The sequence below is a fragment of the Leucopleurus acutus genome, assembly GCF_964270905.1.
Source record: "Leucopleurus acutus genome assembly, chromosome: 4".
Classification (NCBI taxonomy): Eukaryota; Metazoa; Chordata; class Mammalia; order Artiodactyla; family Delphinidae; genus Leucopleurus; species Leucopleurus acutus.
The window spans coordinates 37622063-37693963 of NC_139146.1; the positions used below are offsets into that span (position 1 = coordinate 37622063).

Here is a 71901-nt window from a genome sequence, read left to right on the forward strand (position 1 = left end):
GGTAGACATAGCTAAGGATCAGCACAAAACTGAATTGTGAGAGTGGCAGAGTAGCAGAGAAGGCTGAATTCCCAGTCTAGGAAAATATCCACCAGAGTCAGAGCCCTGATAGGGAGGGAGCAGGAATTTGAGAATTGGGAAGGGCATAACTGGTGAAATGCACTTGAGAACCTTGCACTCCTAGATTCCTCAGAACCTTATGGACCTACAGAAGGGCCACCTCCCTCTTACTGGGTGATAGAGCCACTCCTTGCTTGAAGACCATGCTGAGGCCCCAGAGGTGGTAGGAACCTTACAAAGCAATGCTTGCTCTCCTCCAGATTTGTCCCCATGTCGCTCCTGGCCACCCATCCATTATTCTGGATCAAATGCTTGCATAGGCTTACTGGGGATGTGCTGGCCTGCTAAGTAGAGAGAGGGATCATGTGGCAAAGGTGCTTCAGGACCTGAATAACATATACTGACAAATACTTCAGGAGCCTGTGCCTGGGAGTAAATCATGGTGGTGCTGGATTAAAAGCAGACTATAACATTGGTTTAGGGAAAGTTTGTCAGTGTGGGTGCTCCCTTTTGAAATAGGATTCAACACCCTGGCAAGGGCTTGAAGAGATGGTTCTAATCCACTGCTGTTATGGTTCTTGGAGACTTGGAAAAAGTCATGGCCCACATTCAACAAAGTAGAGATGCCAGGATTGCCATGACACATTGTGGGGGAAGGGATCAACGGACTCAGGGAAGTGGGCGTGCTCAAGTGGGTCCACTGTGTAAGATTAGAAAACCTACCAGCTGATCTTTGGAGGACCCCAAAGGCTCTCCGTTGATCATGGAGATAAGAAATATGCCAATAAGAAGAGACAGGCATCATTGAGTTGGTCAACAGTGACTGTCCTCTGTAGGCCATGCTGAGGCCGGAATGCTGTTACAGAAGTGGTCTCCCTAGCAGCAGTTGGAATGCTAGGATCCCATAACAGTGGAGGCTGTACCATTTTTGCTTTTCCCAGGCAGGTCTAACAGTGCACCTTCACAGCCTTGCCTCAGAGCTACCTGACTCTTGTTATCTCCCATAATACAGAACTGGATTATCTGACATTCTACACCATATCATACTGGGCTGATCTACAGTCATTGGATGATCTACAGTCATTGGATCTGATGAGCAGGAAGCAGCCAGTACTTTAGATGTCTTATCTGAAACAGGGTGGATGAGAAAACCTACTAAAATTCAGGAGGCTATAACTTTGGTGAAGTCTCTGGGGGTTCAGTGATCTTGAACGTGTTGGCGTATCACCTCCAAGATGAAAGACAAGATGCTGCTCCTTGTATTTCCTCCCATTAAAAAAAAGGCAAATACTTACAGGGATTTCTAGACGTTGGAGGCAACATAGACTACATCTAAGTGTGTTACTTTGACCTATTAACTGAGGAACTCACGAGGCTGCCCATTTTGAGTGGGTGTTGGAGCAAGAGAAGGCTCGGAAGCATCTCCAGGCTGTAGTGCACACATTCTCCCACTTGGATCTTATAACCCAACAAAGCCAATGGCCCTTGAAGTGTTTGTGGCAAATAGTGGTCTTATGTTGGAGACTCTAGCACAAACCACTAGGAGGGTCACAGCACAGACCACAAGGATTTTAGAGCAAATCCATACCTTCTTCTGTAGATAATTATTTCCCTTTTGACAGATAACTTCTCACTTGCTACTAGGCCCTGGTAGAGACTGAATGTCCATCTATTGCATGGACTGCAGTCATCTGACCCACCAAACCACAAGGGTGGGCATGCCCAGCAGTGATATATTGTTGAGTAGGAATGATGTAGAAGACTTGACTTGAGCAGGGTTGAAAACCATGAATAAGTTGCATGCACAGGTGGCTCAGGTTCCTTTGAAACCACTCCTCCTGCATTGTCTCCTTTCCTTTAATTCACACCTATGGTCTCATGGGGTTTTTTCATGACTGATGAGAAAAAGCTCAGGCTTAGTTTACAGGTGGCTCTATGTGATATGACAACACCAGCCATCATGATATGATGTCCAACCATGTGGACAGCTGCAGCGTTACAGCCCCACCCAAAGGGATCCCTGAAGGGAAGGGTGGTAAAGGAAAATCTCCCCAGTGGGCAGAGTGTGGAGTGGTACATAGGGTTGTTCACTTTGTCTGGATTGAGAGACGTCCAGAGTACAAATATACATGAACTCATGGATGGTTGCTAACAGGCTACCAGTTTGTCTAGATACTCAGTGACTTGGAAATAAAATCTGAAGATTAGTTACAAGGAGGTTTGGGGGAAAAGTGTGTGAATGGACCTCTCAGAATGGATTCAGGGTATGAAGATCTGCATCTCATGTGAGTGCTCACCAGCGGCGTCCCCTACAGAGGAGCGGGATGAAATGGCCGTTCTGTGGGAGTCCGTCAGCCTCGTTGCCTGGCCACCCCAGTGCTTGCTCTACGGGCCCATGTACAAGGTACACGGTGGCAGGGACGGAGGCCGTGCACGTGCTCAGCAACACAGAAATCTTTCCAAGGCTGATGTGGTTAACAGAGTGCTGAGTGCAGAACCTGCTGTGATGATCTGAAAAAATAAAATTTTGGAAACGTCTTCCATTGAGAGGGGGAAATCTTTATCCCCTTCCCTTGAATCTGGGAACATAGGATGCCATAAATGATGCTATGTGGCTTCTCAGGCTAGGTCGTAAAGGCCATACAGCTTTTGCTAGTTCTCTTGGAATGCTTGCTTGCCAGATGTTCCCTCCTGGTATGCTCCCTTTCAAAGCCCAGATGCAACGCTGTGAGAGGTTTAAGCCACACATAAAGAAGCCACGTCGAGGTGCTCTGGTCGAGAGTCCCAGCTGAGCCCAGCCTTCGGGTTATCCTATTCCAAGCACCAGAATGTGAGTGAGGAAACCTTTAAATGATTCCAGCCCTGGCCGTTGAGTCACTCTGGCTGTTCAAGTCTTCCTGTAAGCAAAGGAACGCCAAGGATCGCCAGCGGCCACCAGAAGCTAGCATAGGCAAGGAAGGCTCATCCCTAGAACCCTCAGAGAGAGCCTGTCCCTGCCGACACCTTGATTTCCAAATTCCGGGCTCCAGAACTGTGAGCCAAGAAACTTCTGTTAAGGAACCCACGTGGTGGTACTTTGTTACAGTGCCCTAGGAAGCTAGTACACTGCTCGCCTCTCTTATTCTTAGAAACTCTGGGATTATGTAGCCACCAGCAAACATAAGTGGGGACAAAATCTTCTAATTGGCACTCGGGTCCTGTTGCCTATCAGAGTAACTGTGCCCGTGTTATCTGTGGCAGTTAAGCACGTCTGGTTGGCCTCTGCCCCTCTGGGGATTCTGTCATCCTCATTGAAGTTGGGGAGCCCGTGTTTCAGGGCAGCGTTTCTCAGCATCTTCCAAGAGGCGCTGAATTGTCACAGGAGAGCAGCTGCCTGGTCAAGGCATTCCCAGCCCCTTACAACTAGGTGAGCCCTGTGACCAGCTCTCACCGTGGAATGTGGGTGGAGTAACGTGCTCCAGAGGTGAAAGCCAGGGGCCCGGATGCCATCAGAGCCCACCATTTCTCACACCCCATGTCTGCCCACTGCTGAGCTGGGATCAATCAGACATTGAGGTTCCTGTGCAGTTCGGACCTTTGAAAAAATGTCATCCGCAGAAGGCAGAAAGCAGCGTGGGTAAATCTCTCAATCAGTTTTTCCCATTGTCTTGAGTAGAGAGGAAAGGGGACAGGCTTTAGTTTCTCTCTTTGGTGTCCAGAAACTTACATTTCATTGCTTATTAAAAAGAATCGAGGTAGCCCAGACCAGGGAGTCCCACCTGATTTTCTGATGGGGATTGTGTGTTATCTATCTTTGTATTCTAAGCGAGTTAAGGGTCATGCTGGCTGCTGTAGCAGATATCTTTCCAAATTGCAGTGCTGTCGCACAATAGAAGCTCATGTCTCACTTATGTAAGGTCCAGTTTCAGCAGGGAGAATGTGCTTCACCAGTCACTGGGGGCTCATGCTGACAGGCTCCGCCGTCTTCAGCACGAGGCTCCAAGGTTGCCCTGGGTGTTGGTGTCAACATCTGGCTGGTGGCGGGGGTGGGGGGGGAGGAGAAAATGGAGGATTGTGTAGGGGTTTTTCATGGGCTAGGGCCCTGAGTTTGTGTGTCACTTCTGTCCGCACCCCACTGTCCAGAACTTAGTCATTTGGTCCACTTAGATGCAAGTTGCACTGGGAATTGAGTCCCTGGCTGGGCAGACACTTCCCTGTGACAGCTCTGTGCTCCGGAAGGGGAGCATGTGTTTAATGGACAGTTGGCAGCCTCTGCCACGCAGTGTCAGCCCAGGGTCTGACACATAGTAGGTGCTCAGTAAATAACAAAGGCTCTTAGGTACATTGTGTTTGGCGGGCACCTTCCAGAGTGCTTCATATGTATCAACTCATTTTGTCCTCATAGAAACTTGTAAGAGTGGTTACTATTAAGAGCGCCCTTTTACCGATGAGGAAATTGAAGCACAGTGAGTCTTAGTAACTCATCCAGGGTCACACAGCAGGAAGTGATGGAGACAGGAATCAAACCTCGCAGCCTGGCTTTAGAGCTCATCCCCCTAACCACCACTTGGTGCTGCCTTTCCCTCTACATTCATGTTGACTTGAGCTGATGTATGAAAAAGGGATAACGGATGTGAATGTGCTTTGTAAACTTGTAGAGTGAAATAAAAGCAGAGGTGGTTTTTATGGGACTCTGGGGCATTCATGGAGCCCTGGCCACCTGTCAGACACTAAGCTCTCTCTCTCCCAGGTTCCCGTGGCATTTGGCATAAACTGGGTTTCATCTTGTTGGCCCCAGGCCTGGTCCCATACCTGGCACATGAGAGGTGCTTAGGACACATTTTTCAATAGATAAAAAGAAAAAAACACATGCTGGGTTTAGAAAACAGAATGAACCAGATGTAGTTCTTGCCTGTAGGGAGCTCAGAGTAGGAAAGACAGTTAAAAAATAGATTATGCCATGTGGAAAATAGAGGGATGGAGAGGTGAACAGGTCTCCAGGGGACCACAGAAGGAATAAGCTGGGTGTCTTAGTTTCCTGGGGCTGCCCTAACAAAGACCACACTGGATGGCTTAAGCAACAGAAATGTATAATCTCACAATTCTCAAGACTAGAAGTCCAAGATCAAGGTGTCAGAGGGGTTGGTTACTTCTGGGGGCTGGGAGGGAAAAAGCTGTTCCAGGCCCCTCCTAGTTTCTGGTAGTCTCAGGTAATCCTTGGCTTGCAGGTGACATTCTTTCTATATCTTTACATCCTCTTCCCTCTGTATGTGTCTATCTTCAAATTTCCTTTTTTTATAAGGATGCAGTCATATTGGATTGGGACCCACACTAATGACCTCAACTTGATCATTTGCAAAGACCTTCTTTGCAAAGAAGGTCCCATTCACAGGTACTTCAACATCTTTTGGGGGGACACAATTCAACACATATTTATTGAGTACCTACTATGTGCCAGGCGCCACTGTTCTACATGCTGGAAATATAGCAGTGGACAAGACAGGCCACATCTTTCTCATAGAGCTTTCATTACAGTGGGAGTGACAGGCCCCAGATACACACACATTCCAGGTAACGCTGTGTGCCGAGAAGGAAAACGAAGCAAGGTCAGGGGCTAGGGCACTGGGGGGGGAAACACATCCCGAGTCCCACCTCCCATTGATCTGATGAGAAGACGACACTTCACTTACTCATTCATACAGCCTCCATCCACGTGTGCATTCATTAACTCTTTGGTTTATTTACTGAGTACCCACCTGGCTTGGCTCTGGGGATACCCAGCTGAAGGGCACACTCTAAGCTTCCTACTGATGAACACGTTTCCTGGTCCCCACCTGCCTTTTCACGCTCATTTCTGTGCACGTGCTTCATCCACTCTCTGGAACGCCCTCCTCTGCCCTGCCCCATGTCACCTGGCCAGCTCCTACTCCTATCAAAATTGGACATGGGCTTCCCTGGTGGTGCAGTGGTTGAGAGTCCGCCTGCCGATGCAGGGGACATGGGTTCGTGCCCCGGTCCGGGAGGATCCCACATGCCGCGGAGCGGCTGGGCCCGTGAGCCATGGCCGCTGGGCCTGCGCGTCCGCAGCCTGTGCTCTGCAATGGGAGAGGCCACAACAGTGAGACGCCCGCGTACCACAAAAAAAAAAAAAAAAAAAAAAGTGTACAGGTGGTGGGATAGGGAGGGTGGGAGGGAGACGCAAGAGGGAGGAGATATGGGGATATATGTATATGTATAGCTGATTCACTTTGTTATTAAGCAGAAACTAACACACCATTGTAAAGCAGTTACACTCCAATTAAGATGTTAAAAAAAACCCACAAAAGCAACTGTACAGTTGGTGCCTCCTCCGGGAGCCTCTCACCCTTCTTGGCAGACTCAGGGCTTGCCCAACCCTCCCGCCCTAGGGCTCCTGGAAGGCAGGGCTGAGTCTCATGTTTGATACTCTATAGCTTCTCAGCGAGTTAAATAGTTATCCATTGAGTGTGTCTCCACCAGAATGTCAGCTCCGTGAGGGCAGTCTTTCATAACTGAATTCCTGGCACCTAGAACAGAGCCTGAAATGATTCAGTGTAGTATAAATGCGTGTAGACCACATAAACGAACGAACAAAGTGAAAACGTGAATGATGGCAAGTCCTCAGGTTGACTCCCTCCCAGCCCAGGACTCCCTCACAGCCAGGACCTTCTGGCAATCAGAACCAGCTAAGTAATTTGCTGGATCCACTGCAAAAATGAAAATGTGGGTCCCCCTGTTCAAAAATTAAGAATTTCAGAACGGCAACAGCAGGATGTTAAACCAAGGGGGAAAGGGTGTCTCCTGAGTGCTGGGCCCTATGCTACTGCATAAGGGGCTCGCTGTGAGCCCTGCCTGCCCTTTCCTGGGCTCCATCCCCCAGCAGCTCCCTCCCAGCTTCCCGCTCCAGCCCTGATCTCAGCCACGCCAGCCCTTAAGACCTCCTGAGAGGGGCACTCTGGCGGACCAGGTCAGCTTGGGGGGCCTGGGGGAGCAGAGGGAGATGCTCCGGTTCCCCCGGCTCCAGGGAGGATTCCTGGCAGCCCCCAGCCCCAGCTCAGCTCAGTCTAGAAGTAGCTCCCCATTCCCTTGGAGGAGGGAGAGAGATGTTCTCTTTTCTTGGAAAGTGGCTTCTGTCTTGTCCACATCTGGGCATCTCCTGGCAGACACCCAGGTACACCAGACGGACAGACAAACATAGACACAAACGAAAAGGACACCCTGTCCCCCTATTCATAGATCTAGGGACAGGGGCTGCCACCCCCTCCCATCCTCCCCGACCCAACCAGACACACCCAAAGACTGACCTCCAGAGAGACACAGCAACACGCAACAGAGAAAACAGACCGTAGAAATACGCAGAGACGAGGACAGGCAGACACTCATGCACACGGACGCGTTCGTCCGGGCTCACCTAGACCTCCGTGGTCCGCTACGGAGACGCTCAGGGGCACTAGAGGAGCGCACTCACCCGCGGGGCCCCAGACGCGCCGCTCCGCCGCGGCCACGCCTCCGCGCCCACACCCTCGGGCCGGGTCAGGGCGACACCTTGCCCGCCATCCCACCTCTGGGAGCCGGCGGGAGGCACCGGTCATCCGGCATCGGCTCAGGGGACAGAGCTGAGGATAGCGGGCGGGTCCGGGCGCGCAGGTCGGGGAGCGGGAGGACGCGCGGCCATCGGGGCAGGGTTGGCCCCAGGCCGAGGCACCAGGGGCGGGGAGCGGACCGCGTGGGTCCAGAGTGGGCGGAAGTGTTGCCCCGGACATTGAGGAGGGAGGGAAGGTGGGCGGTGCGAATTGGGGAGCGCGAAGAAGCCGGGGTCAGCCCGGGTCAGCCCGGGTCGGCGGGGGGCGGGGGGGAAGGTGGTAAGTGCATCGGGTGGGTACCTTGACCGAGGGTAGAGGGCAGAAGGCGGGAGATCAGGCGTCCGAGAGTGATCAGGACAGCGGGCTGTTTGGCAGAGGGCGTCGGGTCTAGGGCAGAAGACAGGGGCAGCGGGTGGGGCCCGGGTCGCAGCCGCCCCCGGGACTAGACTCAGTGCGGGTCCCTCAATGATGCCCGAGGGCCAGGGGGCGCCTGCCTCTCCCCAGGCGTTTCGGAGCAGCCCGGACAGGGGCTCGTCGGGACCCGCAGCCTGCCCGCCGCCCCAGCTCCCGGCCCCGGGGCCCCCGGAGTCCCCGGCCGCTCGTCGGGGCGCCATCCGCGCCAGCTTCCCGCAGAAGCTGGCGGAGGCGCTGAGCAGCCAGTATGGGCTGAACGTGTTCGTGGCGGGGCTGCTGTTCCTGCTGGCCTGGGCCGTGCACGCCTCGGGCGTGGGCAAGAGCGACCTGCTGTGCTTCCTCACGGCGCTCATGCTGCTGCAGCTGCTCTGGATGCTGTGGTACGTGGGCCGCAGCTCCGCGCACCGTCGCCTCAAGGACACGCACGCCGGCGCGCGCTGGCTCCGCGGTGAGTCCCCGAAGCAGCGAGCCGGCCGGCGGGTGAGTGCCCAGCGAACCCAGCCTGCTCGCCCGCTAGCCGCAGCCCGACAGCAGCTCTGTGCCCTTTCCTCCTCTGACTTCTCTCCTTTAGTCTTTTCTGCCTCCATCTTCCTGCACATCTTTTCTGCCCGCCTCCGCCCACCTTCCCTTCTCTCTTTCTTTCTTAAGGCTGGATTATTGCCATAGTCTCCTCTCTCCGCCTTCAGGCTCTTGCCTTACATGCCATCGTTGGAACTACGGTTACACAAACCTATTCACATCTTTCCTTGTTTAAAGCCCTGCCATGGTTCCACGGACCCCATGATGGAGGCCACACTCCTTATCCTGGCATTCAAGGCCCGCTAAGATCTGAGCTCAGATGGCCTCTTTAGTTTAATCCTCTCCTTGGCCCGCATTCTGTGCTCCAGTCTCAAAGGCTTTTAGTTCCCATCACAATATTTCATGCTTATCTGCCTTTGCATATTCTGTTCCCTCTTCCTGGAATGCCTCCCACCTGCCTTGCTTTAGGAGATAGGGCTCAGGCCCCACCCCATGCTCCCCAGTGATGCTTTTCAGACCCCTTCTCTCACCCTTTGGGGTTCTGACTGCACTGCTTCACCCCTCACTGCGCCCTGGGAAGGCACTGTGCTTCTTGTTGACACTTCTGTCCCCTCCACCACACTGGGGGAACTCTAAGATGTTCATCTCTTCGTCCTAGAGCCAACTCTAGGGCCTGGCATAGAGTGGGTGCTAAGAAAATGCGGTTGAGATGAATGATGTAATCAATGAGCGGATAAATGTTCAGGCAGTGGGGAATAGAAGCACTTGCTAGGTACCGACAACACATTGATTGAAACGTTGTCAAGACAGGAACCCTTCTGTCCTCAAGGACCTTGCACTGTTGGAAGGGAGATAGACATGATGCAGGTCAAAGGGAGGAGGTGGTGGGGAGTCTGTGGAGAAAGCGGGTGCCTGAGAAATCTTCATGGGAGGGGCCGGGTACATTTCACTCTATGTGGTCCAGACACATCACAGGTCTCTGAATTCTCATGTTCGATCTGAATTTAAGTCTCAGAGTGTGGCTGTCATTTTCCTTGCATGCTCTTGGGCATGTTATTTAGTCTTCCCACTCCCCTAGTTTCAGCATGTATAGAATGGGAATCACACGTGTAGGACCAGTGACTGCTGGGTACAGGGTGGGCGCCCAGCAGACAGTCACTCTCCCTCCCACCCACACTCCCTTCAAAGGTCTGCCCCAAGGACACCTTCTCTACACACCTGGCAGGAATTACTCCTCCCTCCCATGGGCTGCCACAGCTCTCTCTGTGTAGAGATCTTTGGCACTTGTCAATCTCTGCCTTGTCTTATGACTAGTGGATATAAGCCTTGTCATCTGGATGAGATTTTAGGTTTCTTAGGCTCAGGGACTGCTCATCTTGCCTTTGGAAAAACTGCACACAACTGCAGTGTGGCCCAGATTCCTGCTCTGAAAGTAGTTGTTTCAGGGAGGTTCGTGGTTTTGTGACCCTATAAATGGCAGTGAATCCAGTGTCATAGCAAACAAGCAAACAAGAATAAAATGTTATTTTGAGGTTGTTGACTTAAACGGGCTAAAAAATATTGCATACAGAAGCTTTTGACCTATGCTTTCCTGTAGTGGCAGGATCCTTCCTTGGTCTTTCCCTCACTTCCTTCCTACTCCATCCTTCTTTTCTTCTTTCTTCTCTTCTTCCCTTCTTCTTCTCTCCTCATCCATCCCTTCCTTTCTGTGTTACTCCTCCCTGTTCCGTCCTCCCTCTCCTCCCTCCTTTCCTTTCTCTCGCCCTCCCTCCCTCTCTCCCTCCTTCCTCTTTTTCTCTCTCCTGCCCTCCCCTCATCCTTCCTTCCTCTCTCCCTCTCTCCTTTCTCCCTTCCTTCCTCTCTCCCTCCCCCACCCTGTTCTTCCTCACTCTTCCCTCCTCTCTCTCTCCCTCTTTCCAGGAAGACTCTAAGCACTGGGACCCCAGTCAATGGACGAATGGTCGTGCCATTTCCCAAGACTGGGAAGACAGGAGGAGGAGTAAGGGTGGGGATGGAGAACCAGGATTCCTCTTGTGGACGTGTTACAGCTGAGATGTCCATTAGACACCAGGTAGAGCTGGAGCAAATGAGGCAGTGTAGGAGAGCACATAGTAGGTGTTCAGTAAAGGGTGTGTCTGTTTAGACGCTCAGCAAGTTACCCCATAATAACATAACTATTCAAGTGAGCTAGGTGGATGATGGAAGTGGTGCTGACCCTGGAAGTCTTGGCTTGATGTCTCGGCTCTGTTACCTTCACCTTTCTGAGTCCCGGTTTCCTCATCAGTAAAATAAGAATACTGGCCACCTCTCAGGGAGGAGCTGGGAGAGGTCGAGTGAAAGCTGTGTGCAAAGCACTGTCTATCCCTGTGAATGAGCTGCAGTTTATCAAAGAAGCAAGAGCCTAATTATCCTCAAAGTACCCCAGGAGGCCATAATGCCAAAGGAAGTACCTTCAGCCCCAGCAGGGACTGAGGATTTCCCTGGAATCCTAGCTGGAAAAACAGGTTTGACTTAGCTCTGCCCTGGCTTCTGTGATGGTCTTAGAAGTCTGGGGCTCTGAGAAAGCCACCCTGTGGAATTCTGGGCACTGAGGTTTTCCAGTGAAAGTTTTTGGGTCTTGGTACGGGCTGTGAGGCATTTCTTTGAGCAGGAAAACATTCTGTCCCACCTACTGGGTGTGAGAAAGTGAAGACTTTCTTTGGAACAAAAAATATTGACTAATTTTTAAAAATGAGTGGAAATGATGGATTATTCATCCAGATCCTCTGTTTGCTAAGAGATTGATTTCTTCTGGAGGAAGTGGCAGCAGCTGGGATATCTCATGCCAGTCCCGTGTGTCCAGTGACGTGAAAACCTAATGAATAGCCATTTCTTCCTGTTAATTACCAGAGTCCTGTTTCTGTTCTGTTTCTGGTCTCTTAAAAGACCACAGTGGTGAAGGTAGTCCTTTTCCTTGTTTCTGGCCTGTCTCAAGCCCAGAGAAGTGTTATTAACACAAAATCATGGCAATGACGACAGTAAGACTAATAGCCACAGTTATTGAGTGCGTTTGGAATGCTGGTACATGAGAAGCATTGTCCCAGTTGTTTGTCACAGTGAGGCTTTCTTTGTGCGTGTGAATAATCACTCCCAAATCTACTTTTCTGAGATCAGATTTTTACAAAGTGCTTTTTACTTAAAATGAGGCACAGCCACGTATACAACACATTCCATCTCTGTCCAGTGCACCATCCTTGGAAAAGGGCTGCTCAGAGCACTGTGTTCCTTATCCCTAAGGGGCTGCAAGTAAAGGGGCAGACGTGAGCTGCTTTTGTAAGATCTGCCCAGGACAGGTGGCTGTACAGGCTGTAGAGAGAAAGATTGGGACACAGTGATGGGTTTTAGAAACAGGCGGTCCAATGTGTGAGAAAGTGAAGGTTGCTAAAAGGAATGGTTCCAAGTGCACGTGTGAAGAGAGGCGGACTGCCATGCAGGATGGTGGCGGAGAGCAGAAGAGGAGAGAGAAGGGAAGGAGGAAGGCTGCAGGACACGAGGATGCAACCGCCCCTGCACCCAGGGGAGCCCACAGTCTAGGAGTGCAGCCAGGACTCACAGAAACCACTGGAGGGTGACTGACAGGATTGCAAAACCTGGTGTGCAGTCCTGTGGCAGCGTCTGGTGTGGCCAAGGAGGGAGTGGTCAGGGTGGGCCACCGTGGTATTCCAGCCCACCCGGCTGACTTCGGGGCAGATGCAGCAAGTTCATGAACATGGGTCTGGGCTTCACCTTGTTTCCCTCCTCAGAATGCACGCTCATCTCAGTTTGATCACCTCACTCCTCTGTAGACACGGCCTCTCCAGATACTCCTCATTTCCTTGGGCTTCTGTCCCTGCTCTGGGTATAGTGAGCCCATGTCAGTGTGCCTAGCAATTCTCCTCCTTTCTTTTAAACAATAGTTTTCTTGAGATGTAGTCCACATAGTCTACAGTTCACCCATTTAAGGTGCACAAGCCGATGGTTTGTAGGATATTCACAGAGATGTGCAACCATCACCACAGTCAATTTTTAGAACATTTTCTCATCTCAGAAAGAAACACTGTGGGGCTTCCCTGGTGGCGCAGTGGTTGAGAGTCCGCCTGCCAAAGCAGGGGACACGGGTTCGTGCCCCGGTCCGGGAGGATCCCACATGCCGCGGAGCGGCTGGGCCCGTGAGCCATGGCCGCTGAGCCTGCGCGTCCGGAGCCTGGGCTCCGCCACGGGAGAGGCCACAGCAGTGAGAGGCCCGCGTACTGCAAAAAAAACAAAACAAAGCAAAACAAAAAAAAAAAGAAACACTGTGCCCTTTAGCTATCATCCCCCAGACCCTCCCCAGGAATAGACAACCATGGATCTACTTTATGTCTCTAGACTCACCTGGTCTGGACATCTTTATAAATGGAATCACATAATATGTCATCTTGGCGACTGGCTTCTTTCACTGAGTGTAATGTTTTCAGTCTTCCAGCGGTTCTTGGGGTGGGTGTTATCACCCTCATTTTCTAGACCAGGAAGCTGAAAGGGCATCAGGAGGTGGGTTGAGCCCCTGTCACCAGAAATATTCGGACAGAGTGAGAAAGAAAAGAGAGATAAGTTCCTGGCTTCGGGACAGAGGGTGTGATATTAGCAGGTGAGAGAGAAGGCAAAACCTCTAACTTCCATTTGGTTTCTGTCCTCTTCATCGAGCAGAGGGGCCTTTGGAACTTGCAGGGAACAACAGAGAAGGTGGCCAAGCCCACTGCATGGGGACAACTTTTGTGACGTCGGGGCAGAAACTTTGGTCTGGTTTTGTTCAGCAGTCTGGACCGAGCTCCCATTCTGTGCCAGGCGCTGGCTGAGCCCTGGGGACAGCAGGATGCTTAGGTTTGGCCCTGCGTGGAGGACTGCAGGAGAGGGCAAAGACGGTGCAGACAATGAGGGGCAGCAGAGCACGATGGCTAAGAGCTCCCCACCAAACCCCACCCCAACCCATGTAGCCTCACTTTTCTGCCCCGGTTTCCTCATCTGTAAAATGGGGAGGATGATACCCCCCAACCATCACATAGGGTTGTATGAGAATCAGTGAGTTTGTACATATAAAATGCTTAGAGAAACCTGTGGCATTTAGTAAGAGAAATACATTATTATTATTCACTAAATGATTCAGTGTTATGTTGTGCAGGGGATGGGTGGGTAGGCAGAAGGGTAGCCTGGGGCAAGGGTTTGGGGGTTTAGGGAGAGGTCCCAGAGGAGGACCTTCTGCTTTTGCTGGAGTCTGGAAGTGAGTCCAGAGATGTCAGCAAGATCTGAGTTAGCTGGAACCCTATCTGCAGGCTTCAGATCTTGGTTTTGTCCAGTGGGTAGTGGGGAGCCATTGAAGGGTTTGAACAAAGGGAATGATGTGATCATACTTGTATTTCAGAATGATCACTCCATCTGCAGGGTGGGACCTGGTTTTCAGAGGAGTAAAACAGGAGGCTGAGAGGTCAGTTAGGAATTAAGTGGACTTAGGGAGAATATGTAGGGTCTCAGGAAGCTACCCTGAATTTTAAAAATGATAAAAGAATACACAGAATATAGAGAACTGAGCATAACAGCAACACCCCAGCAAAATTCTGGAGCAGATCAAGATGCAGGGAGTTTTGAGCAATTCCCTCAGGAAAGGGAGCGGTGATCCAGCCTGGGGTCACCGTGAGAGAGTCCTGCCTAACTGCATGCATTATCATGCATGTTTGGGGTTTTGGGATGGGATTTCTGCCCTAGTAGAAAATGTAAACCTGATGTCAGGATTTCAGCCTCATGATGTAGCTGCCCAAAAAGCCGATGCTGGTCGGGCATTGATTGGAAAGGAGGTCAGGCTGCACGTGGAGTGTCACGTCCCCCTTTGAGCATCACATGGGTGCCTGCAGGAGGGCGGCCCCAGGAGGAGCGAAAAGATGTCCAGTCCAGGAGAGAGAGGATGTGGAGATGTGGGGTGGAAAGTGCTGCAGGCCCACCCCCTTCAGCTCCAGGTCAGCAAACGAGAGTCACTTCTTCAGGGAAGCCTTTCCCGATGCCTTCAGACCAGGTGTGGCTTCCGGGTTGTATGTTCTCATAACACCCTGTTTTCTTCCTAGCACTTCTCAAGCAGGAGATTGTGTCATTCAGTTTGTTTGTTGATCTGACCAGATGGTGAGCTCTTGAAGGCAAAGACCCTGTCTGAATGTAATTACCATTATAACCTGAGCTCCTGGCACTGTGCCTAACATGTAACAAGTTGATATTTACTGAATCATCAAATGGGTGAATGCATGGATGAATGGATGAAGGAATGAGTGAACCATGGCAGAATCTCCAGGGAAGGGGATGGCAGTTCTGGGAGGCTGACTGCAGTGCACTGTGGGGAAGAGCATTGTAATCTAAGCACCAGCTGGTGATGGAGGGGTGAGCCTCCCAGCCCTGGGCATGTCCAGGTGGAGACCAGATGGCCGCTGGTCATGATGCACTGGGAAGCATCCTTGCATGAGATGGGAGATGGAAACTAACTTTGTGGAACCTTCCACCTCTAGGAGCTTATGGTTCAAGATTCTAGACTCCTAGAAGGGATCTGGGAGCCTAACACAGAGGAGGAGTCTCCCCTCTGCCAACACTAGACATTTTAGGATTATTCTCAAGGAATGTGGCTGGGGAACTTTCTAATTGGTTCTAATTCATTAAGTGTTTCTTTGTGGTTGAGTGATGATGATAACATCCCGTTTATAGAATTTTCTATTTGTGGGGCACTGTTCTAGGTGCTTTTCATGTTATGACTCATTTAATCTCCTCTACATCCCTAGGAGATAGTCAATCTTATTATCCACATTTTACAGATGAGGAAACTGAGGCACAGAGAAGTTAAGTAATTGCTCAAGGTCATCAACTATAATAAGTGGTAGAAAAAGGATTTGAAGCCAGGCAGTCAGTACCTACCTCTATACTCTGTGTACTGTGTTTTTATAGCATAATTGATTTTTATCAATATGCAAGGTGGTATTATAAAACCAAGTTTATCAATTGTGTGATTCAGTTCTTCTGTTTCTGTGTCATATCTCATGTCTACTAGATCTGTCTAGTTCTGAAATCTTCTACTCTTTTTTTTTTAAAGTAGCAGTTAAATATACAAAACAATGATTTTATATGGGCTATTTGATTATTATATCTTGCTCATACATTATGTTTTTTTTTTCATGTGTAGTGATAAGGGTGGAAGAATTCTTTATCCTATTTATTACATTGAACCCTAAATCCCAAGTGGTCTGATATTAATATTGCTGTTCCTTCTTTCTATTCGTTTGCATTGCTACTTCCTCTTTGCCCACCCCTCTATTTTCCACTATCATCACTTAGTTAAAAGTGTGTTTCGTAAAAAGAACATATAGCTAGGTTTTGTTTTTAATTCAATATTCCCATCCCTTAATTAATGCGAGACTCAGATCATTCTAATTGTAATGACTTATATCCCAGACTTTATTATTTCTATTTTTCTTTATGTTGATTATAATGATTTATTTTACATATTGTTGCCTCATGTGCCTTTTCTACATGTTTGCTTTTTGGAGCACTTTGAACATTTTATTGTGTTTTTCTATTCCATTAATGGCTAGATTGCCTTTTCTCATTCTCATAACCAGATACATATTACTCCATTCTTACCTGAAAACAAAATATGCAACATTTCCCCCAGCAAGACACATTGCTTCCCACTCCAAGATCCTCCCACCCACTCTCTATTCCAGTGAGACAAGACCTTTAGAGTATACATTTGTTTCCCTCTTTTCCCCTAGTACCCATCTTTTTACCATGAGAACTTTGAAAGGTTTTTCATCTCTGCTCCCTACTCAGTCATCCCCAATTTTATTCTGTATCACAAGTCTTTATACAGCATGTAAATGACACATTTCCAGACAGTTTATCTTCATCCATTCGGATTTAACCTCTCTTATCTTGCTTTCTTTTCTATTAATCTGTTTATCTACTGGACTATTCACCCATTCACTCATTCATCCATCCATCATCCATCCATCCATCATCCTTCCATCTATCCATCCATCCATCATACATTCATTTACACCCTCCCTCCCTTCCTTCTCTCCTTCCTTCCCTTATATGTCCATCTACCTCTTCATTCTGTTGCAAAGTTTGTTGCTCACTATCGTTGCCTCTCCTCTTCGTCTTCTCTCATTGAGAGGACTCTCTCCTGATTCACTGGTTGTTTGGTTAAAGCCCTTTTTCAGGGGAGTTATGTGGATGATATTTTTCTCCCCGTCCTTTTTTGTCTGTTCAACTGTCACCTTCTCAGAGGATCCTTTTCTGACCACCACCGTCAACCTCAGTCCTCTTCCCTGCTTTACTTTCCTTCATGCACTTAGCACTTCCTGACATTTCTTCTATGTTTATTATTTATTTGTTTATTTTTCTGCTTCCCCACTCAATGTTAAACTCATCAAGGACAGGTACTTTATTTTACTGACATTTTAATATCCCAAGTACCTGGATCATAGTTGAACGACAAATAGTTGTCAAACAATTATATTTGGCATACCTTCGAATATCTTTCGTCTTTTGCCCTGACAAGTGGGTACCATCTTGGCTGGGAATAGGGTTCTTGAGATGCAGTCCTTTCCTTGCAGTGGACTCTAGCTACTCTTCCACTGGCTTCTGGTTTCCCACGATGCAGTTGAGAAGTCTGGTGCCAGCTCATCGCTCTATGTTTTGTGTACTCCACAATTTATGCAATACTATATGTGTGTATTTTTGTTTCTCCAGCAATCTTACTTGTTTACCTTTGAGCCCCTGGCAAAATGCCTCATGCACAGTATGAGTCCCTAAAATATTTGTTGTACAAATAAATGGATGGAAGGATGGATGAAGGAAGGAAGGGCTTTAGGAGCGTGAGAAGGCACGTGATGTGTTTGTTACAACTCTTGAAATGTCAGTGGCAAAGATCAGTGGTTCTCAAGGTGGGGTCCCAGATCACCAGCATCACCCCACCCGTGAACTTGTTAGAGATGCAAATTTGGGGGCCCCACCCCAGATCTATTGAATCAGAAACTCTGGGGGTGCGGCCCAGCACTCTGTGTTTTAACAAGCCCTCCAGGTGATTCTGTTGCAGTTTGTAAGCCACTGCTGTGGCCCAATCTCATTTTATAGATGGGAAAACCGAGGCCGGGAGCATGGAAGTGACCCGTCTGAACTCCCGTGTTCCATTGTTGGCACAGCCAGGTTCCCAGAGTTACAGCCTGTGCCCTTGCCACCCAACCAGGCTGCCTCACCTCATCTTGCTATTTCTCTTTGTAATCAAAACGAACCATGCATTTATCAAACCATTTCAAAGCCCTGGGATTGATTCTCCACTCTTACAAAGTTTCTGATTTCACTGGGGCATTTCCAGGATTTAAGAAAATGTGACTTAGAGTTGTTTCTATAATGCTTTGAGCAATGGAAAGGAGCCAGGCGATTGCATTACTCTTCACTGGAGGCTTCTTAGGCCAGAGCTGTAATATTATAGCTCCCTGTTATGGCTCATGCCCTTCTCTCTTCTCTTGCCGTAATTCATGTCAAACACGATCCAGTTTCCTCTGTTCGTGGGAGAGAATGTATGAATGGTGGTTAATGTTGGCCCAGAAGGGGGATTAGGGACTGTGACAACGATCAAGTCCCCACCATCATTATGGTTTTCTTGCTATTTTTTTTCATTTGGTTACGAGTTTCTTTTTAATGTATTTTGCATATTCCTTCCCAGTCTTATTCATATGCATATTTCTTGTTTGTTTAATTTGTTGTCAACTATGCTGGATGTGCCATCAGAGAACTTGCCTTTCTTCACTTCACTAGCACAGCCCTTTTCATGCCACTGCTCTAGACCCCTCCCTATCATTTTGAAAAAATAAACTTTCTATTTTACAGACGAATTGCAAAGATAGTACAGAAAGTTCCTGTATACCTTATACCCCTTACTTTTATTATTTAGAGCAGGAATTTAGGATCAGAGAACTGAGGTTTTTGAGCAGAACAGTGACACTCTTAGATGGATCATTTTGGGGGGAAAACTTCTAGAGGACTTGTGTTGTTTTGGCCAAATTTGTTGAATGTACGTCCCTTATCAGACCCTGGAATATGCATGAGGTCGGTCCAGTGATAAACAAGACATAATATTGTCTTCTACTTTCAGCTTGTGAGGCCAATAGTAGAATTTGCTTTATATATATTTAAAACTTTTAAAATTGTGATAAAATAGACATAACGTACAATTTACCAACTTAATCATTTAAGTGTACAGTTCAGTGGTGTTAAGTACATTCATATTGTGAATTCATTACAATTGTAATGTCCAACACTCTTTCATCTTGTAAAACTAAAAGTCTGTATCATTAAATAACTCCCCATTTCCCCCTCACCCCAGCCCCTGGTAGCCACCATGTTGCTTTTTCCCCCTATGAATTGAACTATTCTAAGGCATCTTCTAGGAGCACAGTCATGCAGCATCTGTCCTTCTGTGACTGGCTTGTTTCACTTGGCATAATGTCCTCAAGCTTCATCCACGGTGTAGCAGGGGTCGGAATGCCTTTCCTTTTTAAAACGGAATCATATTCCATTGCACAGATATGCCACACTTTTTTAAAAAAAAAAACAGAGCAATTAAAAAATAAATTTATTTATTTATTAAATATTTATTTATTTATTTTTGGCTGCATTGGGTCTTCGTTGCTGCGCGTGGTCTTTCTCTAGTTGTGGCGAGCAGGGGCTACCCTTCGTTGCAGTGCGCGGGCTTCTCATTGCGGTGGCTTCTGTTGTTGCAGAGCATGGGCTCTAGGTGTGCGGGCTTCAGTAGTTGTGGCACAAGGGCTCAGTAGTTGTGGCTCACGAACTTTGTTGCTCCGCGGCATGTGGGATCTTCCCTGACCAGGGCTTGAACCTCGTCCCCTGCGTTGGCAGGCGGATTCTCAACCACTGCACCACCAGGGAAGTCCCTGCCACGCTTTATCTGTTCATCCACTGATGGACACTTGGGTTGCTTTCACCTTTAGGCTATTGTGAATAATGCTGCCATGAACATGGGTGTACATGCTTTTGTACCTGCTTTTGATCCTCTTGGGTATATTGCTGGACCATGTGGAGTTACTGTTTTTAAATTTTTGAGAAACTGCCGTACTGTTTTCCATAGCGGCTACACCATTTTACATTCCATCAACAGTGTATAAGGGTTCCAATTTCTCCACATCTTTGCCAGCACTTGTTATTATTTTACTTCTCTCCCCACGCCTTCTCTCCCTCCCTCCCTCTCTCCCTCCCTTCCTTCCTTCCTTTCCTCACTCCCCTCGCTCCCCTCCCCCCACCCCTTTTCTTTCTCTTTTTTGGGTAGCAGCCATGCTAATGCACGTGAAGTGGTATTTCTTTTCTTTTTTTTTGGCCATGGCACACAGCATGTGGGATCTTAGTTCCCTGACCAGGGATCGAGCTGCACCCCCTGCAGTGGAAGCATGGAATCTTAACCACTGGACCACCGGGGAAGTCCCTGAGGTGGTATTTCATAGTGATTTTCATTTCCCTAATGATTAGTGATGTTGAGCATCTTTTCATGTATTAATTATCCATTTACATATGTTCTTTGGAGAAATGTCTGTTCAAATCCGTTGTTTATTTTTTTTAAATTAATGGTTAAATTGTAGTTCTGTATAGAGTCTGGACCCTCACACCTTATCAGATATACAATTTGTGAACATTTTCTCCATTCTGTGGGTTGATAGTGTCCTCTGATGCATAATTTCTTTTTCATTTTGATGTAGCCCAAGTTACCTATTTCTTACTTTTGTGGCTTGTGCATTTGGTGTCATATCCAATAAGTCACTGCCAAATCCAACATTATAAAGATTTCCCCCTATGTTTTCGTCTAAGATTTTTATAGATTTAGGTGTTACATTTAAGTCTTTGATTCATTTTGAGGTAATTTTTGATATACTGTAAGGTAAGCATCCAGCTTCATTCTTCTGCATGTGGATACCCAGTTTCCTAGCACTAGTTGTTGAAACAAATGTACTTTCCCCATCGAATTGTCTTGGCACTCTTGTCAAAAATCATTTGACCATTTATGTGAAGGTTTAATATAATTTATTTTGAAATGATATTAGTGCATATTAACACTTATATATGTGTATTTCTACCCTTCCCCCTCCCTCAATTTAGGTAGTATCACGTTGTTTGCAGTCATTACCGTCATCCTGGGATGCCTTAAAATTGGGTACTTCATTGGATTTTCTGAATGTTTATCAGCCACAGAAGGAGTTTTCCCTGTTACCCATGCGGTACATACTCTGTTGCAGGTAAACCACACGACACTTGTTGCTTGTTCCTTGTTGCCTGGATTCCTGTTAAGTGTATCCCAGGGTATATAAAACAGTCCTTCAGCTGCCTGCACTGTAAAGTGGGACTGTGTCCTCTTGGCCATTTTTGTGGGAATCTTAAGTGGCAGAACTTACACTGATGAAGAATCAGGAAACTCGGCCAAGTCAGAGTCCACCAGAAAAGGCTCTGGGGAATTTTAATTAACAGTTTTATTGAGATATAATTCACATACTATACAATTCACTGATCTAAAGTGTACATTTCAGTGGTTTAGTATATTCATAGGGTTGTGCTACCATTACCACAGTCCATTTTAGAGCATTTTCATCACCACCAAAAGAAACTTTGTGCCATTACAGTCCCTCCTCTGAGTCACTGAGACCTTTTCTTTGTTCATTTGTTGTTTGCTTACTTGTGGATTAAATTCTTTAGAAATGAATGAGAGGTTCATTCTCAGCCTTGGTCAACTTGGTGTGGGTAAGAAATAAGGATTTGATATATAATTTAAACCTATAGCTTAGAATCAGAAAAATCTCATGTTTGAAAAAAACCTTAGATGGATCTCCAGTGTAGCTTCCATCCTTGGCAGAAATCCCTGGAAATGGCTATCAGAGTTGAGATAACAGTAAAAGTAATAAGTAGTATGTCTATAGGACTTTTGCAAAGTACTTTTCATTTTCACTTCGTGTAATGCTTTCAACAACTCCACGAGAACAACTGTCGGATTGTCACACTAAGGAAGGAGAGGGGACAAATGACTTGCCCTAAGTCACAGCCCAGACGCCGTGATTCTTTTTTTTAAATTGAAGTATGGTTGATTTACAACATTGTGTTAATTTCTGCTGTACCGCAAAGTGATTCAGTTATACATATATATATATATATATATATATATATATATCCATTCTTTATATATATATATACACACACATTCTTTTACAGACATATTGAATACGTTCTTTATATATATATACACACACACAATCTTATGCATATATATATATATATATTACATTGTCCATGGTTCTTCTCCACAGAAGTCACCCAGAAAGACCATGAACTTGGTCCAGGCATACTGTTATTGCTCAAAATATTTCTGCATTCCCGATTTAGGAACATCCTTCAGGACCAATTTCTCACCTGCGAATGCCAAGGATGCCATTTTTAATCTCAGTTTTTTATAAGAAAGTGGTCTCCGCTCTGCACCCAGGTGACTGCCAGTCAGCTCTTGGTGACCTTACGGTGTTTCTTGAGATCAACACACTCTCACAAGTGAAGCTCTGTGAGAGACGAGCCTGACAGCAGTTTGCCTCTGTGGGAGGAACAGGGTGGCAACATCGGTGGAACAGGGTGGCAGATTCCAGGGAGACTTGTTTGAACGGGTCGCCTTGCGTTTTGAGAGTTGTTGAGGGCTGAATTGTGTCCCCTGCATTCAGATGTTGAAGTCCTAACCTCCAGGACCTCACAATGTGACTGTGTGCAGATAGGGTCTTGACGGCGGTAATTAAGGCTAAATAAGGTCATGAGGGTGGTCCCTAATCCAATAGGACTGGCATCTTTATGAGAAGAGGAGGGAAGGACACAGACACACAGTGTGAGGATGCTGAAGGGAGGTGGCCATCTGCAGGGCAAGGAGAGGGGCCTCAGGAGGAACCAACCTGCCAAACCTTGATCTCGGACTTACGGCTTCTAGAACTATGGGAAAATTAATTTTGGTTGTTTTAAGCCATCCAGTCTGTGGTACTTTGTTCTGGAAATGCCGGTAAAGGAATACAAGAGTTAACTGGTTATTTATTCCAGGGACGTCCAATCCCATGATGACAGTCTTATAGTGATGCCAGTGACAACATGGAAAGCCTTAGGGGACCAGAAAGAATTTCCTTCCTCCCTCCCTTCCCCCTTCCCTCCTTCCTCCCCCCGCTTCCTCCCTCCTTCCACTCTGCTCTCTCTCTCTCTCCCTCCCTCCCTTCCTTCCACAGGGGGCAAAACCCTATTTTCAGTACTGTGAGTCCAGGGTTGAAAAGCCATGGTCTGTGCCCTGTGGAGGTGTCAGAGCGGGAGACAATCACCAAAACAGACTCTGTCCGCACTGTCAATGCTTTGACATAATCGCCCAGAGCGGGTGCCAGGGAGGGCCTCTCACTAGCTTTGGGGTACGGGGTGGTTGTCAAGGAGAGAGGGGTGTGGTGTGTCAGACACCATTACAAAGGACATCTGGGGCTGTGAAGTCTCTCCACCAGATGGGGGGAAGATGTGTGGCCCGTGGGGGGTGGTGAGCAGGGGTGACGGGCCCGGACTGGAGCCATGGTTTAGTGCAGGGCTTATAAGCATGGACTCTGGTCAGACTACCTGGCTTTGGCTCACACCAGCAGTGTGACCTCGGGCAAATGTGTTAACCTCTCTAGGCCTCATGGGTCTCATCTGTAAAAATGCCTCCTTCACGGGGTCTTTGTGAGGATTAAGGTGCTGTGTGTAGAGCACTTTGCAGTGAGCGCTTGGCCAAGGCTGACAGCCACTTAGCAGCTTCGACTTTACCTTGAGGGCAATGGGGAGCCATTGAAGGTTCTGGGCAGAGGAAGGACCTGGACAGAAGTGAGTTTTCAAAAACTGTTACTTGGTGGGTTGGGGATCTCTTTCTTCCTTATTTAAGGCATTTGGTCAGTAGGTCAATTAATCAATCTTCCTATACCTATTGGACACTTACTACGTGCATTTGTGACATTAGATGATGGGAGAATACAAAACATTACTTTCTAAAACATACTATTTATTTTTAAATTGTGGTAGAGTACACATACCATAACATTTGCCACCTTAGCCATTTTTATGTGTATGGTTCAGCAGTGTTAAGTATACTCACATTGCTGTGCAACCAATCAGCAGAACTCTTTCATCTTGCAAAGGAAGTTCTGTCCTCTTTAAACGCTAACTCCTGATTCCCACCACCCTTAGCCCCTGGCAACTGCCATTCAACTTTCCATGTCTATGGATTTGACTACTTTCTGTCTCTTTGAATCAGACAAGTGGAATCCTACAGGATCTGTCCTTCTGTGACTGGCTTACTTCACTTAGCATAATGTCCTCAAGGTTCATCCGTGTCGTAATGTGTCAGAATTTTCTTCCTTGTTAAGGCTGAATACTATTCCGTTGTGTGGATGGACCACGTGTTGTGTGGACACTTGGGTTACTTCCATCTTTTGACCATTGTGAATAATGCTGCTGTGGATATGGGTGTACAAATATCTTTTTGAGACCCTGCTTTCAGTTCTTTTGGATTTGTACCCAGAAGTGGGATTGCTGGGTTGTATGGTAATTAAAAAAATATTTATTTAAAAAATATAGTATAGGGCTTCCCTAGTGGCGCAGTGGTTGAGAGTCCGCCTGCCAATGCAGGGGACACGGGTTCGTGCCCCGGTCCGGGAAGATCCCACATGCTGCGGAGCGGCTGGGCCTGTGAGCCACGGCCGCTGAGCCTGCGCGTCTGGAGCCTGTGCTCCACAACGGGAGAGGCCACAACAGTGAGAGGCCCGCGTACCGCAAAAAAAAAAAAAAAAAAAAAAAAAAGTATAACATTACTGAAAAAATTGAAAAAGAGACTAAAAATGTGTCTGTAAGCCCATTAACTGAAATATTTGTTGCTGTTTTTTTGTGTTCCCTCCATTCTTTGTACTCAGGTGTACCTTCTTGGCAAAGTTCTACATGTAAGGTGCAGAATTTACTGTTTTGAGTGTTTCACTTAAAAAATCATAAACATTTTTTGTGTTGCTATGTAGTCTTTATCAAGGCATCAGATAAGTGGTCCTCTAACTTAAAATTCATAGATAAAAGCTAATTTACTTCAGTGTTTCCCTATTGTTGGGTTGAATGTCCTCTTTACCAGGAGTCACTACTATCTGTTTTTTAAATTGTTAGGTGTTTCGAGAATCATGCCTGAAAGTGTTTTCCAGAGCAGGATAGTAAATCTTAGGTGAAACGATGTGGAAGAGAGAGTATGTGTAAGTGTAATTTCTTGTGTGTTGTTTGATTTTCTTTTTTATGACACTCAATTGAAAATGAAGGCTAAATGAGACAAATTTATAAAGTGCCCAGCTGTGTTTGGCACGTAGTAGGTGCTCAACATGTGTTTGTGTCTAAATAAGGCCCCAAATGCTTCTGGAGCTCAGAAAGTGCCTGGGACAGAGGAGGTGCTCATTCAATGTCCACACATGAGTGAGTTGAGAGCAGAGAGATTTTACTGAAAAGGTACCTGCTCCAGGCACTGAGTTCTAAGTAGTTGACATGGATTATCCTATTTCACTGCTCACAACACCCTCCAAGGTAGGTTCCACTATCATACCCATTTCATAGATGGGAAAACAAACCTGCCCAAGGCCGAGAGAGCCAGGATTTGCACATGAGTCCGATACGGCCCCCATCCTGAGTTGCTTCTAGTGACTGCGTGGCCAGGGGCCTGGGCAGCGTATATAACAGAGTGAAATAAAAGACCAGCTTGAACTAATTCTGTTCCTCATTTAAAGCGCTCAGAATCTGGTTTCCGGCCACTGACGTAGTAACGGTTCAGTGAATATTTCTCGAATGAAGCCTGATAAGGATGACATAAACACGTGAACAGGGGTTATGGTAGGCAGGCTGCCACTCCCCAAGCCCCACCCCACGGCAGACTCGTCACTATTTCCTCCTAAACCTGGAGGCCTCATCTGATTCTCACGGCAGTGCCCCTGCAGCACTGTTCCCCCCAACACCCCCGGGAATGGCACTGCCACCTGAGATGAGGATAGTGACTTGCCATTTTGGGGCGGGGGAGGTCACTGCACTGACTCTCCCAAAATTTTTCACACCTTTCCCTTAGGTTTTATAGCTTCTCAAGGGTGCAAATACAGTGATGGCTTTCCCATTGATGTATCTTTCTTTTCTTCCTTTATTTCCGTTTAGGTGTACTTTCTTTGGGGGCACGCAAAGGATATCATCCAATCTTTCAAAACACTGGAAAGGTAAAAATCATGGGTAATTGCTTACGTGTTGAATTTAATGTTCATTTGAAACAAACAAAACTCATCACTGCCATCTTGATTGGGGTTTTTTGGGGGTGGGGTTTGAACTGACTTTATTATTCTGTAAATGTGAATTTTACAAAGCGCTTTATAATGAACGATCACATCTTCTTGTTTGTTTGTAACGGATTTCACCTCCTGAAACGGCTCTGAGCACACTGCAAGCCCTCGGTTTCCTGGTCACTGGTGGACGTTGTGTCTTCTGAGTTATGATACGGTGTCAGCCGTGGCAAAAAAGCAACAGTCTGGACTCTGCCAACTAGCTTGCTTGGGTTTTAAATGAGACCGAAGCTCCTCTCCATCCTGACAAGCAAAGCCTTCATTTGTGGCCTGGGAAGGGGACCCTCTGCTTTGCCCTCTCTGGGACAGCTCTGGAAGTAGGGTGTTGTGGGTTGGATTTCACTTCTGCTGTCTTAGAAACTTCCCCTTTATGAGCTTCAGTTTTTCTCATCTGTAAAATGGAGATAATAGCATAGCCAACCTCTGGGGACTGGATGAAATAACTGATGTAAAGCTTGTTCCTGGCATAGAACAAGGACTCCGTAAGTGTTGGCTCTATTATTATCTCTGATCACCTCTCCCTCGAGATGATTGTGAAGATCAAGGCAGAGAATCTACAGGATAAGAGGGTGAATTACCTAAACGCATGGTATGATTATCATGTAAGAAAGCCTCTGTGCACACATACGGGGGAATCAAGGGATCACTATTTGGTTTCTAGAAAGATCCCTCATCATATAAACTGTCAGTGAGGAACAGAAAAGTCCCCCAGTACCTTTTGAAATGAAATCTGCTATTTAAGAGAGTGACTTATGTAAGACCACTGGTTGGAACTATTTTAACAGACTATTGAATTAGAAATAACTTTCACCAACCTCATTACGCAAAAAGGATCAGCTTCGACAAGGAGTGAGGCATCTATTGAGCTCCTACTGTGTGCAGAGCCTGCTGCCAGGCACTGGTGGTGATATGCAGAGGTAATGGGCCGAGATATCCAGGCATCTGAGCATCATTCCAGGAATGTGCAGCCTGTGCTCTCCCCTGTGCAGCCCCAAGCAGTGGCCTTGGCAGTGATCTTTAACTCCCATCTTAACACGAGAAGCCACGCCTCCTGGCAGAAGGCGCCACTGCTCTGCCTCCAGGGGAGGAGAATGGACAAATGGGGTCCAATGGATGAGTCAGGGACAAATGAAGTCCAGGCCCCGATGACCCAGCAAAGGCAGCTTTAATTGTGCCTTAGGGCAGGACAAAGACTTCCGCATCCATCCTCACATTTAATCCAGGCTCTGCCAGTGTAACTATGGTAACTATTCTTCTCTGCATTAAATGGATACGGCAGGTTAGGGGACTTAGCTGGGTCTCCAGAGTGCAAGTGGCCAGCTGGGGATTCCCATCCAGTTTCTCCCATTTTGTGTGCTGGACCAGGTCACCTGGTCCTCCTTCCATCAGTGAGCCTGGGCTCCACTCGCAGCTTGAGGAGAGCACTTGCTGATTTTGTTCTGGGGCATGGGTTTCACTTCATCTATTCCATAGACATTCTTTAAAAAAATGTCACTTTTTTTTTTCCTGATAAAACTTGTAAGGGTACAGTGTAATTAAAAATCATCATAATGCCACTGTTATGGACTGAATGTTTGTGTCCCCCCCAAATGCATATGTTGAAGCCCTAACCCCCAATGTGATGGTATTAGGTGGTGCCTTTGGGAAGTAGTTAGGTCATTAGGTCCCACTAATTCCCCATGATGGAATTAGTGTTCTTATAGAAGAGGAAGAGACACCAGATCTCCCCCCTCCTCGACCCCTGCACAAAGCGCACCTAGAGGAAAGGCCACGTGAAGACACAGTGACAGGCAGCCATGTGCAAGCCAGGAAGAGAGGCATCACCAGAGACCAACTCTGCTGGCACCTTGCTCTTGGACTTTGAGCCTCTAGAACTGTGAGAAATAAATATCTGTTGCTTTGTTATAGCAACCACAGCTAAGACAGCCGCTACCCAGAGGTCACTACTATTCACACTTTGGTCTGTTTTCTTCCAGTCTTTTTTCAGTGAATAGATATATACATTTTTTTCTTTTTTCCTTTTTACAATTGTGGTCCTGGTGAGGCTCTCTTCCTGACTTTCAGGTGCTGCCTTCTTGCCGTGTCCTCACATGGCCTTTTCTCTGGGCAGGGAGAGAGAGACCTCTCTGGTGTCTCTTCCTCTTCTTATAAGGACACAAGTCCTATTGGATCAGGGCCCCACCCTTATGACCTCATTTAACCTTAATTACCTCCTTATACCCCATCTCCAAGTACAGTCACATTGGGGGTTAGGGCTTCAACATATACATTTTGAGGGGCCACAATCCAGTCCATAACACATCTTGTTGGACATCGAATTTTTCTGAAAGTTTTTGTTGTTATTATAAATAGTACTGTGATGAACATCTTTGGCTAAAAATATTTTTGAACATCTCTGATTCTTTTCTTTTTTTACATTATTTTATTGCAGTATAGTTGATTTACAATGTTGTGTTAATTTCTGCTGTCTAGGAAAGTGATCCAGTTGTGTATATTCCTTTTCCATTACAATTTATTGCAGGATATTGAACGTAGTTCCCTACGCTATACAGTAGGACCTTGTTGTTTATCCTCTGGTTATTTTCTTGAGTTAAATTCCTAGAAGTAGGATTGTGGGGATAAAGGGTGAGATGTTTTCAACAAATGTATATTGGGTAGTTTGACCTACTGGGAACTCCTGGCTGAATGAAATGGGCTTTCCCATTCATAAAGCATTTTCTTTTACATGTGTTACTTATGAGAACCTCTCACAGTAGCCCTGTCAGGGACAGTAGGTATGATCACGATCCCACTTAGAGATGAGGAAACTGAGAAATGAAGTAAATGTCCAAGGTCAGGCAGCTCGCCTGTGCATAGCTGGGTGGGATCTGAATGCTGACTTTAAATCTACTGCTATTTCCATGGCATTGCAGTGGCTGCAGTGGCCAGCAGGGTTTGCTGGGTGAAATCTTTCTCTTTGATTAGTTGACATCACAGTATATTAGATATATTGGGATTAACAAAATATCATTAAAATTATTTTCACCTGTTCCTTTTTACTATTCTTTAAATGTGGCTACTAAGAAATTAAAAATTACATATGTGGCTCACATCAGTGCCTTGCATTATCTTTTGGGGGATAATGCTGTTGTAGCCATGTACGCAGACATTTCCCACCAGGATTTTTCATCTGAAAAAGTCCCTATAGGACTGGGGCCTAGTCCTGCCTTGGCCTTGCTTGTTGAGCAATTGGAGACAAGTCTCTCCCTGTCTCTGGGCCTCTTTCCTAAACTGGATAGTGAGTGGTTTGAACTAGATATGCTTATAACTTGATTTAACCTGTTGTTGTTTTTTTTTTAAATAGGGCAAAGTGTTAACCATTTTTGAGTTATCACCTTTCAGTTTTTTTTTTTTAATTTGTTTTTTCGTTGCATTGGGTCTCTGTTGTTGTGCGCAGGCTTTCTCTAGTTGTGGTGAGTGGAGTCTACTCTTCGTTGTGGTGCATGGGCTTCTCATCACGGTGGCTTCTATTGTTGTGGAGCACGGGCTCTAGGCGCGTGGGCTTCAGTAGTTGTGGCACGCGGACTCAGTAGTTGTGACTTGTGGGCTCTAGAGCGCAGGTTCAGCAGTTGTGGTGCATGGGCTTAGTTGCTCCGCGGCATGTGGGATCTTCCTGGACCAGGTCTCGCACCCGTGTCCCCTGCATTGGCAGGCGAATTCTTAACCACTGCGCCACCAGGGAAATCCCACCTTTCAGTTTTAGATTTAGATGTCTCTAGAAAAATTGGGAGGTTTGATAATCCAAAATGTGCATGGCAACAAAGAGCTAGAGCCAAGTTGGGGTTGTTCCCTCCAGATGGGGGGGTGGTGGCTGCTCAGTTAGCTACAGTCCCCAGCACTCCCTAATGTTATCCCAGGCCTGCTTTATTCATTGACATTTCTTGCCATGCCCTGGAGTTTTCAAAACTTCCCTCTCCTGGACTTACCCTTTTTTCTGATCTTTCGAGCCAATATTCCACTATCCATGCTTTTAGTACATACAAGGACTTTTCTCCTGGTGTGAGAATTCCTCTTACTGGTTTGAGTCCTTTTCTTTTCTCAAGAGTGAAGTTTTGAGGAGCAGCAGTTCTGAAAAAAGACCTGGAAACATAAATTGAGATTAGAGAATGGCTCACGGAACCCTTCTTTATTTGTGGTCTGGGGTTATCGGATCCAAGTGTGAGAAAGGCAGCTTGGCATGAGGAAACAACGCCTGCCTTTAGTTGGTAGGACAATTTCCAGATCAAATCAACAGGAGGCTGCCAGCTCGCAGGGAGCGTTTGTGGCAGAACAGCCAGCAGCTGTGGGCGGCATTAGTATTACCTGCTCAGGTTCAGTGGACCTGGGATGAGACAACGCCATTTGGACCAGGAAAGAGGAGAAGAAAGGGGAGCTGTGTGCATTATAAGTAAAAGAAAAGCCAGCCAGCCGGAGGCAAACAGCATTGTCTGCATTTGTCAAAGGCTCTATACAATGCCTCCCAGATGTCCCGGGGAAGGCTGGCCACAATCTATAGCAACTGGGCAAGCATGAGGGGCAAGCAGATGGGCAAACAGCTGACTCAGACACCCCCAGGCGGCTGTTTCCTTCCCCACTTGTGCCTGGACACTGGGAAGTTGCCAAAGGAAGCTGGAGTTCAAATGAGGAAAGACTTTGCTTGCAGTTGCTCGTGGGAACCCCAGGGGGTCATCTGGGGTTAAAACTCAGAGGAGAGGCAAGGTCAGGGTTGAGGACCCAACTGTACCATTCTTCCTGTAGGGAGATTATGGACAAGGGTGCTCTTGGTTACATGGGGAGGGGGTTCACATCCTCTGGGCCTCTGCTCTCCAACTGAGAAGTGATCAGTTACACACAGGTTTCAAGGAATTCCTCTCTCAAATCACCTGTACTTGCTGCACCTGCTCCATGCAAGGCCCATTGTTAAGCACCTGGAAGCTACCAAAGTGAATACATCTTAAACTGGCAGCCATGGGGAATCTTTGGAGGTTTTGAAACAGACAGTGACTCCATTGGAACCATATTGCCCCAGATCCCTCCTCTGTTCTCCAGAGTCCAGAGTCCACCCTCCATGTCATTTCTTTTCTTCTTCTTTAGGAGGCACTGTGGTCAGAGGCAAGGACAGAACTCTGAGGTCAGACTAGAACAGCCTTGTCGCTTCCTAACTTTCAAACCCCAAATGCAGCTACATATTCTATTTGTAAATAATATGGCCTAATTCCTGAACCTATCCGAGACTCCAGCAGCTCAACAGTGTCGTCACAGAGCAGGATCTTTCTGTGTTTCCACTCTGCCACCCTCAGTGGGTGAGGGTTTCATCCCATGCTTGTTGCTTCATGGTCACAAGATAGCTGCCAAAACTCCAGCCTTCATGTCTGCATTGAAGGTTGGAAAAAAGGGGGAGAAGAAGAATAAGTAGGCTTTTCTCATTCTGATCTCTTCCATCAAGAAAGCAAAAGCTTTTCGGTAGTGCCCAGTAGACCTCATCTCACATCCTACTGGCCACAGTGGCCATGCTTAACTTCAAGGGAGGCCAGATGGTGAGCTTCTGGTTGGTTTTGGTGTCTTTAGAAGTAAGTGGTAAGACAGAGGGCGTGGATAATGATCATTGGGTTGGCAACCCAACAGTAAAGGCGTACCCAGTTCTCCAGATTTCCAAAGTAGCCCTTTCATCTTTCCTTCATTGTTCTATTCCCTTTTGGAAGAAAGGGTTTGGGGTATGGTGGGGTAGGTTGCCTGTTTTTAGTAAATTTCCATCCCTGTATCCCTGCTTCCAAGACCCAGATTTTTATTTGTTTTGTTTTGTCCCGTAGACAATGAGTTGAGTACTGGCAGGTTCAAGATTAAGGCAGGATGCCAAGGCTGTGGTTTTGGAAGGTCCCATGGAACTGCCGGACAGGGGACCCTCAGGACCAGAGCCTGAGCTGCCAGATGAAATCACAATCACTGCTAAGAAGGAAGCTTGTGTGTGTGCCCATGTACACGTGTGCAATGTCTCCATCTCACCTCACGGGGCTAGGAGCTTCCCAGGGCTGCTCAGGAAGTGGGTCCTTGTGTTTTTCAGGTTTGGGGTGATCCACTCAGTGTTCACCAACCTGCTTCTTTGGGCGAACAGCATCCTGAATGAGTCAAAGCACCAACTTAACGAGCACAAGGAACGGCTCATCACCCTGGGCTTCGGGAACATAACAATAGGTGAGTGGTAAGAGTTGCCCAGCTGCCATCTTGGAACAGCTCGGAAACCTGCAGAGACCAGAATGTCCGTAGATGGAGGTATGGGTTTCAAAGACCTGCAGGGTCCACCCAATTCAACATCGACCAGACAATCCTCTGTTGTTGAATATCTTTCAAAACCTCCTAAGTCTCTCATCCTGCTTCCATAAGTAGGGTGTGCTGAGCATAATTAAAGGTTTCTTCAGTGACTCAGGGACTTGTCAGATCCAGGGGTCATCATTTTGATCACCATTTCTCATGGTCCAGTTTGGTATGGAAATGAATGTCTTTGTTTACAACCTTGGAAGATTGGTGGTTGTTTCTGTTTGTGTTTTTAATTAAACCTCTATTACCAGTTCTTTCTACTAAAAGTATAGCTTTAAAAAATCCATAGAAGTCTAATGGTATGTTGTGGTTAATTGGTTTTCGTTCATTTGAAGTTTTTATTTAACTCTACTTAGTTTATAATTTTGGCCCATCTTTATTCCCCCCTTGTTCCTATTGGAGTGTCTGTCTCATGACTCTTCATTTTCTTCCAAAATTCTTTAGCATTTGTGACCTGTTGCTTCTATATTAGAGCACTGGGGTTGAGAAGAATGTGGGGTAGAGGAAGGTGCAATGTACAGGGGACTGATGTCTCAGGTTTGGGTCTTGTTCCCATCACCTTGTAGCTGTGTGACCTTTGGAAAACATTCAACCACTCCGAGCCTCCCTTTTCTCTTTTATGAAGTGAAGGGACTTGAACCATGTACTTTCCATGAGTCCTTCCAGCTTTAATGTAATGCACATCTATCCTCTCTGCACAAACCCAGGTCAGTCCCAGAGAGCAACTTTAAACCCGTTTCCTCACCAGTGCGGTGGGGATGACAAAATTAGGGGGACACACTACATTTCTTTACCACCCCTAACCAGCAGCCCGCTCTTGGGAAGGCCATTCTCTTTGGGCCCTGTCTCCTCACTGGTATCAAAACAGTAACAGCAGTGACAACAATATCAAAAAGTTTTGTTAAGCATTTTCTGAGTGGCTGGCACATTAAACTCTTGTCCCAACACTCTGAGGTAGGCAACAGTGACCTCATTATATGGGTGAAGCCATTGAGCCAGAGAGAAGTTAAGTGACTAACCCAAGATCACACAGCAGATGGACGATTGAGCTGGGATTTGAATTCCAGCAATCTGGCTCCAGAGACCTTGGTGAAGATGGGATTAGATTAATTTATAAAAAAGGACTCTGTCAGCTCTAACATTCTGTTAATCTGAACCTTTTCTCCTGAGTATTTCCCTTGTCTTTTGCATTGTATTGTATTGTGTTACAAGTGTTGGGGAAACTCCTTTTGAATTGAAAATTGCAGTATTCTGCAACAGTGAGGGTAATTAATGCTAAGGTAATTAATTCTGCAAAAGTGAGGGTAATTAATGCTAAGCTTTTTTGTCTGATTTTATAAGTAGTATCATATAAATTAAAACATATCATAAATTAAAACAATGACAAAACGTAAAGAAAAAATCCACAATAGCACCTACCCAGAAGTGCACTTAAATGCTGTTAACATCTGGTTATTTTTTGGTCTTCGTGCTAGTTATTTTTTTATAGTTGAGATCATACTGTACATATTCAATCATTTTTTTCTACAACATACAATAAGAAATAGATTTTACATTGCAACCCAAATGAACACATACCTGTATGTGTGTACACATGAAATAACAATCTTACTATATCAGAGACACTCAAATTTCTATTGTATTTGATTCCATTCATTCAATCCTGTTTTATTCCATTGCAATTCCATTAAAAAATATATTGGTTGCTACCCTCTAAATTGATTTCACAACTGAGTTCTGTGTTGTGGTATGCATTTAAAAATACTGGATATACAATTTGTTCTTACTTTTTTCCCATTGTTATTGTAACAATTATTTTCTTGTATCATTAAAACACAATATAATTTTTAATGGCTGCCTACTATTCTATTGTAAGGATGTACCAAAATTCATTTAACACTTTCTAAATTGTTACACATTGAGGTGTTTCTCTTTCTTTCTCAAAAACTCACAACAAAATTTTACCTAATGCTTTGACTATATTTTTGACTTGTCCTTTAGAATAGATTGGAATTATAGGCCAGAGACTTTATATCATCTTTAAGGCTTTTGTTGCATATTTCATTAATTACTTACAGCTTTTCCCCTCCTTGTTATGAAATGGTCCTTTATACCATCACCAAGTGTCTTTCAGAAGGTGGGGCCTGTCTCGTGCCACACTTGCTGGCTTCAGATATTCTCAAGAGGAAAATTTTTGCTGCTAAGGGGCATTTTCCCTCACAAAGTTGTTTTTAAAAAGTAATTTAAAAATCACACAGGTCAATCATATTCACATAGAAAGTTTAGAAAATACAGAGAAGCAAAATCTAGAGGAAACTTACATAAGGTTGTATGTCAATTACATCTCAATAGAAGTTTCTTTTGCTGAAAAAAAAAATTCACCTGCCATTTTTCCGCCCAGAGATAACCATTGTTAACATTTTAGTTTATGTCCTTCCAATTTTTTTCTATGTCTGTCTACCTCCCTATCTCTCTGTCTCTGTATGTATATATCACCAAGATATCTATAATTGATAAAAACGGAGCCGTACTCCAGCCTCTTTTGCAGCTGCTTTTGTTCAACGGTGTCTTCTGAACGTCTTTATATGCTGATGAGTAAATTTCTAAAATACTATTTGCAATGGCTGGACAATATTCTGATGTATGGATAAGATCTAATTCGTGTAATTAGTACTCTTTGGGGAGTATTCATGGCTGTCAATTTAGCCATGATATGAAACGTGACAAAAAACCATGAAATAAAGCTTTTAATTCAATGGCAAACCCAAGCATGAATCCACAGTGAGAGTATTTGTTTGTGGTTTTCTGCTTCGCCACTGAATGTTCTAATTGTCCTCCCCTGTGGTCTGTCTCCCTGCTAGTTTTAGATGACCACACGCCTCCATGTAACTGCACACCCCCAACCCTCTGCTCTGCCATCTCCCACGGGATCTACTACCTCTACCCTTTCAACATAGAATACCAGATACTGGCCTCCACGATGCTCTACGTCCTGTGGAAAAACATCGGGCGCAAAGTTGACAGTCATCGGCGTCAGAAGATGCAGTTCAGGTCTCACGGGGTCATGCTGGGCTCGGTACTGGGCCTGACTGCACTGGCTGCCACCATTGGGGTCGTGGTGGTGTATTTGATTTGGATCGGGCGTTCCAAAACCGGGAGCGAGTCAGTACTCATCATGTTCTACCTGTATGCCATCATCTTGCTCGTACTCATGGGGGCGGCGGGGCTGGCTGGGATCCGGATTTATAGGCTAGATGAGCAATCACTAGACGAGTCCAAAAATCCGGCCCGCAAACTGGACGCAGACCTGTTGGTGGGCACTGCCTCCGGCTCCTGGCTCATCTCCTGGGGCTCCATCCTGGCCATCCTCTGTGCCGAGTCCTGCCCCCTGTACACCTGGTACAACCTGCCCTACTCCATCCTGGTGGTTGTTGAGAAGTACATCCAGAACCTCTTCATCATTGAGTCCATTCACCGAGAGCCGGAGAAGCTCTCCAAGGACATCAGAACCCTGCAGGTGGTCACAGTCTTCAATGGCAATGCCACATCCCTCCCTTCTTCTTGCTTCGAGAGCAGACCTGCAGCCGGGGACATGGCTCCCCAGGACGGCGAGATGCCACATGCGGCCAATGGAAATATGTGTCTGAGAGAAGTCGGTAGCAAAGAGGAAGAGGAGAAGAGCTGGGATGGGGCCCTGGGCCCAGCCTGCCACGCCCATTTCCTGCAGGGCAATGCCCAGAGAAGAGTCTTAAGGAATATTGCAGCCTTTTTGTTCCTCTGCAATATTTCGGTAATCTGCAAGTTATTTCTTTATTTAAAAATACTGATTAATCTGTTTTCCTTGCCGTTTTCAAATAAGGAATCAAGGCAGCTTTTAATCAAAATAATTTAAACGTAAGGTTAAAATATTAGACTGGAACATAGGCTTATATTCTACAAATTTGCTGACTGAGTATCTGTATGCCATGGACTGGGGTGGGAACTAAGAATTAAAGGTGAGAAGACATAATCTCTTTCCTCAAAAAGGTCACAGTATTAGTGGGAGAGAGGGACAAGGAAAAAATATAATAGAGTGAATATGGCAAATGCTGGGACAGGGCTATCTGCAAGGTGGAATGGGAGCATGGAGTCAAAGAGGGACTTCAATAAGTAGGGGATGCTTGAGGTGAGACAGAGACTCAATTAGGAGTGATTTTGGCTGCAAATAACAGATAGCTTGATCAGCAGTATCTTCAGTCTTAAAGACAAGAATTCTGGAAGTTGGCTATTCAGGGTTGGCCTGGCCGCTGAACCCTATCATCAAGGATCCAGGCACTGTTCACCTTTCTGCTGAATGTGGTTGACACATGGTCATAGGATGGCTGCAGCAGCACCAGGCATCACATCTGGGTTCAAGACAGGAAGACAGAGGGAAGGATTGGTGCCAGGCAATGTCTACAATTGATGTGACCACCCCTAACTGCAAGGGAGGAGGGGGAAGTGGATGGTTTGCTTTCTAGCCTCTATAATGGACGGTAACAAGGTAGAAAAAGATGTACAATCAGCCCCTCAATATTGTCTGCCTCAGCCTCAAGGAACAGTTGGAAGTTTACCAACTGTGATCAAGGCAAGAAAAAGAAAGGCTTGGGGCAGAGGGCATGTGATGTGCAAAGACACAGAGGCAAAGGACACCATGGCCTATTTGAGTAGCACGAACAGCTTGTCACGAATTCCATACACGTGAAGCAGGGCGGGAAGCAGGATGGAGGGTCTGGTTAGACGGGTCTGGCTTGAGCAGAGCTTCATAAGCCTGGCTGAGTCTGGTCTTCACGCTGAGGGCAGTAGAGGACCCTCTCAGATTTGTGTTTTAAAATGATCTTCTAGCAGCAACGTGCAGGAAGGATGGAGGGAGGTAAGATCAAAGTCAGGGAAACCGGAACAGAAGCCCCACACAGCTGCGCAGATAGGAAATGATGGAAACTTGAACCAGGGCAGTGCTGGTGGGGATGGTGAGAAGGAAAAGGAATACAAAGCATTGTGTGTTGTTGGGATTTGTTCTAGAGGTACATAGAAGGGTGGCAGGTCTGGGTAAAAAGGAGGGAGAAGCAGCCTTCGGTGCACACAGGCATCGGCAGTGACTGTGGCTGGTGGAATGGTGACGATGCCCCAGCCCACGGGGCCCGCCCATCATCGCAGCCAACTCTCTGCTACCAGCCTCCGTATCATCAGGGCTGCTCTGTTTCCCCAGAAGCTTACTGATTTTTAGCTTCGTCTCCCTAATATCAGTTGGTGCATGTCCAGGGACTGCAACTTTTGATATTACCCTAAGGCCACAAAATTGTGAGGGTCCATCTGAAGCTGAAAGGGCCATGTGTCTGCCAACCGAATCTGATTCTTGCTTTGGGTCACGTGGACCTTGGTCCCCCTCCAGGTCCGCAGACAGATATGGGGAGTTCTGAAGGGAGAAGGGGTCCCAGAAGAGTGTGGCTCCAGGTGCGCCCTCTTCTTTCATCTTATAGACATTTATGGGGCACCTGCTCTGTGTCAGGAACTATGTGGGTGCAGCAGTGAACAAAGGACTTAAAACAGGAAAACAAGAGAGAGAGATATTAATAACTACAATGGGGCTGCATTTTATATAAGGCTTACATTCCAGAGAGGGGTGTATCAGCTTAGATTCTTATAAAGTCAGAGTTGGTTCTAGAAAGCCCCTAAAGCGTATTTTATTTTATGCACCCCAAAGTATGAAGATCTCTCTTTTCAGTGAGTTCAGAAAGACCACTTTCCCTGTGTTGGTTTTTTGCTTGATCACCAGGTTGTATACTTGGCTTGCTTTTTTGGACCAGCCTGACCGAGAATAGCACTGCTATACTAGAATCGAGTGGCAACTGATGGTCTCTTGGGACCCGAAGGCCAGGTCCAGGGCTCTGGACCAGGAGAAGGACACGTTTTATCTCTTCATCTCTGTGCTCTGCCCCTGATGGCCCCAAGCACTGCCTCCGTTCCCTGGGGAGTGAGCCAGAGGACGGAAATCATTGCAGGCTGATGTCTTAGGATGACCTGAGCCAACTCCACGGGCAGCACTGTGAAACCCTGCACTTCATCCCATGTTGTGCCAAAGGCATCTGGCAGAGGCAGGAACTGTTTCTGTCCGGGACCAGGAGCTGGCGCAGAGGCAGCGGCTGGAGGTGCTGGTGTGCACGACCACGTGGGGCAATTGGCAGCTGTGGGGTGGACAGTAAAGGGTGGTGGGTGTGATGATGGAAGACTTTGGGTGCTGTGGGAACACTGGGGTTCAGGAGAGGCCTCCTCTTGGTGGAGCGGGGCAGTCTGGGCGAAGCAGCAGGTACGGGGAAGGCACGGATGCAGAGCAAGGTAGGGCTTGCTGGATGCGCTCAAGAACTGGAAGGAAACCCATGTGGCTAGAACTCGGAGAGCAAGAAGAGAGAGGCGTGGCCTGGTAAGCCACGGCCACAGCCAGGACTTAACCCTAAATGCAACAGAAAACCGTCTAAGGGTTTTATGCTCTGAGTGACAAGATCTGATTCGTGTTTTTATTCTTTTAAATTAAATTAAATTTTAATGGTGGTAACGAACACATAACCTAAAATTTACCACTTTAACCATTTTCCAGTGTACGATTCTGTAGCGTTTAGTGCATTCACATGATTGTGCTACCATCACCGCCACCCACCGCTAAAACTTTTTCACTTTGCAAAACTGAAATTTTGTACTCATGAAACAACTGTCCATTCCCTCCACCCCCATCCCCTGGCAACCACCGTTCTACTCTCTTTCTCTCTGAGTTTGACTCTGGGTATCTCATATAAGTGAAATCATACGGGATTTATCTCACGTGGTGCAAGGACCTTCAGGTTCATCCATGTTGTAGCCTGCGGAGGGAGAGGGATGCCAAGAGCGGCTCCCAGGTTCTGCCTTGAGTTCCTGATACATGGTGATGCTACTTATGGAGATTGGGGTCTCTGGAGGGGGAGCAGGCTTGGGAGGGGCTCAGGTGAAGGAAGCACGTGAGTTTAGTATTGGACACATTCAGTGGTAAGGACATCCAAGTGGACATAACCAACAGGCAGATATTTTGGTTTTCTATTGCTGTGTAACCAGTGACCCCAAATGCATGACAAAAACAACAACCATTTTACTATGTCTCAGGAACTTGTGGGTTAGGAATTCTGGCAGGGCTTGGCTGGACAATTCTCTTCGTAATGAAACTGACTGAAGCTACTGGATGGGCTGCTTGGGTTGGAAAGTCCACGATCTGGTGCCTTGGGTTGGGGAGGCTGAAAGGCTGGACTCAGGGAACTCTGGCTGCAATGTATTTGTGGGGACTCTCCAGCACGGCGGTCTCAGGGGAGGTGGACTTCTTAGGTGATGGCTCAGGACCCAGAGCCAGGCTTCCAAAGGACTGGAAGTGCCAGTCTCTTAAGGTCTGGGTGTGGACATTGCACGGCACCATTTCTGCCATATTTTATGGGTCCAGCAGTGATAACGTCCACCCAGATTCAAGGGAAGGGGGCATAGGTGGCCTTTCAAGGGGATGAGTAGCAAGAATTATAGCCAACTTCACAGCAGATGGAAAGATCTGGATTTCAGGAAAGAAGTCCATAAACTCTTCTTCTTTTATTCTCATTTTCTTTCTTTTTTTTTTTCTTTTTAACATATTTAATGGAGTATAATTTGCTTAACAATGTTGTGTTAGTTTCTGCTGTATAACAAAGTGAATCAGCTATACATACATATATATCCCCATATCTCCTCACTCTTGTGTCTCCCTCCCACCCTCCCTACCCCACCCCTCTAGGTGGTCACAAAGCACCGAGCTGATCTCCCTGTGCTATGCAGTTACTTCCCACTAGCTATCTCTTTTACATTTGGTAGTGTATATATGCCAATGCTACTCTTTCACTTCATCCCAGCTGACCCTTTCACCTCCCCGTGTCCTCAAGTCCATTCTCTATATCTGTGTCTTTATTCCTGCCCTGACCCTACGTTCATCAGAGCCATTTTTTTTTTTAGATTCCATATATATGTATTAGCATATGGTATTTGTTTTTCTCTTTCTGACTTACTTCACTCTGTATGACGGACTCTAGGTCCATCCACCTCACTACAAATAACTCAATTTCATTTCTTTTTATGGCTGAGTAATATTCCATTGTATACGTGTGCCACATCTTCTTTATCCATTCATCTGTCGATGGACACTTAGGTTGCTTCCATGTCCTGGCTATTGTAAATAGAGCTGCAATGAACATTGTGGTACATGACTCTTTTTGAATTATGGTTTTCTCAGGGTGTATGCCCAATAGTGGGATTGCTGGGTCATAAGGTAGTTCTATTTTTAGTTTTTTAAGGAACCTCATACTGTTCTCCATAGTGGCTGTATCAACATTCCCACCAACAGTGCAAGAGGGTTCTGTTTTCTCCACACCTTCTCCAGCATTTATTGTTTGTAGATTTTTTGATGATGGGCATCCTGACGGGTGTGAGGTGATACCTCACTGTGGTTTTGATTTGCATTTCTCTAATGATTAGTGATGTTGAGCATCCTTTCATGTGTTTGTTGGCAATCTGTATATCTTCTTTGGAGAAATGTCTGTTTAGGTGTTCCGCCCATTTTTGTATTGGGTTGTTTGTTTTTTTGATATTGAGCTGCATGAGCTGCTTGTAAATTTTGGAGATTAATCCTTTGTCAGTTGCTTCATTTGCAACTATTTTCTCCCATTCTGAGGGTTGTCTTTTGGTCTTGTTTATGATTTCCTTTGCTGTGCAAAAGCTTTGAAGTTTCATTAGGTCCCATTTGTTTATTTTTGTTTTTATTTCCATTTCTCTAGGAGGTGGGTCAGAAAGAATCTTGCTGTGATTTATGTCATAGAGTGTTCTGCCTATATTTTCCTCTAAGAGTTTTATAGTGTCTGGCCTTACATTTAGGTCTTTAATCCATTTTGAGTTTATTTTTGTGTGTGGTGTTAGGTAGTGTTCTAATTTCATTCTTTTACATGTAGCTGTCCAGTTATCCCAGCACCACTTATTGAAGAGACTGTCTTTTCTCTATTGTATATTCTTGCCTCCTTTGTCAGAGATAAGGTGACCATATATGTGTGGGTTTATCTCTGAGCTTTCTATCCTGTTCCATTGATCTATATTTCTGTTTTTGTACCAGTACCATACTGTCTTGATTACTGTAGGTTTGTAGTATAGTCTGAAGTCAGGGAGCCTGATTCCTCCAGCTCTGTTTTTCTTTCTCAGGATTGCTTTGGCTATTCAGGGTCTTTTGTATTTCCATACAAACTTTAAAATTTTTTATTCTAGTTCTGTGAAAAATGCCATTGGTAGCTTGATAGGGAGTGCACTGAATCTGTAGATTGTTTTGGGTAGTATAGTCATTTCCACAATGTTGATTCTTTCAATCCAAGAACATGGTGTATCTCTCCATCTGGTTGTATCACCTGTAATTGCTTTCATCAGTGTCTTATCTACATACAGGTCTTTCGTCTCCTTAGGTAGGTTTATTCCTAGGTATTTTATTATTTTTGTTGCAATGGTAAGTGGGAGGGTTTCCTTAATTTATCTTTCATATTTTTTATCATTAGTGTATAGGAATGCAAGAGATTTCTGTGCATTAATTTTGTATCCTGCTACTTTACCAAATTCATTGATTAGCTCTACTAGTTTTCTGGTAGCATCTTTAGGATTCTCTATGTATAGTATCATGTCATCTGCAAACAGTGACAGCTTTACTTCTTCTTTTGTGATTTGGATTGCTTTTATTTCTTTTTCTTCTCTGAGTGCTGTGGCTAAAACTTTCAAAACTATGTTGAATAATAGTGGTGAGAGTGGGCATCCTTGTCTTGTTCCTGATTTTAGAGGAAATGGTTTCAGTTTTTCACCATTGAGAACGATGTTGGCTGTGGGTTTGTCATATATGGCCTTCATTATGTTGAGGTAAGTTCCCTCTATGCCTACTTTCTGGAGAGGTTTTTTTTTTTTTTTTTTTTTGTGGTACGCGGGCTTCTCACTGACGCGGCCCCTCCCGTTGCAGAGCACAGGCTCCGGACGCGCAGGCCCAGCAGCCATGGCTCATGGGCACAGCCGCTCCACGGCATGTGGGATCCTCCCAGCCCAGGGCACGAACCCGTGTCCCCTGCATTGGCAGGCGGACTCTCAACCACTGTGCCACCAGGGAAGCCCTGGAGAGTTTTTTTCATAAATGGGTGTTGAATTTTCTTGAAAGCTTTTTCTGCATCTATTGATATGATCATATGGTTTTTAGCCTTCAGTTTGTTAATATAGTGTATCACATTGATTTGTGTGTATTGAAGAATCCTTGCATTCCTGGGATAAACCCCACTTGATCATGGTCTATGATCTTTTTAATGTGTTGTTGGTTTCTGTTTGCTAGTATTTTGTTGAGGATTTTTTCATGTATGTTCATCGGTGATAATGGCTTTCTTTTTTGTAGTTTTCTTTTTTTGTGATATTATTGTCTGGTTTTGGTATCAGGGTGATGGTGGCCTCATAGAATGAGTTTGGGAGTGTTCCTCCCTCTGCTATACTTTGGAAGAGTTTGAGAAGGATAGGTGTTAGCTCTTCTCTAAATGTTTGATAGAATTCATCTGTGAAGCCATCTGGTTCTGGGCTTTGGTTTGTTGGAAGATTTTTAATCACAGTTTCAATTTCAGTGCTTATGATTGGTCTGTTCATATTTTCTATTTCTTCCTGGTTTAGTCTTGGAAGTTTGCACTTTTCTAAGAATTTGTCCATTTCTTCCAGGTTGTCCATTTTATTGGCATATAGTTGCTTGTAGTTGTCTCTCATGATCCTTTGTATTTCTGCAGTATCAGTTGTTACTTCTCCTTTTTCATTTCTAATTCTGCTGATTTGAGTCCTCTCCCTTTTTTTTTCTTGATGATTATGGCTAATGGTTTATCAATTTTGTTTATCGTCAAAGACCCAGCTTTTAATTTTATTGATCTTTGCTATTATTTCCTTCATTTCTTTTTCATTTATTTCCGATCTGATCTTTATGATTTCTTTCCTTCTGCTAATTTTGGGGTTTTCTTTGTCCTTCTTTCTCTAATTGTTTTAGGTGTAAGGTTAGGTTGTTTATTTGAGATTTTTCTTGTTTCTTGAGGTAGGATTGTATTGCTATAAACTTCCCTCTTAGAACTGCCTTTGCTGCATCCCACAGGTTTTGGGTCTTCGTGTTTTCATTGTCATTTGTTTCTAGGTATTTTTTGATTTCCTCTTTGATTTCTTCAGTGATCTCTTGGTTATTTAGGAGCGTAATGGTTAGCCTCCATGTGTTTGTTTTTTTTACAGTTTTTTTTTTCCTGTAATTGATATCTAGTCTCATACGTTGTGGTTGGAAAAGATACTTGATACAATTGCAGTTTTCTTAAATTTATACCAAGGCTTGATTTGTGACCCAAGATATGATCTATCCTGGAGAATGTTGCATGAGCACTTGAGAAGAATGTGTATTCTGTTGTTTTTGGATGGAATGTCCTATAAATATCAATTAAGTCTGTCTGGTCTAATATGTCTTCTAAAGCTGTGTTTCCTTATTTATTTTCATTTTGGATGATCTGTCCATTGGTGAAAGTGGGGTGTTAAAGTCCCCTACTATGATTGTGTTACTGTCGATTTCCCCTTTTATGGCTGTTAGCATTTGCCTTATGTATTGAGGTGCACCTATGTTAAGTGCAAAAATATTTACAATTGTTATGTCTTCTTCTTGGATTGATCCCTTGATCATTATGTAGTGTCCTTCTTTGTCTCTTGTAATAGTCTTTATTTTAAAGTCTATTTTGTCTGATATGAGTATAGCTACTCCAGCTTTCTTTTGATTTCCATTTGCATGGAATATCTTTTTCCATCCCCTCACTTTCAGTCTGTACGTGTCCCTAGGTCTGAAGTGGGTCTCTTGTAGACAGCATATATACAGGTCTTGTTTTTGTATCCATTCAGCCAGTGTATGTCTTTTGGTTGGAGCATTTAATCCATTTACATTTAAGGTAATTATTGATATGTATGTTCCTATTACCATTTTCCTAATTGTTTTGGGTTTGTTATTGTAGGTCTTTTCCTTCTCTTCTGTTTCCTGCCTAGAGAAGTTCCTTTAGAATTTGTGATAAAGCTGGTTTGGTGGTGCTGAATTCTCTTAACTTTTGCTTGTGTGTAAAAGTTTTAATTTCTCCATCGAATCTGAATGAGATCCTTGCTGGGTAGAGTAATCTTGGTTGTAGGTTGTTCCCTTTCATCACTTTAAATATGTCCTGCCACTCTCTTCTGGCTTGCAGAGTTTCTGCTTAAAGATCAGCTGTTAACCTTATTGGGTTTCCCTCTTATGTTATTTGTCACTTTTCCCTTGCTGCTTTTAATATTTTTTCTTTGAAGTTAATTTTTGATAGTTTGATTAATATGTGTCTTGGCATGTTTCTCCTTGGATTTATCTGGTATGGGACTCTCTGTGCTTCCTGGACTTGATTGACTATTTCCTTTCCCATATTAGGGAAATTTTCAACTCTAATCTCTTCAAATATTTTCTCAGTCCCTTTCTTTTTTCTCTTCTTCTTCTGGGACCCCTATAATTCGAATGTTGGTGTGTTTAATGTTGTCCCAGAGGTCTCTGAGACTGTCCTCAATTCTTTTCATTCTTTTTTATTTATTCTGCTCTGCAGTAGTTATTTCCACTATTTTATCTTCCAGGCCACTTATCCATTTTTCTGCCTCCGTTATTCTGCTGTTGATTCCTTCTAGAGTATTTTTAATTTCATTTATTGTGTTGTTCATCATAGTTTGTTTGCTCTTTAGTGCTTCTAGGTCCTTGTTAAACATTTCTTGTATTTTCTCCATTCTAGTTCCGAGATTTTGGATCATCTTTACTATCATTACTCTGAATTCTTTTTCAGGTAGACTGCCTATTTCTTCATCATTTGTTTGGTCTGGTGGGTTTTTACCTTGCTCCTTCATCTGCTGCCTATTTCTCTGTTTTCTCATTTTGTTTAACTTACTGTGTTTGGGGTCTCCTTTTCCCAGGCCTCAGGTCCTTAGTTCCCATTATTTTTGGTGTCTCCCCCCAGTGGGTGAGGTTGGTTCAGTGGCTGTGTAGGCTTCTTGGTGGGGGGGACCGGTGCCTGTGTTCTGGTGGGTGGGACTGTATCTTGTCCTTCTGGTGGGGAGGGCCATGTCCAATGGTGTGTTTTGGAGTGTCTTTGAACTTAATATGATTTTAGGCAGCCTCTCTGCTAATGGATGGGGTTGTGTTCCTGTCTTGCTAGTTGTTTGGCATGGGGTGTCCAGCACTGGAATTTGCTGGCCGTTGGGTGGAGCTGGGTCTTACTGTTGAGATGGAGATCTCTGGGAGAGCTCTTGCCAATTGATATTACGTGGGGCTGGGAGGTTTCTGGTGGTCCAATGTGCTGGACTAGGTCCTCCCACCTCAGAGGCTCAGGCCCGACACCTGGCCTGAGCACCAAGACCCTGCCAGTCACATGGCTCAGAAGAAAAGGAAGAGAGAAAAAAAACAAAAAATGAACAGACAGAACCCTTGGACAAATGGTAAACGCAAACCTGTACAGACAAAATCACACAAAGAAGCACACACATACACACTCACAAAAAGAGAAAAAGGAAAATATATATTAAAAAAAAAGGAAGAGAGCAACCAAACCAATAAACAAATCCACCAATGCTAATAAGCTCTAAATACTAAACTAAGATAAACATAAAACCAGAAACAAATTAGATGCAGAAAGCAAACCCCAAGTCTACAGTTGCTCCCAAAGTCCACTGCCTCAATTTTGGGATGATTCGTTGTCTATTCAGGTATTCTTCAGATGCAGGGTTTATCAAGTTGATTGTGGGGATTTAATTTGCTGCTCTGGGGCTCATGGAGAAATTTTCCTTTCTCTTCTTTATTAGCACAGCCCCTGGGGTTCAGCTTTGGTTTAGGCCCTGCCTCTGTGTGTAGGCTGCCCTCAGGAGTCTGTTACCCGCCCAGACAGGGGGAGGCAGGGGTACGGTAGTCATAATTGGGATGTGGGGCGAACCTGAGGCAGCAGAGACTGGTGTGATGTTACAATAGCCTGAGCTGTGCCGTGTGTTCTCCCGGGGAACTTGTCCCTGGATCATGGGACCCTGGCAGTGGCGGGCTGCACAGGCTCCCAGGGTGGGTGGGTAGTGACCTGGGCTTACACACAGGATTCTTGGTGGCAGCAGCAGCAGCGTTAGTGGTTCATGCCTGTCTCTGGTGTCTGAGCTGTTAGCCGCGGATTGCGCCTGTATCTGGAGCTCACTTAGGTGGTGCTCTGCCCCATGTGTGCAGACAGGGGAGGAATCCCCTCTCCTTGTGTACCCTGAAACAATGGTCTCTTGCCTCTCCGGCAGGTCCAGACTTTTTCCTGGACTCCCTTCCAGCTAGCTCTGGCGCACTAGCCCCTTCAGGCTGTGTTCACGCCGCCAACCCCAGTCCTTTCCCTGGGGTCCGACCTTCGAAGCCCGAGCCTCAGCTCCCAGCCCCCGCCCGCCCCGGCGGGTGAGCAGACAAGCCTGTCGGGCTGGTGAGTGCTGGTCAGTACCGATCCTCTGTGCGGGAATCTCTCCACTCTGCCCTCTGCACCCCTGTTGCTGCGCTCTCCTCATGGCTCCGAAGCTCCCCACTCCGCTTCCCGCAGTCTCCGCCCGCGAAGGGGCTTCCTAGTGTGTGGAAACCTTTCCTTCTTCACAGCTCCCTCCCAGAGGGGCAGATCCCACCCCTATTCTTTTGTCTCTGTTTTTTCTTTTGCCCTACCAGGTACGTGGGGAGTTTCTTGCCTTTGGGGAAGTCTGAGGTCTTCTGTCAGCATTCAGTAGTTGTTCTGTAGGAGTTGTTCCACATGCAGCTGTGTTTTTGATGTATTTATGGGGAGGAAGATGATCTCCACGTCTTACTCTTCTGCTATCTTGAAGGTCTCTTCCTTTTCTTCTAATTTTCCCTGTCTTCTTGATAATATATCCTCTGTGTGCCCACTGAGGGCCAGCAGTGCTGTGAGTGATGAGGGTGCAACATGCCCCAGAGCTCTGGTCTTCCTCCTATGGGGCCTATAAACCAGACGGCAGGACTAGCAACAAAAAATCAAACAGCAGAAATGCCTATAGTGCTGCGTGCCCTGCAGGGAAGTAAGAAAAGATGGGCGTGAGGTGGTGATTGGGTGGCCATGGTAGATCACATGGCCAAGTTGGTGGGAAGGGCTTTCTCAGGCGGTGGGATTAGAGACCAGAGCTGGATGGCAGAAGGAGCCATGGGTGCTCCAGGCAGAGGAACCAGCCTGTGCAAAACCCTGGGTGGGAGGAGCTTTTCTCCTTTGAGAAGAGGAGGAAGGTCATGTGACTGGGGTGGGTGGGACAATCTGGGGAGCTGGGCTTGGGGGTGGTAAGGGGCCATCTAACAGAGAGCTCTGCCATCCCATGTAGCAGGTAGATTTTATTTTAGATGTGCTGTGAAGCAGTTGGGTGTTTAACCAGGAAAGGGACCCCATCTTACATAAGTAATTAATCTGGCGATGAGTGGTGAATAGACTGTAGGCTGAGAGCTTAAGCAGGGGCCACTGCAATGGTCCAGGTGAGAGATGGGGGTGGTGGCCTGGCAGGTGGAGTGGAGAGAAACGGGTGGATTGAGAATTGATGGATTGGGTGGCAGGCGGATTGTTATGAGAATGAGTGAGAAGATGAAGATGATGCCTGAAAATTTGATTGAGCCTCTGGGAGGAAGATGTTGCTGAGGAGATGGGGAGAAATGGGAATGTAATGTTGAGTTTGAGATGCATTTTAGACAACCAAGTAGCCGGTGGGATATAAGAGCCTGCAATTCTCAAGGGTGGACCAGGATGGTGATTTAGATTGGGAAGTCGTAGGCCCATAGCTGGTATTTACAACCAGGACTGGGTGAGATCATCAGGGGTCAGGGGTCATGGGTCTAGGGTAGAGAAGAGGACCCAGGAATGAATGAGCCCTGGGACCAGCCAACGTTAAGAGACTGAGCAAAGGAGGAGGAACCAGCTAAGGAGGGCGGGAAGAACCAGCTGGCGTGGGAGGATGATGCTTAAGGACCCAGAACACAGAGAACACAGTGGGCTAGAGATATAAGCCCACGAGTGTTCTATATGGAGATGTTAATGAAAGCCACGTGTATCAGATACCCATTGCTGCGTAAGAAATGAGCCCTAAACTCGGCAACTTAAAAAAACAGACATTTCTTATTTCACAGCTTCTCTGGGTCAGGAATCTGAGTGTGACTTGGCTGGGTGGCTCTGCTCAGGGTCCCTTAGAGGCTGTGGTCAAAGTGCCCAGTGGGGCTGCAGTCATTTCATGGCTGGATTTTGGAGGGGAAGGGGGTCTGTTTCTAAACTCACGTATGTGGCTGTTGGAAGGATTCAGTTCCTGGTGGGCTGTTAGGCTGAGGGTTTGAGTTCCTTGCTGGCTGTGGGCCTGAGATCCCCCTCAGTTCCTGGCCATGGGGCCTCTCCATAGGCTGGCTCACATGGCAGCCAGCTTCCTCTCTTGCAAGAGGGGGTGAGCAAGATGGACTCCAGAGTCCTTTTGTAACCTAATCTCAGAAGTGACATCCCATGACTTGTGTCATATTCTGTTGGTTAGAAGAGAGTCACTAGATTCAGTCCAACTCAAGGGGACAGGGCTCCACAAGATTCCCAGGAGGTGGGACCATTGGGGGTCACCCGAGAGGCTGCCTGCCACAGTGTAGGGGTAGAGAAAGTTGTAGAAATGTCATTGTGAGAGGGAAGCAGGTCTAGGAGCCCAACAATTTAGGGGGAGGTAGAGGAGGAGGAACTGGGACAGGGAGGCTGAGAAGGGGGAACCAGTGTGTAGGTTCCATGAGCACCAAAAATAATAGGTTATTGCTTTATGTTTTGCAGACTTAGTTGCCATTTTATTCTCACCTGAGCCCTCTGAGACAGGTGTTAGTATTCCCATCTTATGGTGAGGAAACTGTGGCTTGGAGATGTTAAATTATAGTCTGTAAGTGGCAGGAACCCAGGGCTGGTTCCACGGCATGTGCTTCTCCTCCCGATTAGGGGGATGTGGGCAGGGCCTGGGCTGCCTCTCTAAGCCAAGAACAAGGCAGAAAAAGGACCACAGAACTCACCAGCCCAGACTCACGTGGCTGGGACCCCCGAGCACCAATGGTGAAATGTAAAGACGGGTGTGGGAAACAGGGAGCACCACTGTAGGAAAACACTGGGGGCTATGGGAACACACAGGGAGTTCCTGCCTGACTGGTTAGATCAAGGAGGACTTCCTGGAAGGGGAGGTGTCTCAGGACTTGGAAGAAGGTAGGACTTAGCAGAAGGAAGACAGGGAGTCCCTGATAGAGGAAGAGGCAGGAGCAAAACCCTGAAGGCTGGGGAAAGGCACATTTGGGGGCTGTGCACAGCCCGGGAGGGCCAGAGTGAAGGGCGTGATGAGAGATGTGGAGACGTGGATGTGTTCCCGATCACTGAGGGAATTTGGACTGTCTCCTGAAGGCATTTGGAGCCCTGGTGAGTGGTCAGCAGAGGAATGACAAGGTCAGATGTGTGCTTTATAAAGATCACTCTGAAGCCACGTGATGTGCTGGAGTGGGGTTGGGGGGGGGGAATCGAAGGCACCCACTGTAGTCGGGGGGATCATGGGAGGCATTGCAGCAGTCCGGGGAAGAGGAGACGGAGGACCAGACCAAGGTGAGGGCTGTGGGGATGGAGAGAACCAGGTAGGTGTGAAGAGCATTCATGCAGGATCGGGGCTCAGTGGACTGGCTCAGTGGACTCCATAGAGATGGGAAACACGCAGGGGCTGCTTACCCCTGTGACAGGTGTGACTCGGTCTCCCTGAGTCCAAGTCAGCGCCTGGGTTTGTGGGGGGCCCCCGGGCGGCTGCTAGGACCACCTCCTCTTCTCTTGCAGCTCTGGATCCCTCCCGCCTTTGGCTGCCGCCCCGAGTATGACAACGGATTGGAGGAAATTGTCTTTGGCTTTGAACCCTGGATAATAGTGGTCAACCTGGCCATGCCTTTTTCTATTTTCTACCGAATGCACGCAGCTGCCTCCCTCTTTGAGGTCTATTGTAAGATATAATCTGTATCCACATCAAAGACTGAGGAGAGAGCTAACAAGAGAATTCAGTGGAGCCACCTGGGAAAGGCGAGGTCGGGCAAATATTGCCTTACAAATGTGAGAAGGGCTGCCTTTTGTCTGTGATAATTGTTTTTCCCATGAGCTGGAATTGCCCATCACCCTGGATGAGTGTAAACCAGTTAGATCAAAATCTGAGATGGCTGAAGTCTGCCCTTGGTTAGTTAATTCTAATTGAACCTAAATTATTTGATCTCCTTCGAAATGAGATCCTCTGTTTTAGAATAATGTGATTTCAGGTTGGAAAAAAATATATCCAGTTTGTTTTTCATTAAAATATTTTCTGTTATCATGTTACTATATACAACCTTTTCCTGACCATCTGCATAGTCTAATCACCTTTAAATTTTATCTTTCCCAGAGCTGATGAATGTAGCTAAAATCACATTGAGTTTATATTGTACTTTCTGAATACGTTTCATTTTTTGAACAAAGTTATTTTTATCGTCTGGATGGAAATTTGTGTATAGATCAATATAAAGACATATTTCTCACCTGAAATTTTGATATATTTTCATTTGTAAAGTTTTTTTTAATACATTAGTATCTTTCACTATAAATATATATATGCTTATTTTAGAAAATTAGGACATTTCAGAAGAGTAGAGAGAAAAATCCCCTAAGATGCCATTGTTCAATTGACAGTCATGTTTTTCTTCCAGTTTAATTGAGATGTAATTGACATATAGCACTGTATAAGTTTAAGGTGTACATTAATGATTTGGCTTACATCATGAAATGATTATCACAATAAGCTTCGTGAACACTCGTCATCTCATATAGATGCAAAATTAAAGATAAGGATCTTGACAGTCAGTTTTTAAACATCTTGATGTGTTTCTTTTAACTGTGTTGGACTCACAGGATTCTTTTCATTGTTGTTTTGTTATACCTGCCAGAGATGATGAGACATATTCAATTTTGTATGCAGTTTCCCCTCAACAGTATGGCACAAACCTTCCCACCTGCATTGTTATAAACTCTTTGTAAATATAATTTTCATACTATATTCTATTCTATTGAGTACCGTAATTAACTTAGTTTCCTATTGTTGGTTTTAGAGTGTTTATAACTTTTTGTTTTTATTAGTGACTCTGCAAAAATCCACCATATATGTAAAACATTTTCTATATTTAGAATTGCTTCTTAAGATATATCCTTAAGGGCTTCCCTGGTGGCGCAGTGGTTGAGAGTCCGCCTGCTGATGCCGGGGACGCGGAAGATCCCACGGGACGCGGAAGATCCCACGTGCCGCAGAGCTGCTGGGCCCGTGAGCCATGGCCGCTGAGCCTGCGCGTCCGGAGCCTGTGCTCCTCAAAGAGAGAGGCCACAACCGTGAGAGGCCCGCGTACCGCAAAGAAAAAAAAAAAAAAAGATATATCCTTAAAATCAGGATGCCATATCCAAAGGTTATAAATAGTTTAAAGCCTCTGAAGGAATATTGACATTTGGGATGGCTTTGTATATGCTTTTTCTTAATTCTTTTAAAATCATAATAAAATTAGTTAACTTACTGTAAGTACTAATGTGAACATCTTTTCATCTGAGTGTATATATTTTTTTTTTCTTTTTTTTTTTTTTTGACAACACAGAGGGACATAAGAAACACCAAAATTTTTAAATAACTGAAATACTTTATATTCATTTTTGGAAAAAGTAGGAAATGGGCAGATAGACTAAAAGCAAAGTAAAACATTATCTATCATACTTTCCATCTAGGGCAGTGGTTCTCAACCGTGGGTGATCTCGTCTTCCAGGGGACTTTCGACAATGTCTGGAGATATTTTTGTTACCGCTAGGGGGCGTTACTGGCATCTAATGGGTAGAGGCCAGGGAAGCTGTTAAACATCCTCCAGTACATAGGACGGGACTGTTTCCACCACAAAAAATTATTCTGATCCAAATGTTAACAGTGCCTAGGTTGAGAAATTACCATCTAGAGGTTACTGCTGTTAATTTTTGGTACCTATTAGTACACACACAGACACACACACACTCACACAGGCCCAAACGGGATTGCTTTTATATATATCGTATTTGCATGTAACTTGCTTTTGAAATATTAATACACCAGCAAGCTTTGTAACTATTTTAGGGTCCCCCGGCATCAATTCTCACACTTCTGAATGCATTAGAATCATTTAGGGAGCCTGTTAGGATTCCTGCCTTCCCAGCTAGAAGGTCTACAGCGGGGTCCTGGATGCTTAAATAAGCATCTCAGGTGATGCCAACTCCCTTCCAGAAGCATCTCAGGAGTCCACGCACCTCAAGTTAAGACTCCTGAAGGACATTCCTCGACATTGTGTTCTCTTCTGCAATGTGACTTTGCACGGCTTCAAAGTACATTCCCTGGAGGGAGGTACCATTCCTCATGTAGTGAAACCCTGATGTTGGACATTTAGAGACATTTAAGTGGTTTGCTTCTTTGTTTGTTTGCTATTATAAATGACACCATGGCAAGCATCTTCTGCTGAGTTTTTGTGCACATTGGTAAACGACACTGTGTGAGATTACTACACGTGAATGCCAATTTCTCCAAAAGATCCCATTTAGGTCATTATTAATTTCCCCCTGTTCTAAGCACATCAGTACAGCCCTAGGGCCTCAGCCTGTGGGTTTTAGGCCCTGCCAAAGAGATATAGGGAATCACAGTAATGCTGGGAACAACTGGTCCAGGTGTGGTGGTTTTGGGGTGGGCATGGGGCACCATCAGAGCTCAGAAAAGTCAGCATAGCCTTGCTGGGCTCAGGGCTTTTGAGGAGGGATCTTAAAGATGTCCCTGAACAAGAAGAGCCCACAGCCTCAGGGGTGGCTATTCCAGCCAGGCAGCTTCTACCCACAAGTAGTTAAGCATCCCGACTCACCAGTTGAGGCACCAAGGAAAATTTATTACCTTAATGCAATTCACAGAAAAGGTACCAGAGTGTGCAATTAACAAGTGTCCAGATCTCAGGGCTAGAATAAGAGCAATGCAAATTAAAATAACAATGAGATATTATTTCCCATTCATCAGATTGGCAAGGGTTGGTTGGCAAGATGTGAAAGAAAGGGAATTCACATACACGGGTGGTAGGAGAGTATATTGATAAAGCCACGTGGAAGAACAATTGGCAATATTGACTAGGGCTACAGGTGCATATTCCTTAAGACCTAGCAATACCACTTGGTGTGTGTGTGCCCCAGAGGTACCCTCACTCACATGTGTTCATCACACATAGGAGATGTGTTCAGAAATGTCTACAGCAATAGTGCTTGTCATTGGGAAAAACTGAAAACAGCCTAAATGTCCATCAGTTAGGAGTATGAATAGGTAAATTATGGACTATTCCTACAATGGAATATTTTTTCACAGGAGTGAAAAAAATGAATGGGCCAGAAAAACATGTATCAACCTGGGTAATCCCTCAATACAATGCTGAATTAAGAATGAAGCAGCATGAAGGTATAATTAGTATGATACCATTAATATAATGTTTCAAAACAGACAAAACAATTCCTGATATTTAGGGGATACATCCATACACAGCAAAATTATAAACACACATGAAGATAGGATGCATCCCAAGTTCAGTGTGGTGGTTACCTGTGGGCTGGGAGGGAGGTCTGCAGTGGAGACAAACAGCTGAGTGCATGCAGTGCCTGAAATGTTTGATGTCTTAGACAAAGTGATCAGTATAAAAGTATTCATTATAGTTTCGTCTGTGCTTTTTGATATGCACAAGATATTTCATAATAAAAACATTTGAAAGAAAGAGAAAAGAAAGTCAACATAAGGAAGATGAACTCAGAGTCATCAGAGAAGGTGAACTTGCAATATTCATCCACCATTGCTGGGACGAGGGTGTCAAGGCTACTGCTGTGTGGTCTCCTGGGCAGGTAGATCCCAGAGGTGGAGTAACTCAATGCCATTAGCTGTAAACATCACCCGACTCGCTCCCCAGGGATGATTCCCTGCTCATCAGGAAACCCGACATGGATTTGTTTTCCCATGTGGTTCCCTACTGTGGGAACCGATGCCCTTGGCGCTCAAGTTACCAGGATAATCTCTTTCTCATCTGTTCCCACCTGTGGCAACCTGATCAGGGAAGAGCCTATGCATTTGGTAGCTTGAGCTCATTCATCCCTGACCCTGGTCAAGGCAGGATTTGAACTCATGAGTTTTGGGTACCATGGCTCGTGGTGAGGCTGAATCGAAGGGCAAAAACTTTGGAGCTGGACACCCAGGGTCACAACTAACCCCATGGAACCTGGGTGTGCCTTAGAAAAGATTTCCCTTCCACAAGACCTTTTATGAACTGCTGGACTAAACCGCACCAGCATCTGCCTAGTCGTCCTTGCCTGGAGGTCAAATTAGCCTCCTTTGTCTCCCCACAGGGAACATGAAGCCCAGTTGGAGTAATTACTTCTCTCGCCTGCTCACTGCATAACCCTTCAAATTCACCAAGCTCCTCATGTCTGTCTCTGTCTATGAAGTCTCAGCTCCCAGCTGACCTCACTGGATAAGCATTACTACTCTATTAGAATGGGGGGTAGGACTTCCCTGGCAATCCAGTGATTAAGAATCTGTGCTTCCACTGCAGGGGACATGGGGTTCAATCCCCGGTCGTGGAACTAAGATCCCGCATGCTACGCGGTGCGGCCAAAAAAAATGCAGGGAACCTTTGACCATTCCTACATCACGAGGAAGTTGTAGCATTTGGACCACTGAGCCTTTTAAAAACCCATTGCCTTTCCTCTCTATTAGACATATCGTCTTAAAAAGAAAGCCAATTCGGTAAAAATATCATTCAAACAGTTGCTTGAGGATGTGTGTACAGGCCAATGCATCCACGGACAGAACATCTCCCTTTTCTCCCAGCTGTAAATTGCTACACTTAGCTTCACAGGGTGAAGAGTGAGCGGAAGCTGCTGCAAACAGCTGGTTCTTCCCTGGGATTACGAGCGTTGCTGTGGAAGAGGTGACCAGCAGGGGGCGCTGGTGCCTTTCCTTCTGAGCCCACTTCACTTGCACTTTCAGGCCAAAGTGAGGGGAGATGTTGTGGTAGCAGCCTAAGGGTAAAAATGCCCCGATTGTACTCTATCCATAGCTCTGGGTTCCTGCGATGTGTCAGAGATGGCTGTCACCATCCCAGCGGAGGGCTGGGAAAATTCTGAGTTCTCACAGGGAAGCTGAGAACTAGTTAGTTTCAACAAGGATGCTCCTTCCACGTGCCCTCACCACCTCCCACTTCCTGGGGGAGGTTTGGAGGAACAGGGTGTATGCAGGGTGTTATGAGGCTGGGGTGCAACTTGGTCAGGGCAGCTGGCGGGAGGGCACTCTGTGGGGTCTGATGGGGAATGACCGAGACTTAAGCTTGTCCTAAAAGCAGAGCCGAGGGGACCGTGGTGAGGAGACAGGAGAATGATGCGTGTAGTGTTTTAATGCTCAAAAGGGATGGTAGTTCTGGTGTGGTGTTTCAGCTGCATTAATAACATAGGAAACACCACAGTGATGACAGTATGTTAATTGTCTAAAAAAAGTAAATCAAATCAAGTCACCTGCTAAAAACCCTTCAACGGCTTCCCGTTGCTTTTAGAAGAATGTACAGACTCCTAACCGTGGTCTGTTGGGATCTTCAGGAGCTGGCCTCTGCAGCTCCATCTTCTTTTCAAGCCAGGCCCTCCCTCTGCCTCCCCCTCCCCCAGTCACCCCCGCCTGCCTGCACTGCTCCAGCCACAGCCGTCTCCCAGGGCACGTCCTTGAATATTCCAAGCTCGTCTGCTCCTCAGGACTTTTGCAGTGCTTCCCACCCCTCCTTGATCATCTGTCTAAACAGACCCTCTGTTGTGCTTCACCTCGGTGCCCTTTACGGTTACTTGCATAGTTAGTTACTTGTTTTTTTGTGCTTTTCTCTTGGGAGGGTGGGGCTTTGCCTCTTTCTCTCCCAGGGCCTCACCACGTGGGTTGCATGACCACATGTGCTGCTCTCTCAACCCCAGACTATCGCAGGGCGTGGGGAGACCCCGGGAAGGCTTGTGATTGGCCTGTTTCAGACCTGGCAGAACTTCTCTGCCCGATTCTAGTCCACATCTGCGGACTCTCGTTCGCCTTTAAGGCACAAGAGGGCGCTTTAAGCCTGGTGCTTAATAAAGGGTCCAGACAAGACCGTGCATTAGGATGTGCTCACCTCTTCCTGCTCTGCATCAGGAGCTAAGCAGGGGCACCCAGTTCTACGGAGGCCTGTAGGTGGGGTCTGTTCTCCTCCGTAGGGAGGAACCAGCGGCCAATCGCTTCTTCCCGCCGGGACAGGAAGTGATCCGACCGTCTCCCCGACAGACAGCCGCAAGGGCTGCCTACATGTCTTGGCAGATGTTTCTAGAACACCCGTCTTGGGTGATTGGTCTAAGCCAAGCATAGTGACACCCTCCTCCCCTTCGCTGGGCATCGGTATGGACGGTATGGAGGTGGGCATGTGAATAGCTCTAGACCAGTTGGGGGTAACCTATGCCTGTGAGCTAAGAATGGTTTTTACATTTTTGAAAGTTTTTTTTTTGCGCTACGCGGGCCTCTCACTGTTGTGGCCTCTCCCGTTGCGGAGCACAGGCTCTGGACGCACAGGCTCAGCGGCCATGGCTCACGGGCCCAGCCGCTCCGCGGCATGTGGGATCTTCCCGGACCGGGGCCCCGTGTCCCCTGCATCGGCAGGCGGACTCTCAACCACTGCGCCACCAGGGAAGCCCTGGCAGCAAGTTATTATTATGGCTACACGGACAACTTCAGGTCTCTACCTCCAGGGATGCTGCCGAGTGTGGACCAGATGTCTCTCTTTGCACACAAGCGCTGCTCCGAGAATTCTCAGATTGCTGGTCCTCAACATGGCCCAGAGAGCCCGTAGGAGGAAAGACAATGCCTCCTAAAGATGTCCACACGTCCTAATCCCTGGAACCTGTGAATAGGTCACCTTAGAAGGCAAAAGGAACTTTGCAGATGTGATTAAGTCAAGGATATTAAGGTGGGAGATTCTCGTGGAATATCAGGGCAGGCCCTCAATGTAATCACAAATGTCCTTATAAAAGGAAGATTTGACTATGGAAGAGGAGGAGGCAATGTGATCACAGAGGCAGAGATTGAACTGATGTGGCCACAAGCCAAGGAGTGCCAGCAGCCACCAGAAGCTGGAAGAGGCAGGGATGGGATTCTCCTTCAGGCCTCTGTTGATGGCTCTGCCAACGCCTTTGTTTCAGTCCTGTAAGACTCATTTTGATCTTTTGATGTCCAGAACGGTAAGATAATAAATTTATGTTTTAAGCCACAAAGTTTGTGGCAGTTTGTCATAGCATGCATAGGAAATGCTTTTTCCCTTTGCACCGGAAAAAGCTGGATGGTCCAGGGCACTACCGAGCCGTCTGTGTCTTGGTTTCGCTGTCTGCAGATGGAGTGGGTGAGCAGCATGAATCGGGTCTTGGCTTCAATGACACACCTCCTCTGGGTTGGTTCTATTTCTCTGGCCTCCCTTCTCAGAGCTGTTTGCAGGCTCATGGCCCTCTTCTTGGCCATTTGGTGTTGGAATTTCTGCGGGGCTATACTGGGTCCTCTTGGCTTCTCACTGCTCTTCTTGGTGGTCTAGTTCATAGCCAAGGGCTTGCCTACTGTACAGATACTGTTGGCTCTGAAGTTCGCATTTTCAGCCTGACCTCTCAACTGCAGGCTGGTTATTTCCAGCAGCATACTTGGATGTCTCAAAGGCATTTTATACTGAATGTGTCCAACACCAAACTCAAGATATCCCACTCCTCTGGCTACTTCTCCCTTCATATTTTCCATCCCCATGGATTGTTCCAGCCTCTGTCTGTTATTCAAGTCAGACATACAAGGGCTGTCTTTACACTGCCATTATGCCTCGTTTCCAATCAGTGGCCACACCTGTCACTTCTACCCCCAAATACCTTGGTTGCATCCATTTCTCCCCACTTCCAACCCCACCACCTACTCCAAGCCACCATCATCTCCATCTTGGTCTTCTGAAGTAGCTTCCTCACTCGTTTCTCCAGTGCATCCCTTGCCTCTACCAGTTTGTCCTTCATGCTATGGCTGGAGTGGTGTTTGAGAAAGGCCAAGATGCTCCTGTCCCTCCCCTGCCCAACATCCTCCAGTGGCCTCCCCTCACTGCTGAGACAGAGAAATTTACCTTGGCCCCGGGTCCCGCATGGTCTTTCTTGACCACCTCTCCAGCCTGATCTCATATCACTTTCCTTGTGCTTCACTTTTCCTCTGTGCTCCATCACACTGACTAGCTTCTTTAGTTTTTTGAATGTGTTATGTTCCCTCCTGCCCCAGGACCTTTGCACTTGCGGCTTCCTCTTCCTTTCAGTTAGTTAATTCCTACTCATCTTTCAGATCTCCATCCAAACAATGGTTTCTCAGGGAAGTCTTCACTCATCCCTAGACCAGGTCTGGTGTCCCTATGAACTTTTGCAACACCATTTAGCTTTCCTTCACTGTGTCTATTGTACCTTTTAATCATACAATTATGTGTCCGATTGTTTGAATAGTGGTCCTTTTTTTTTAAAACCTCTTAACTGTAAGCCTAAAGAGGGAGAGACAGTGTCTGTTTTTTTTTTCCTGAGGACTGTGTCCTCAGTCCAGGAGAGGAGGAGCTCTATAATCATTGTCAAATGAAAGAATAAATGAAAGAGTGCTTAAAGATCTTTTAAGACAAAAATGGGGAACTGGAAGATAGTTTCAATACTGTGGAAAACTCAGTAAGAAAACATGTATTTGTTTGATATTTGGCTAGGAAGGTTAAAAAGTTATTTATTTATTTGCTATGGAAAAACTCAGATAAACTTTGTGAGGTCACCTTTTCTTGGTACCACTTCCTAAGTGAACTGTGAAGGGGCTTCCACACTCCAGATGGAGGGCTGTGATGGGGGAATTACAGACTGTGAGCTCCAGGGATGGGGACTGAGTCTTCATCTCTTTAATTCATCTCTAATGTTCAGTACAATGTCGACCGAGCAGGTATTTAGCAAATATCAATGATGACACACACTGCTAATTGCTTTCCGAGAATAATTCCTTTGCTTGCTAAGAAAACCCTGACTTTGGTTGGGGACTCAAAGTGCCCGGTCTCAGGTGATGACTCACGGTCTGTTGAAGCCTAGCACGGGCAGTTTTTTCCCTTTTCCCTGATACTGGAAACATTTTGCAGTCTGCCTTGTAGCTAGGGGTGGCCATGTGGTTCCCTTCTGGCTAAGGAGACATAAGGTCCTTCTAAGAAGATTTTCTTCACTGGTGACAGGTGAGAGACACATCAAGAAAAGTCCTGCTGACATAGTCTCCCCCCATTTTTCTCCTGGAGTTTGAACTTGGTCATGATGCCTAAAGCTGTAACAGCCATCCTGTGACCATGAGGCTCCAAGGGCACAAAGCCACAGCCTTGAGAAGGTGGAGCATTTGGATAAAAAGATGAAAAGATTCTGGATCCTCAGTTGTATCACTGAGCTTTTGCACCAGCCCTTGCCGGCTCCCTCTGAATTTCCTATTATGCATGTCTTGAGTGCATAAACCACGAATAGTCAGGCTTTCCGTTATGCACAGCTGATAGCACCCTTAATCAATATATTTATTTAAAATTTCTTTTTAAAACAATTAATTAAAAATTTAATTGAAGTATAGTTGATTTACAGTATTTCAGATATACAGCAAAATGATTCAGTTATACATACATACATACATATATATTTTTTTCAGATTCTTTTCCATTATAGGTTATTATAAAATATCGAATACAGTTCCTTGTGCTATATAGTAGGTCCTTGTTGTTTATCTATTTTATATATAGTAGTGTGTATCTGTTAAACCCCAATCCCCAATTTATCCCTCTCCCACCCCCTTTCCCCTTTGGTAATAAGTTTGTTTTCTATGTGGGTCTATTTCTGTTTTGTAAATAAGTTCATTTGTATCATTTTTTTTTAGATTCCACATATAAGTGATATCATATGATATTTGTCTTTCTCTGTCTGATTTACTTCACTTAGTATGATAATCTCTAGGTCCCTCCATGTTGCTACAAATGGCATAATTTCATTCTTTTCTATGGCTGAGTAATATTCCATTGTGCATATGTACCACATCTTTATCCATTCATCTGTTGATGGATGTTTAGGTTGCTTCCATAATTTTTTTTTATTTTGAAATCATTTCAAGCTTACAGAAGAGTAGTAAGACAAAGAACTTTCATTTACCCTTTACTCAGATGCACCAATTGTTCTTGACCATGTCTCTACTGCATATATGGCCTGATCTGATGTGATCTGTTATAGATCCTCTCCTGGAGCATGTGAAGTTTAGTTTAGGCATCTGGCTCCTTTTCCCTTAAACATTTCAGCAGGTATTCTCTAAGAACAAGGGAGGTCCAATGATCAAATTCAGGAAATTTAAGGTTGCTGCCATACAACTGTCTTAATTGTCAATAATTGTTGATTGTCAATGGTCTACTTGTCAGTGATTGTCTAATGTAGTGTCCACGTGAACATTTTGCCAACTGTCGCAATAACATCTTTTAAAGGGTCGCCCCTGATCCCTGGCATGCTTCCACGGTCTTCTTTAATCTGGAACAGTCCCTTGGCCCTTCTTTGTCTGTTGTGACATTGATACTTCTGAAGAGTTCAGGTTAGTTGTTCAAGGTCCGCAGTGTGGGTTTGTCTGATGTTTCCTCGGGGAGCAGGGATGCTACGTAAAGATGCTGTGTCCTTGGTGCCTCACAGCGAGGACCACTTGGTGTCTGTTTGTCCCACTCCTGGGGGTGTTAACTTTGTTCACCTCATTGAGGTTTCTCAACAGTGAAGTTACCATTTTTTCTCTTTGTAATTAATAAATAATATGAGTGGAGGTACTCTGAAACAATGCAAATATCCTGTTCCTCTCCAAACTTTTACTTAGTGATGATTCTTGTCTAAATCAATTATTACTATTATGGTTATAAGATATGATTTTATTTTCTTCTTTTTTAAATTTTTTATTGAAGTATAGTTGATTTACAATATTGTGTTAATTTCTGCTGTACAGTAAAGTGACTCAGTTATACACATATATACATTCTTTTTCATATTCTTTTCCATTATGGTTTATCCCAGGAGATTGAATTTGGTTTCCTGTGCTATAGAGCAGGATCTTGTTTATCCATTCTACGTGTAATAGTTTGCATCTACTAACCTCAAACTCCCAGTGCATCCCTCCCTCCCCTCCACTCCCCCTTGGCAACCACAAGTCTGTTCTCTATGTCTGTGAACCTAATTCTGTTTCGTAGATAAGTTCATTTGTGCCATATTTTAGATTCCACATATAAGTGATATCATATGATATTTGTCTTTCTCTGTCTGACTTACTTCACTTAGTATGATAATCTGTTGCATCCATGTTGCTGCAAATGACATTATTTTATTCTTTTTTATGGCTGAATAGTATTCCATTGTATATATATGTACCATATCTTCTTTATCCATTCAAAAGATGTGATTTTCTAATTCTCTTATTCCTTTGATGTTTATTTATTTTATTTTATTTTTTCTTAGCCAATGGCTTGTTTTTAAAAAAATTTTCTTTTCTTTCTTTATTTTTTAACATATTTAATGGAGTATAATTTGCTTTACAATGTTGTGTTAGTTTCTGCTGTATAACAAAGTGAATCAGCTATACATATACATATATCCCCGTATCTCCTCACTCTTGTGTCTCCCTCCCACCCTCCCTATCCCTCCCCTCTAGGTGGTCACAAAGCACCTGTGCTATGTGGCTGCTTCCCACTAGCTATTTTACATTTAGTAGTGTATATATGTCCATGCCACTCTCTCACTTCGTCCCAGCTTACCCATCCCCCTCCCCGTGTCCTCAAGTCCATTCTCTACGTCTGTGTCTATTTTGCTGTCCTGGCCCTAGGTTCTTCAGAACCATTTTTTTTTTTTTTAGATTCCATATATATGTGTTAGCATACAGTATTTGTTTTTCTCTTTCTGACTTCACTATGTATGACAGACTCTAGATCCATCCACCTCACTACAAATAACTCAATTTCGTTTCTTTTTATGGTTGAGTAATATTCCATTGTATATATGTGCCACATCTTCTTTATCCATTCATCTGTCGATGGACACTTAGGTTGCTTCCATGTCCCGGCTATTGTAAATAGAGCTGCAATGAACGTTGTGGTACATAACTCTTTTTGAATTATGGTTTTCTCGGAGTATATACCCAGTAGTGGGATTGCTGGGTCATGTGGTAGTTCTATTTTTAGTTTTTAAAGGAACCTCCATGCTGTTCTCCACTTTTCATGTTTATTAATTGTCATTCTACTGTAAGGAAGCCTCCTTCCCCTTCCCTCCCTCCCTCCCTCCCTTCCTTCTTTCCTTCCTTCCTTCCTTCCTTCCTTCCTTCCATCCTTCCTTTGTTCCTTCCTTCTTCCCTCTCTCCCCCTCTTCTTCCTTCCCTCCTTTTTATTCTTATCACTATGGATTCATGGATTTTCATTTTATTCAATAGGTTATAATCCATTATTATTATCAATTCTGATGCTCACATTGTCCCAGGCTTAGCAAGTGGGAGCCCCTTCAACTTGGTTGCTGTGCCCTTTTCACATGTCTCCATCATTCTTTGAGCACTCTCTTGTTTTCTGGCACCACAAGATGTCCCAGGCTTGTGTGGTACCTTCTCTGCCCAGCTCTGGCATCAGCCGTTTCTCTGAGACACTCTGAGTCCTTTTGGTGAAGGCTGGTATTTATAAACCAAGATCTGGGTACCCTGTGGGTACTGAGCAACATTTAGTCTGAAGCCATGAGAAATGGAGCAACACTTACTCATCTGTGTATTAGTCATGCTAACTAGCGTGACCTGGAGAAAGAAGCATATGTGTCACTCATGGAGAGTCTGATGCAGATTAGTGGATCCTGGGAGATTCCATCTTTGCAGCCCTGACGTCCCTGCATGAGGTCATTGCTGAAGAGAAGGCCGAGGAGTCATGCCCGTTCTTAAGATACTTCGAGCAAGGAAGTCTGCATCACTTTTGCTCGCGCTGCCGTTTGCCAGAAGTCCAAGGGAGCCTGGGCAGCACAGGGAACACACAGTTAGTTGGTGCGCCCTTACCCCTTCTAAACACAGTATGTTCATTCATGCAACAAATGTCAACTCGGTTCCTCGTAGCCAAGCTGACTCCAAGAGGCTGAGATGACTTCACCTCAGGTGGTTTACAGCAGGGGGAGAAAGGTAAGTAAACAGTAAGTGAACAGACCATCACATGACAGTGGGCTTGCGCACTGTAGCAGGGGTAGGTGCTGTGCGCTGCGCCGATACTGAATGGTTACCTCCCTGGAGACTTGAGGAAGACCCATCTGGGTGGTCCATTGGCACTGGGTTTGAAACGTGAATGGGAGTTCGCTCCTACTCAGAAAAGGGTGGGGACATCTCAGGCAGAGGAGAGAGCCAGGGCAAGGGCAGAAGACCTGAAAGAACTAGGCATGCCAGGAGAAGAGGGAACAATGTGAGGTGGGTAGAAGGTGGGGTCTACTGGGAAAGGCTTGGGAGGCAAGGGATGAGGCTGATAACCAGGTAGGAAGGGCTGTGCTAAGAAGTTTGGAATTAACAAATTAACTTTTGTTAGTTGGGTGAATAATTAATAGTGTGGGTCACAAGGCATCGTGGGATGTGTTTAAGCTGATGAAGGACACCTCATCTGTGTTTTAGGAGGATCATCTCGACGGTAGAGCACCGGATGGAGGGGAGAGAAGACATCAAGACACACGGACCTGTTGGGAGGCTCTGGCAACCATGTAGGCATGAAGCAATGAGGACCTGAACTGGGGGTAGCAGAGGGGACAGATAGAAGGGGTTGGCTGTTGGAGCCATTTGAGAACAATGAAACCATAGTGGTTTCCTTTATTGTAGACCGTGTGGTTGATATTATTTGCTCACAATTGTTCCTGGCCTCCTCACATTGCCGTGGCTTCCCTGTGGACAGGGTGTTGTTCTTGCTTGCCCACTGACCTGCTTTGGTCCTGGGTGCATGAGTTGAGTTAACATATGCACCATCCAACCAGAAGCTCCAAGTATGTGCATGGCTGGGGCAACCCTCTTGGCTCCCACCCTGCATCCTGAGAAGGCAAGCCCCAGGGGTATCAGTGGCCTGGGAATGAGGGAGTGGAGGAGCAAACTGAACCTGACCCACAGTTCGGGGCAAAGCTTCCCCAGCTGACCACAGACCATTAGCAACAAATAAAAGTTCGTTATTTTAAGGCACTGAGATCCTGGGGCTGTTTGTTACACAGCATTATGGTAACAAAACCTGACTAATATAGGGGCTTACCATTTCCTAAGTACAACATGTTGTTTATTAGTAATATCTCTGCATAGTAGATATTAGTGTTACCATTTTAAAGATGAGGAAACTGAGGCTCAGAAAAGTTAAGTAACTTGCTCAAGGTCCCACAGCTAGTAAGTCAGAGAAGAGGGATTTGAACATGGGACTGTCTGACTTGCAAAGCCCTCTTCCATCCTCTATCTACATGAATATGCTAACTTCTGGGATAGCTATCTTTTCCTGCCAGAAATGGCTGCTTTCAGCTTCCTGTGTTTCTGAGTTGGGAGAGGGGTGGGGGCCTGGGGACCAGCCTTTGGGTTTGAAGAGGCCTCCAGGTCACCATCAGTGGATGTGTGCTTGAGGCGGCTTCTCCAGCCTCAGGGATGGAGGCTGATGTTTCATCTCTACCTTTCTGCCTGGGCTCCGCTGAGCCGAGCTGAGTACATTGACAGCCTGGGTGTATCCTATAGCCAAGGAACTAGGCCTGTCTTGGTGTAAAACAGAGTTGACTCTTTTGATATCATCAACGGTGGCGGTGGCGGCGGCGGCAGCAGCAGCAGCAAAATCCTGGCTGTTGGCCCACTGATTTAGCCATTTGTCTCAGCAAGCGAATCCAATTTAAAATATATCTTCAGAAAAAGAAGGATCAATGAGTTTAAATAGAGGACTATTTGCTAACCGGATTAGGAAAACCCCCTTTGTGCTAAAATGTTCTAAGTAAATCCTCTTAGTACAATTTTGCAGGAGCCAAAAGTGTGAGAGGATCACTTACTTGCTGTCATCCTCTGAGGGCAGGGCTCTAGCTGGGATAAAATAAGAGAAGGAATTTGTTAGCTCCTTAGTTGGCTAGAGTCTGTGCAGACATGGCTGGGTTCGGAGGCTGACCCAAGAGACTCCTTGGTTTTCGGTTGTTAACCAGCTCTTTTGAAGAATGTGGGAAAGAGCTTGGGTGAGAGAGGGCAGCCACTGCTTACACAAAACCATCATCCCTACCAGGCAGACTGCTCCCTGTGAAGATGGAAGACACAAGGGCTGTAGCACCCTGGCAGCATATTAATTTACTTTGCTTGCCCAAGGTCTTATGGATAGAGAGAAAACTCTCAGTTTCCAAAAATGATGAGAAACCTGATATTTTGGATAACAGAGGAAAGAGTCTTGGAGTTCTGAAATCTGTCCTTTCACACACGAAGCTTCATGCCTCTGAGCCTTTGCAATGCTGTTCCCTCTGCAAGGAATGCCCTTCCAATCCCAGAATGCTGGTGGACTCTGTTCAACCCTCCAGCTTGAGTGTCCTCTCTTCTGTGCTGCCCTTCCCCGTGCTGCCCACCCAAACGGGTAGTTCATTCCCCTGTTCTCAGGTCACCACTGAACTTGTTTATTCCCTGCTCTGGGCAGGGCTTTTTCAGTCGTAGGTAACAATTGAAACTCAACTCAGATACGTGTTAGCAAAAGGCTTTTGTAACTGCAAAGAGCAGGGTAGAGGCTCAAAGGTGTCATTCTCTCTCACGAACTCTCTCTCTTTCCTCTTCCTTTTCCCCTTCCCCTCCTTCTTCCTCCTCCACCACCTCCTCCTTTTTCGGGAATGTAAGCCCCAGGAGGACAGGAATGTATATTTGACTCTTTTTCTTCTTCTTCTTCTTTTTTTTTCGGTACGCGGGCCTCTCACTGTTGTGGCCTCTCCCGTTGCGGAGCACAGGCTCCGGACGCACAGGCTCAGCGGCCATGGCTCACGGGCCCAGCCGCTCCGCGGCATGTGGGATCCTCTCGGACCGGGGCACGAACCCGTGTCCCCAGCATCGGCAGGTGGCCTCTCAACCACTGCGCCACCAGGGAAACCTTTGATTCTTCTTGTATCCCCCAGCTTAGGGCAGAGCCTGGGACGTAGTTACGTTTGAGCCTGGCTCAAACATCAATTTTGTGTTAATTAGAAAAAGATGCCCCTTTCTCAATGTAATTTACTGCCTTTTGCTGGAAGTTTTAAATAATCACTATACAAATCTACCCTGGCTATGACTTGTATACCCCAAACAGCCTCCCCTCCATCTCCCACATAGTAGGTCCTTAATAAATGCTTGCTGGATGAATGAATGGATGAAATTCAGGGAGTCAGAACTATCTGAACAACCAATGCAAAACTGTGTGGTGAGCTTGTGTGTACCTTTGCTGATTGAATTGGCCATTAGTGTCAGAGTGTTGGGCACAGAGCCCCCCCTTTTATTATTCCTCCATCAACGAAGATTTGTCAAGCACCCACTCACTGTGTTGGTTTGGGGAATTCAGACACAAATAAGATGCAGTTTGTTGATTTAAGAAGTTCAGAGGCTAGAGGGTCAGATAGCCATGTAAATGAATGGTGACAATATAGTGTCACGATTGCTGCCTTATGAGCCAAACCAGGGCTCCACTGGAGCTCAGGATACTGACTCAGTCCAGAAGAGCCAGGAAGGCTTCCTGGAGGGGTGCAGTTTAAGTCAGATCTAAAAGGAGGGAAAAGTACTAACACTGGTAAGTGCTGCATACAGCATATAAAGCCATGATCCGTGTGTTTCAGTCTCCAAGCAGTGTTATGTTCAAGAAGATAATTTCTTAACTCAAACTTTTCTTGCATTTCTTAAGTTCTGGGAAGGCAGCAGGTAATCCTTCTCTAAAATTCCCTGTCCCTTCCTATCCACTTTCCTACAGACCCCGGTTCCCTCACCTCATTCACATCAAACTTCCCTGGGAAACCCCACCTTGAGCTTTCAAGCCCTTTCCCACTTTTCTCCTTCTGCTCTTTATTATGAAGACAAACATAATCTCTTCCTCTGGGACCATTCCTTCTTCCTCCAGCCTCTCAGGTCCAATAATGCATCCACTTTCTGACTCTCTTTCACAAAACTCAGGGCAGAAATATCCTTGGAAAGCAGCCCAGGGTAAGGAACTGCCCCGGTACAGTCAGAGGAAAAAGGGAGGCTCAGAGTCACTCATACAGGAATGATTTTGTTATTATCACATTTATCTTTTAAACTACTATGATCAACCCATTTTGAAGATGAGAAAACTGAGGCTCAGAGAGATCAAATAACTTGCCCAAGATCCCACAGCTAGTAAATACCTGCTCCTGCCTGCCATGCTTTCCTTCTCTTATCTTCTCTTTTGCCTTCTTAACTGTGATTTCAACCCAAAGAGAGATTTCCCCAGGGAAGGCTTCTCTAGACATTTTGCCTTGGTCAAACCAACCTATTGTACACTTTCATAAGGCTGTGTACTTTTCATTCATAGCACTTGTCACAGTTGTAATCGTACATTTCTTGGTGATTAAAGCCTCTCTCCAACACTAGACTATAACCTTGTGGAGAGAAAGGGCAATATGTATATATTTATATACCCTTGTATTCCCAGCAAACAAAACAGCATCTGGGACATAATAGGTGCTCAATAAATATTTGCTGAATAAGTGAATAAGAAGCTGAAATTCAAACCCCTGTCTCTAAAACCCAAGTTCTTTGCTAACATCATGTGTTGGTGTTCCCCAGGAGGACAAAATGGGAGGGAGGTCATTTCAGGGTGAAGAATTACCATATGACTCATTAGGGAAATTACAATTTGTGTGTGTGTGTGTGTGTGTGTGTGTTGATAGTGGTTTGAATCCAGGCTGCATATAGAGGAGCAGCAGTAGAAGCTGGGGCACTGAGCAAGGGCACAATGATTAAAAGACTTAAAAGACCTCGCTTGCCTCAGGATCAAGGATCACAGGGAGCTACTGAGAGTTTTTCATCTGGGGAGAGGCATGATCATAGTTAGATTTGAGAAAGTTCACTCTGCCTGCCACTGAGTGGAGGGTGGACAGAACCTGGAGGCTATGGTAGCGTCACCATAAAACAGCTTGGAGAAGGAAAAGTCCTGGACAGGGACATCAGTGGAGAGAGGGGTGGTCCAGCTCCTAGGAGATGGGGAGAGACAGGTGTAAGTGTGACTCCCCTGTTTTAGGCATAGACACCTGGACAGGTGGTCTTGTCATCTCTGGCAGCATAAAGCACTGAAGGGGGAGATGGTTTGTGGTGGGAGAGGCTGCGTAGGGCTGAGCAGGCTGGGTCTGAGAAGTTGCTTCACTTGCAGCTGTTGGACCAGGGTACAGGGGGTGCTCAGGGCGAATGGGGCAGGTGGGTCAGAGTGCAGAGAGAGACTAGGGAGGAGTTGAGAGTCCAGCCCCCATTTCTAGACCCCAACACAGGGTGGGTGTATAGGTCAGCGGGTCTCAGATAAGCCTGAGCAGCGTGCTGCCGCCTCCTCCATTTCTCGCCAGCTGCCTTCCACTGAGCTTAACACCGCAGAGAGACCCGGGGACTCACAAGCGCAGCTGTCAGCTGGGAGGGAGGTAAGATCCAGGAACACTGCCCTCCCTCTCCAGTGTCTCCCCACTGTTCTTTTTTAAGAATTTGGACTTTGGGCCACCTATTCAAGCCTCAGATTCCTCATCTGTTAAGCATGAGATAGGAATCCATCCCTGTAAAGAGAAAGACTGAATGCACCCTGCAGGGAGAAGGCACCTGGCTGGGGCTCTTCCTCACCTGCTGGGTTCATCCAAAATTATTCCCCAAAGGAAAAGCCATGTAAGGATTGGGGGTGGGGAATAGGCTTTCTCAAGAGGTCAGGTTAAGTCCCAATCTTAGGATGGATGTTCCGGGGGAGGCTGGGAGAAGATGTTCCCAGGAGACACCACCTCCTGGCTTCACTGAACCCTTACACCACCCGATGGAGAAGGAAGGAATCGTTTACCCCATTTTGTGGACGAGGAAACCAAGGCCCAAGGAAGTTAAGGAGGACTCTTAAGGTCACACAGCCAGTCCGGAGTGGGACTTAGGTCTATGAGAAATCCAAGGCCATCCTCTTGACCCTACAAACGCCCTTTCCCAGTCTAGAAGCCAGTGATTCTCCCCATTCCTACTCCACCGCCCTGTTCCCCAAAAGTGCCCAGGGCACCTGGGCTGGGCCAGACACCTCTTCGGCTTCCCGGGGCGCAGGTCTGGGTCTTCAGAGGGCCGGGGTCTGGTACTAGAGCGCCTCTCAAACCTGCGGGTTTGCCCCCAAACTCCGGCAGACGCAGCTTGAAGAGTGAGGGCGCCAAGGCATAGGTAGGGCGGGTACGCAGGAGATTGGGGAGTGCGGTGGCGGGGGGCGGGGGCGGGAGCGCGGGCCCCGGGAGCAGCGAGGAACGGAGGAGGCCGCGCAGCAGCGCTAGCCCGGCGCCGGCCGCTCCCGGCCCCCGTCCCCTCGGTGGTGGCTCGATCTTCGCTTATCCGGCTCCGAAGCAGACCCAGCCGCCGTCGCCGGCTGGCGCACTGCCGGCTCCCGGGAACAGCCCCTCCGGCACCGGCCGCTTCCCGGCACTGGAGCGGCGCAACGCGGCCACAGACCCGGTGGCGGTCGAGGAGGCAAGAGGGGTACCAGCGCGCCCCGGGGCCCCGGCGCAGCGCACGGTGAGCGCCCCCCGAGACTCGGGGATCCCTTAGCCGCGGGTCCCGGGGTACCACCCCCCGGGTACCCGATGGGGCCGCCCGGTGAACGCAGGGCAGAAGTTGGGACCGCGCGCAGCCAGCCTGTGCCGACGAACTCGATATGCTGCCGCCTGGGCGAAACGGCACCGCCTACCGGGCGCGGTCCCGGCAGCAGCAGCTGGCGCAGGGGGGCGCCGTGGGGGCCTCGGAGGGGGCGACGCTGCTGGGGCCAGCGCAAGTGGTCACGGCCTGCCTCCTGACCCTGCTCATCGTCTGGACCCTGCTGGGCAATGTGCTGGTGTGCGCGTCCATCGTGCGCAGTCGCCACCTGCGCGCCAGGATGACCTACGTCTTCATTGTGTCTCTGGCTGTGTCTGACCTCTTCGTGGCGCTGCTGGTCATGCCCTGGAAGGCGGTCGCCGAGGTGGCCGGTTCTGGCCTTTTGGGGCCTTCTGCGACATCTGGGTGGCCTTCGACATCACGTGCTCCACCGCCTCCATCCTGAACCTGTGCATCATCAGCGTGGACCGCTACTGGGCCATCTCCAGGCCCTTCTGCTACGAGTGCAAGATGACGCAGCGTGTGGCCTTGGTCATGGTCGGCCTGGCGTGGACCTTGTCCATCCTCATCTCCTTCATCCCAGTCCAGCTCCACTGGCACAGGGACAAGATGGGCTCCTGGGGTGGGGTGGACCCACCATCTAACCTGGTCAACGGGACGCCCTGGGAGGAAGCAGGGGAGCCAGACTTGAGGGCGGAAAACTGTGACTCCAGCCTGAACCGAGCTTACGCAGTCTCCTCCTCACTCATCAGCTTCTACATCCCGGTGGCCATCATGATCGCGACCTACACGCGCATCTACCGCATCGCCCAGGTGAAAATCCGCAGGATTACCTCCCTGGAGAGGGCCGCGGAGCACGCGCAGAGCTGCCGGAGCCGTGAGGCCTGTGCGCCCGACACCGGCCTGCGGGCATCTATCAAGAAGGAGACCAAGGTCCTCAAGACCCTATCGGTGATCATGGGGGTCTTCGTGTGCTGCTGGCTGCCCTTCTTCATCCTTAACTGCATGGTCCCTTTCTGCAGCGGACACCCCGAGGGCTTCCCCTGCGTCAGCGAGACCACCTTCGAAGTCTTCATCTGGTTTGGCTGGGCCAACTCCTCCCTCAACCCCATCATCTACGCCTTCAACGCTGACTTCCGGAAGGTGTTTGCCCAGCTGCTGGGGTGCAGCCACCTCTGCTCCCGCACTCAGGTGGAGACAGTGAACATCAGCAATGAGCTCATCTCCTGCAACCAGGACACCGCCTTCCACAAGGAGATCGCAGCTGCCTACATCCATATGCTCCCCAACGCGGTGACCCCGGGTGACGCGGAGGTGGACAAAGGAGGAAGAGGAGAGCCCTTTCAGTCGCACGTCCCAGATCTCTCAGACGTCCCCAGATGGTGACCCTGCTGCCCAGCCTGTCTGGGAGCTGGACTGTGAGGGGGAGATTTCATTAGGCAAAATAACGCCTTTCACCCCAAATGGATTCCATTTAACTGCCTAAGAACTGCTCT

General features: G+C 46.5%; 2 protein-coding genes across 2 annotated transcripts; both read left to right on the forward strand.

Moving 5' to 3' along the window:
• Positions 1–8105: 8105 nt before the first annotated feature.
• Positions 8106–50481, forward strand: OTOP1 (otopetrin 1; the record flags this gene model as incomplete). The annotated part of the gene is made up of 6 exons (XM_082837714.1): positions 8106–8502; positions 20769–20905; positions 25860–25918; positions 32118–32248; positions 35233–36161; positions 50311–50481. 6 exons carry the CDS (start codon positions 8106–8108, stop codon positions 50479–50481), a joined length of 1824 nt encoding a protein of 607 aa, XP_082693840.1.
• A 19985-nt stretch (positions 50482–70466) lies between these two features.
• Positions 70467–71891, forward strand: DRD5 (dopamine receptor D5; the record flags this gene model as incomplete). The annotated part of the gene is given in 3 exon segments (XM_082838064.1): positions 70467–70776; positions 70779–71725; positions 71727–71891. Coding segments are annotated over 3 exon segments (1422 nt in total).
• Between the last annotated feature and the right edge of the window lie 10 nt (positions 71892–71901).